This window comes from Prunus persica, chromosome G2 (assembly GCF_000346465.2).
Source record: "Prunus persica cultivar Lovell chromosome G2, Prunus_persica_NCBIv2, whole genome shotgun sequence".
NCBI classification, from domain to species: Eukaryota; Viridiplantae; Streptophyta; class Magnoliopsida; order Rosales; family Rosaceae; genus Prunus; species Prunus persica.
The window spans coordinates 2,436,266-2,507,115 of NC_034010.1; the positions used below are offsets into that span (position 1 = coordinate 2,436,266).

At 36.0% G+C, this 70,850-nt stretch overlaps 8 protein-coding genes and 1 long non-coding RNA gene across 10 annotated transcripts; 5 read left to right on the top strand and 4 right to left on the bottom strand.

Moving 5' to 3' along the window:
* LOC18786666 (metallothiol transferase FosB) lies at positions 1,746-4,700 on the top strand. Its single transcript, XM_007220069.2, has 2 exons — positions 1,746-2,109; positions 4,303-4,700. Exons 1-2 carry the CDS (start codon positions 1,798-1,800, stop codon positions 4,561-4,563), a joined length of 573 nt encoding a protein of 190 aa, XP_007220131.2. The 5' UTR covers positions 1,746-1,797; the 3' UTR covers positions 4,564-4,700.
* Positions 6,814-17,199, top strand: LOC18786680 (protein transport protein SEC31 homolog B). Its single transcript, XM_020556396.1, has 22 exons — positions 6,814-7,456; positions 8,694-8,748; positions 8,871-8,993; positions 9,601-9,697; positions 9,781-9,817; positions 9,919-10,024; positions 10,093-10,150; positions 10,987-11,084; positions 11,231-11,350; positions 11,813-11,855; positions 12,626-12,729; positions 12,805-12,932; positions 13,060-13,618; positions 13,783-13,875; positions 14,169-14,354; positions 14,430-14,643; positions 14,927-15,039; positions 15,149-15,319; positions 15,483-15,608; positions 15,695-15,977; positions 16,160-16,398; positions 16,495-17,199. Exons 1-22 carry the CDS (start codon positions 7,137-7,139, stop codon positions 16,588-16,590), a joined length of 3,369 nt encoding a protein of 1,122 aa, XP_020411985.1. The 5' UTR covers positions 6,814-7,136; the 3' UTR covers positions 16,591-17,199.
* LOC18787525 (serine/threonine-protein kinase-like protein At3g51990) lies at positions 21,841-23,898 on the bottom strand. The gene has a single exon (XM_020558170.1). The coding sequence runs from the start codon at positions 23,646-23,648 to the stop codon at positions 22,146-22,148; it is 1,503 nt and encodes a 500-aa protein (XP_020413759.1). The 5' UTR covers positions 23,649-23,898; the 3' UTR covers positions 21,841-22,145.
* Positions 30,359-32,361, top strand: LOC18784556 (acyl-CoA--sterol O-acyltransferase 1). The gene has a single exon (XM_020556443.1). The coding sequence runs from the start codon at positions 30,985-30,987 to the stop codon at positions 32,299-32,301; it is 1,317 nt and encodes a 438-aa protein (XP_020412032.1). The 5' UTR covers positions 30,359-30,984; the 3' UTR covers positions 32,302-32,361.
* On the top strand, positions 39,718-40,726 carry LOC109947594. Its single transcript, XR_002270371.1, has 2 exons — positions 39,718-40,076; positions 40,408-40,726. It is a non-coding gene; the product is annotated as an uncharacterized LOC109947594 (long non-coding RNA).
* On the top strand, positions 41,646-43,233 carry LOC18785866 (acyl-CoA--sterol O-acyltransferase 1). The gene has a single exon (XM_007220078.2). The coding sequence runs from the start codon at positions 41,893-41,895 to the stop codon at positions 42,979-42,981; it is 1,089 nt and encodes a 362-aa protein (XP_007220140.1). The 5' UTR covers positions 41,646-41,892; the 3' UTR covers positions 42,982-43,233.
* Positions 43,626-46,056, bottom strand: LOC18786689 (structure-specific endonuclease subunit slx1). Its single transcript, XM_007219065.2, has 3 exons — positions 45,713-46,056; positions 45,198-45,304; positions 43,626-43,998 (listed from the first exon to the last, which is right to left on the bottom strand). Exons 1-3 carry the CDS (start codon positions 45,925-45,927, stop codon positions 43,805-43,807), a joined length of 516 nt encoding a protein of 171 aa, XP_007219127.1. The 5' UTR covers positions 45,928-46,056; the 3' UTR covers positions 43,626-43,804.
* Positions 50,879-55,512, bottom strand: LOC18785676 (pheophytinase, chloroplastic). 2 transcript variants are annotated; one of them, XM_020557920.1, is made up of 6 exons: positions 55,342-55,512; positions 54,205-54,972; positions 52,698-52,924; positions 52,353-52,544; positions 52,093-52,249; positions 50,879-51,287 (listed from the first exon to the last, which is right to left on the bottom strand). In XM_020557920.1, the coding sequence occupies exons 2-6, from the start codon at positions 54,955-54,957 to the stop codon at positions 51,048-51,050; spliced, it is 1,569 nt and encodes a 522-aa protein (XP_020413509.1). In that variant the 5' UTR covers positions 54,958-54,972; positions 55,342-55,512; the 3' UTR covers positions 50,879-51,047. The 2 variants fall into 2 exon arrangements, with proteins under 2 accessions (XP_020413509.1, XP_007219005.1); XM_007218943.2 differs by lacking the exon at positions 55,342-55,512 and adding an exon at positions 55,248-55,335.
* Positions 59,766-69,658, bottom strand: LOC18786353 (probable disease resistance protein At4g27220). Its single transcript, XM_020558329.1, has 6 exons — positions 69,541-69,658; positions 69,238-69,320; positions 62,893-65,800; positions 61,328-62,182; positions 60,315-60,905; positions 59,766-59,989 (listed from the first exon to the last, which is right to left on the bottom strand). Exons 3-5 carry the CDS (start codon positions 65,725-65,727, stop codon positions 60,363-60,365), a joined length of 4,233 nt encoding a protein of 1,410 aa, XP_020413918.1. The 5' UTR covers positions 65,728-65,800; positions 69,238-69,320; positions 69,541-69,658; the 3' UTR covers positions 59,766-59,989; positions 60,315-60,362.

Consider the following 70,850-nt stretch of genomic DNA (forward strand, 5'->3'; position numbering starts at 1 on the left):
AATATATATTATTTGTATTCAATAATACTTGAATTTTGTGTGTATTATTGTGAACTTTGAAAACAATGTGTATTAAATATGAAAAATATATACGTACATGTTCAATACGAGTATTGTACTATTTCTTTGTAAAAAAATTTATAAAAATGAGTATAACTGTAAGACTGTACTATTTCTTTTTTCTTTTTTTTAAAAAGAAAAACCGAGCATAGCCGATTGGCTCTACTATTTCTTTAACAAAAAAAATAAATAAAAAGCAGAGTATAGGCGAGCAACTATATTCTTTGTAAAAAATAAAAAGAAAAAAACACCCTCCTAGTTGCATTAGTTTATAATTTATAGATATTAATTATTAATCAAAATTTTGGAAAATTACAACTTAAATGTTTGGCCACTATATAATATTTTAATATATATTATTTGTATTCAATTTTGTGTGTATTATTTAAAATTCTGTGAACAATACTATATTAAATATAAAAAATACATACGTACATGTTCAATATGAGTATTGTACTACTTCTTTTTAAAAAATATAAAAAACCGAGTATAGCCATGCGGCTGTACAGTTTCTAATTAAAAAAATTAGGAAAAAAATGCGTATGGCCGGTCGGCTATACTATTTCTTTTAAAAATTAGGAAAAAAAACCTATTATAGCTGATTGGCTATACTGTTTCTTTTAAAAAACTATTAAAAACAGAGTATAGCCGTGCTCTAAAAATACAAGAAAAATGACCCTCCTAGTTGCATTAGTTTATACTTTATAGATATTAATTATTCATCAAAATTTTGGCAAATTACAACTTAAAAGTTTACCCACTATATAATATTTTAATATATATTGTTTAATAATACTTGAATTTTGTGTGTATTATTGAAAATTTTGTAAACAATAGTGTATTAAATATGAAAAATACGTAGGTATATGTTCAATATGAGTATTGTACTATTTCTTTTTAAACAAAACCGAGTTTAGCCATGCGATTGTACGATTTCTTATTAAAAAATTGGGGAAAAAGCGAATATACCGGGTGGCTATACTATTTCTTTTAAAAAATTAACAAAAACAGAGTACAGTCGAGCGGCCATACGATTTTTTAAAAAACAATTAAAACAAAGTATAGCTGTGCGGCTATACTATTTCTTTCTTTAAAAAAAAAATGAAAAAAGGACCCTCCTACTTATATTAGTTTATATTTTAGAGATATTAATTATTCATCAAAATTTTGGCAAATTAAAACTTCAAAGTTCGGCCACCATATAAAATTTATATATATATATATAAAGCAAAAAAAGAAAGAGAATGGTGAAACATTTAAAATATCAGAAAAAGCCATTGGTTAATGCAAACATTAAGAATTAAATTATTAATTAAATAGGGATAATATGCTAAATTCACACTTTTTCATATTTAATTTAAAAAATTGAAAGAAAAATCAGATAATAAATTCTATTTTTATGAAACACAATTACCCATTATTTTTTTTTCTAAAATAAATTAATATTTTAAAAAAAATTCTCCCGTACAGAAAAACTAGTATATAAATAAATAAATAAATTCAAGTTAGAGTTGCCAGTTGCAGTTGCCTGCCACCAGTCAAAACAAAACCCCAGACGTCCCCTACAGACAATCACACGTAAACCCCTTTGCATGCAGCCATTCGCCGCGTGTCGAAATTAGAGCAACTGCCATTACTGCACTACAGATTTCTGCATAACAAAATAAAACACCACCACAAAATCACAGCCGTTAGCCATAGCAGAGAAGAAAAGAACTAACAACTGAGTGAGAGAAAATGTCAAAAATGGAGAAGGGGAAGGTGGAGAAACCAAATGCGAAAGAGAGAAGCAAACACGAAGAAGAAGAACTTCCTCTAATGGCGTTGAACCACGTGTCGAGGCTGTGTAGAAATGTGGAGGAGTCGGTGGATTTCTACACCAAAGTTTTGGGGTTCGTTAAGATTGAGAGGCCGCCAGCTTTCGACTTTGATGGTGCTTGGCTGTTTAATTATGGAATTGGGATTCACTTGGTGCAGTCAGAGGATGAGGAGAGGCTTCCTGCGGATACTGATCGCTTGGATCCCGTGGACAACCACATCTCATTCCAGGTTAGTTTTATTTTATTTTAATTAATTTCTTCTTCAAATTGTTACAATATTCTATTTATTTATTGAATTCTTGCCCAAATTCCTCTTTGTCATGTTCTCTTTCCTTCCTCTAATCCAATTGTCACCTTTGGCGTGTATGTATCAAGCCATATGATCCAACTAATTTTAGAAGCATGAAATTGTTTTTTATTCTTCTTTTTTCTCGAATACAATTCGGACTATTTATTTCAATTTTTTTGTTAGCTGTCGAAATTTTCTAATCTTTCCCAACATTTTGGAGCTCATTTGATAACCATTTCATTTGACAGTTTTTAGTTTCCATTTTTAAGAAATAGAAAACAGAAAACTCGTTTGGTAACAATTTTTAGTTGAAAAAAAAAAGTGAGAACTGTTTATTAGTGATTTGGTAATTGATTTCAATTTTCAAATTTCAATTTTATGTGGAACTTGGACATTGAATTTTTTCAGGGGGTCAAATTGTGAATTTGAGATCATAGAATAAAGGTGCATGTTATAAAGAGTTTGTAGTATTTTTCTGTGAATTTTTTTGAGTTACAATGGAGGTCCTAAGGCTTGGACTAGGTATGCAATCAAACGCAACAGCTGGACGGCAAAATCCAAGTTAGAAGGTTCCAAATATTGAGTTTCGGTAATTGGAGTGCAATGCATGTGTAGTGTGTAAAATGAGAAAAGAGCGGGAAAAAAAAAACCAAACAAACGAACATAAATTGGAAAAAGACTTCCAAGTAGTTTTGAAAAATGAAAATGAAATCCGTTATCAAACATGTTTACAGTTTTCACTTTCATCTTCCTTGAAAAAATGAAAAATGAAATAGTTATCAAACAACTCCTTAGTGTGCCCCTAAACATTAAATAATAGGCAAAAAGTCACTTTTAGTTTGATTTACCACTTTTAACTTTTGAAGGGCATTTTTGGTCCAACTTGCATCCCAGCCAACCCTCACCTCCATCCTCAACAAACCAATGCCTTCGACTTTTCCTTTGAGTCGGTTGGTGGTCCTCGTCCACCTCCGTTGTCCCACTCAAATTTGCACCCGTTATACTCAAATGTGCATTCGACTTCGTTACCCGATTCGCTTCAAGGACATTTTTCAACCACTCGGACATTGATTCAATCGACGGCCAAGCCAAAGCTCTCGTGGCGTGTCTCCGAAAAGTCCCTGCTTTGTATTTCAAGGAAGACTTTTCCCTAGAAGACGGTGCCATATTTTGATTGATCTTCCCGTTCACGAACATCTCTGAATTGGGAGAAGCTCTAGCATTACTTGGACGTGGTGGAGCTTCACTTGGTGAAAGAGACCTTGCTACTCCTTTGCGTTAAAATTTTTTATGGTTGGAGGCTCGAAGCCTGAATTTGCTAATCGTGGATTGGTTATCAAGGTTGAAGCTTTAATTGGAATAATTGCTCAGCAACCAAACAATTCTTCTTCCTTCTTGGTTTTCTTATTAAGATATCTTTTTATGTTCTTGATTTTTGAAAATAGTAACTGGTTGTTTTGAGTCCACAATGAGTAATTCTCATACCTCCAATTCAGGCCCCAAGAATGAGACCCCAAAATAGGATAATGGGACAACATGGAGGACGCTTGGGTTGTGCTCTGGACGCTCTGGTCAGTTCGGAAGAGGTGCAAGATTTGACAGAAACGCCCCTCAATAGATAACAAATTAAGAATAATTTAACAGAAATTGAGATTGTCCTTGAATTGCTTCAAATTAAAACCACATGGGCAAATCACAAGGATAAAAAAAGACTTTTTGCCTAAATAATATGTTAGTTTTAATCATGTGTCGAGCGCATGATGACGCTCTTTAGGTTATTTTTTCACTTTGCTTAAAAGGAAAGAGAGAGGAAGTAAGGGAAAGAAAGAAGGTTAGAAAATATGACATAATTACCCAAAAAAATAACTCATTTAAAAAAAAATGAAATTAACAGTAGGAGTATTATAACGTTTTGTAAGTTAGATGTTAAAGTCATATTGAAAATCTAATTTATTGAAAATCTAGGGGTAATGCGGGGACACTGACAATAGTTCAGTAGAGTGCTAAAGTTTTCCTCCTTTTAAAATGAAAAAATTACTTGCCTGCGACCATATTACTATGTCAAATGTTATAATATAGGTGAGCGACATAAATTATGTTGCTTTACTAATTGATAGACTATGTTACTTGCAGTGTGAAGACATGGAAGCAATAGAGCAGAAGCTGAAGGACCTGAATATAAAGTACATTAAAAGATCAGTGGAGGATGATGAAAATAAAACAACAATTGACCAGCTCTTCTTCAATGACCCAGATGGATTCATGATTGAGATGTGCAATTGTGAGAATATCAAGCTTGTTCCTGCAGGTCCCTTGGGGAACATAAAGCTACCAGTTGATAGGCATACTCCTCCTGTTGATCTCAACCAGAATGGCAAGGATGCTAATAAATAGGTTAATGTTTGGGCTAGGCTGCCAAATGTTAGAGAGTATGTTGGGTTATCTAGGTTTGCAATTAATTATTTTTCTTAGGAGTTTTTTTTTTTTTTTTTTCAATGTAAGCTAGGCCATTGCTAAAGATTTTCTGGCAATTCTCGCGGATTGGGTGGACTCAATTTTCGCAGATGATCTTGCTAGGGTTCACAAAACCCGCCTAGTTTGTATTAATCTTGTTTAATTGTTTTTGGGGTTGGGCCCCCCTTATAAAAAATAAAAAAAAGATTTTCTGGCAATTATGTTCCCATGCGTGCATTAGAGTGGAACTTTAAAGGCTAAAGTGTCGTTTTGCTCCTTGAATTATGACGTGTTTTAAACTTACCTCCGAATTATTTTGTTTGCCGATTTATCACTTGAACTCATTAACAATAGTCAATGTTGGACTTGCTGTTAGTTTTTTGAGGATTTCATCCATATTATCATTGGGGCATGTGCTTTGAATTTTGAGGACATTTCCATCACTTTTCAATCTCACCCACGCCAATCTTCTTCACACCTAGCCACCACTCCCCATTTGGAAGACCCCACCCTCCCTTCTTCGTTGTCCTTGCAATTTCTCACTACACCCACTTCTCCCGCAAATCTTTTATGTCTTGGTTCTAGTCCCACCCTCCCTGTAGTATGAGTTTCTTCCGCAAAAGAAAAAAAAAAAAAAATCATCCACTTCATTTTATGTGTAGAGAGGTTTGTAGAAGGAGGTATTGTAAAATTAAAATTTAGAAAGATTGAACATGGGTGGGCTAGAGTTGTGTGGGGCGGGGTGTAAAAGGTGGAGGTGGTTGTGGGGTTTTCGCTGGCTGAGGAGTCGTCGGGGTTGGAGTGCGAAAATTAAATTGGTGTTGGGGTAGGAGGTGGGGGGTGGTTGCGGGTGGGAGAAGGAGAGGTGGTTGTGGGTGTTGACGATTTGTTTTCGCCAGAAGTGGGGTGATGGAAGATTTTTTATTATTTTTTATTGTTTATTTTAAACAATAACTGGAAATACAAATTCATCACTTGGAAGGACTATAATGCCCTCAACAAACAAATCACATGGCCCCCACATCACTATTTAGACAGAAATCTAACTGCAAGTCCTACATTGGCTATTTTAAATTAGTAGAAGGACTAAATCGGTAGCCAAAATAATTCAAGAGGTAAGTTCAAATTGCCTAATAGTTCAGGGGCAAAACAGCTAAAAATTATTATTTTGAAGTTCTATTAGAGTAGTTAAGTGCAAATAGGTTAAGTGCAAATAGAACTTCAAGGGCAAGCTTGATCTCAAAAGATTCTTATTACAGTGTGGTTTTTTGATTTCTTATCCTACAACTAATTTAACTTTAGATTTTATTTATTTGCAACAAATGCAATCCTCAATGCCTAAGGGTTTGTAGCTCGAATGGTTAAAAGCAGCATCTGAATCTATGTTCAAATCGTCCTTCCCCTAATTGTGTCAAAAAACAAGATAGTCTTCAATCCGAGTCGAGTCTCAAAATTAGCAAATGTAGTCCTTAATGCTAGTTGAGTCTAGAAATCATGGTCCAAGGCCGAAGGCCCACATCCCTCATAAGTTTATCACATACCCCATCCATGTTAAGCCCTAAATATAGTTGCTATACGTTGGACTTTTGGACATAATCACACCAGAAATGAGAACCATACACGAAATAAGAAAATTGCAGGATACAAAATAAACAAATTAATTTAAAATTTTCATTAATTTAATTTTTATTTCTTTAACGTTCTTAAAAATTATTTTATTGTTAATTTTAAGAAATTTGCAAAGGGGAAAACTTATTTGTGAAAGAATAATGTTTAGAGCAAATTCTAGGGTGTAGAATGAACCCCTCAAAGAAATAACATATCTTGATGTTGGCCCAATGGCTTCTATCAACTTAGCCTTTAGGAGACCCTTGGTCCAGAATTTAAAAACACAACAAAAAAAGAGAATACAAAGTTTCCAAGAAATAACACGTGGCGACATCTCATTGGTTTGCCACACTAAAAACAGAGTAATTTATTTGATCATCCTCTACAACCGCATGTACACCTCCCTCACCTCCTAAACCACGCTCCTCCCAATTGTACAAAAAACACTCCTCACTCTTTCCAAACGCGGCGAATCACAACGTACAACCGTCAACAGCACAAAATACAAAACCAGGCTCACTGGACCCGACCGCAGAGGATTGAGAAACCCAAACCCGCTACACTACCATCTCGTAACGCCAACGATTGCCAAATATCAAACACAAAAACACACGCTCGCACTCTCCCTCACAATTCAGAGAGAGAGAAGCCACAACAACACAGAAGAAAGAAGCCAGTGTCATCTTTCACTTTCGTTCTCGTATAAAAAATTCACACACAGATCACATTCAAAACCAAACCCTAAATTCGAAAAGGGAAACACAGACGAGAATAAAATTCTTCCAATTCCCAATAAAATCCCCAAATTCTCTCAGATCCGGTGCCCCTTTCTCTCTCAAATCCCCCAATTCTTCCGTTTCAGATAAAGATTGAGTTGGGGTTGGGGTCAATTCAATTTTCGAGCTATGGCGTGTATAAAAGGGGTGAATCGATCGGCATCGGTGGCGCTTGCGCCCGACGCGCCGTACATGGCGGCGGGGACGATGGCGGGAGCAGTGGATCTGTCGTTCAGCTCCTCCGCCAACATTGAGATCTTTAAGCTTGATTTTCAGTCCGACGATCGTGATCTCCCTGTAGTGGGTGAGTCCACGAGCTCTGAGAAATTCAACAGGTTGTCGTGGGCCAGGCCTACTGGATCGGGGTCTCAGGAGTTCGGGCTAGGGCTCATTGCTGGTGGACTTGTCGATGGGACTATTGATATCTGGAACCCACAAACTCTGATCCGGTAATTCCCTTTGAATTTGGCGTTTCTTTTTGCTTCGGATTGGAATTGAATTGAATTGAATTACGTTTGTGGACGGTCGGGTTTTCTTGGATGTTCGGAAAATGCGGGGAAGTCGATAATTTGTAAATTCTATAGTTTATGGGTGTTTGACTCTGATCTGAGTAATAGTCTGATTGGGGTGACGGGAAATTGGGGTTAAAGAGACTGGAAATTGCGGTTTACTGTTGTATGGTGATTGAATCTCATTTGGATTTGCTCTTTTTATCCAGTTTATTATTATTATTGGAGTGAAATGATAGTTTCGGCTAATGGGAATCCAAATGTAGATAAATGTGAATTGGGATTTTCATGATTTCTATGAAGGGTAACTTTTGCAGAGTTGATTTCTATAAATAAGGTGGAAGGAAATAAAGGGTATATGAGAGTCATGGTTTCTGACTTCTGAGAAACCAACGGATTACATTAATTGTACGTTATGATACTCTGTTCGAATTCGCTTTAGGTAAAATTCGGTTCCCTGTTTACTGTTGACAGTATGCTTGGCTTCTAGGGAGGTTTAGTACACTTGAAATAACCAAATCGAGGTGCTGGTTAAATACTTCGCTTTGATTATTTTCTTGATAAAATAAGTGAAAATTTTAAGGTCTTGGCGACAAATTGTTTGCCATTAAGATAGATCCGGAATAATGTCACGTGTCTCCTCCACTGATGATAAATCAATCAATATTTCTTTGAAGTTGGTGGTTTCTTCAAGGTTTTTCAAGATTCTAGAAGGAAGTAGTTTCTAAGATAATATTGGTGAAGCAAACAGATCCTTATGGATAAGAACCAAAAGCCAAATGATTTTATGCATATTTCTTTTATAATTTCATTTATTCATTCATGCAAATTATTGTAGAGCAGCCCTTGAATTTTAATAGGATGTGCATGGAAGTGATTAATATGGGATATAAATATGATAATTGCTTGGGCATAGATAGCATAGATCATGCTTTTGAGTATTTTCAGTTCTTTTATTTATTCGCATGAAGTCTTTAGCAGTGTATACTTACTTGAATAATTTATTATTTGACTCAAAACTCCTGTTACTTTTAGTTGTTTTTTGAATATCACACATAAGAAAATATTAATGGTTATTTCTGCCACCTAGTTTTGTGAAACATTTTCTTTTATATTTGAGAAAGTATTTTTGGTTTTCTTTGGAAAGGCCTTAGTTTTTATTATTTCTTATCCTTAGTCCTGAGGCAGGTGTAAGTGCTTCAGTTGGGCATCTCACAAGACATAAAGGGCCTGTAAGTTTTCTTCTTTTTCAGCATGCATGTCTTTTTGCTGGTTCTTTCAATGCTTGGAATCTGATGATTGGGTAGGATATTTTCTCAAACTCTAAAGTTTTAGTTTTGTTATTTAATTCCAGGTTCTTGGTCTTGAATTTAATGCAATTGCACCAAATTTACTTGCATCTGGGGCTGATGATGGTGAAATTTGCATATGGGACTTGGCCAATCCTGCAGAGCCATCTCATTTTCCACCTCTCAAGGTTTGTGGTTATTAGTTGTTTTAAGTTAATCGGAAGTAGATTGCATACGTTTCCTACTAGTCTGTGTTGTATGGTTTATCCTCAATTTTTGTTGTAATTAATTCTCTTTGGTCATTCAGTTTTTTAGTTCATCTGGGCTTTAGAACCTTTAGTTTAATTGCCATACTTCACTTTTACAGTCTACATGAAATGCAGTTATACATACTTTTAACTACCACTTTTGACTTTTGACTTGTACACATGTATGTACATTTAATATATCTGTGATTTGGTAGAAAAAAGTAATGAAAATACTAGTTTTTACAATTTAGATGACAAAGAATGAGAAGCAAGTTGGATGTAGAATGCAATATACAATCATAATAAGCAAAGAGAAGTGGACAATTGGAAAGGATGCTAGTCCTTTTCTTCAAATTATTCTCATAACTTATGGAGGCATATCTCTATTGTGACTGCATTCCTCAGGTTATAACAGAAGTCTGTAATTAGACCCCTCTTTCTGTCCATCTCTGCTTGAAATGACTTTTTCTTTCGGATTTTCTCTAGTCATGAATATATTAAATCTAGATGGACTTCATCTGATCCAAATTGTGAGATCTTTATGCAGGGTAGTGGTTCTGCTGCCCAGGGTGAGGTTTCATTTTTATCTTGGAATAGCAAGGTCCAACATATATTAGCATCCACTTCATATAATGGTTCAACTGGTGAGGAATATTCTTTACTCGTGAAGTTATCTTTCTCGACTCATTTTATCTAATTTGAGACTTCAATATTTTATATTTTTCAGTGATTTGGGACCTAAAAAAGCAAAAGCCAGTGATAAGGTACTTTGTTTGTTTTCTACTGTGAACTAGTATTTTAAAATCTCAATGGTTATCTGGAATGCCCACTTCCATTACCTAACTTGACCTCCTTTGACTGGCAGTTTTACAGATTCAGTTAGAAGACGGTGCTCTGTTTTGCAGTGGAATCCTGATATTGCCACTCAGCTTGTTGTTGCATCAGATGAAGATGGTTCACCTGCTCTGAGGGTAATAACTTTGCAGATGATATTTGATTTCTTTTGTGGTCAAATGTGTTAACTTCTCAGTTCATGCAGCTCTGGGATATGCGTAATGTAATGTCACCAGTTAAAGAGTTTGTGGGGCACACAAAAGGTAACACCACAGGCAAAATGATTTATCTATACCAGTTATTCATGATTATTTCTTTCTTTTATTTTGGCAGTAGTTCATGTTTTAAGGATGTTATAATTTATTTTTACAGGATTCATGTCATATAATTGGAATTTCTGTTTTACTCTGGTTTAATAAACCATTTTTTAAACCCTAGTGCTAATTTTCATTGTTGTTGAAGTTTGAATTACTTGACGTAGGAACAGATATCAGAGGTGAGCTGTTAAAATCATTCTATGCAACTTTTTGAGATATTCAGCCCTTTCCGTTGGGGTTTGGAATTAAAGTGCATTAAAAAATGAAAAGACAAATGAGGCTATTATGATCCTGGAAGGAATTGAGGGCTTGTCAGATTCAATTCATTTATTGAAGCCTCAATATGCTAGTCTACTTGAATTATCTTTTCCAATTGTCATAGTACATAGATTGCCCCATTTTGGTTATTGTTGGTCATTTTATTTTTTTTTGTGAAAGTGGGGGCGGGAGAAAGCACCAAGATCTTCAGAGTGCAACTGAGATACCACCTATATGTGTAAATATACTTGCTTAGTGGCTTTTTTGGTTACAGCTTAGAGAATTTGTTAAATGATGCAATTAAAAGAATTATGGGGGATGCAATTTCATGTGTGTGTATTTTTATAGCTTTTGTTTCTATTTCTGCTTTTAGGAATTTTTGTGTCCAATGCATGATGTTTGTAGTTGAACATGCACTCAGTTTGCAGTGATTATTATTGTTGGATACTTTTTCGCTGATATTATTACAATTGGAAGTTAATTGTAAACTCTTATGATTATTTGACATCCACATCTTACCCCAGGTGTAATTGCAATGTCTTGGTGTCCCAATGACAGTTCTTATCTGCTTACATGTGCCAAGGATAATCGAACTATTTGCTGGGACACAGTTTCTGCAGAGGTATGGTCCTTAGCTGTTCTTCAATGAGGCCAATAATTTTTGTACTGCACCTTGTCTACACTTTATTTTTCCCTCTCCTGTTGGGTTCAGTTTAATTTTCACTACCATTTTCTGACTGATGTTTTTTTTATTCTAAATTGGTCCAGATTGTCTGTGAAGTGCCAGGAGGCACCAACTGGAATTTTGATGTACATTGGTATCCAAAAGTACCTGGAGTGATATCGGCATCTTCATTTGATGGAAAAATTGGAATTTACAATATTGAGGTATGCTTGGATTCTTATCATATACCTGAAATATTTTACCTTATGAGTACTGCGGGACGTCATGGAATGTAGATTACTAAATTCCAAGTGTGAAATGTTGAACAATATTTAGTGAATGGTTAATGCTACAGCCAATTGTCTTGATCGTGGGATATCATTGAGAAATAGGAATCCATGTTATCAAAAGATTTCCTGTGATTATTTCTAGTATTGAATTAATGATTGATGGTTATTGCATATGTGCAACAAGATTTTATGGTTAACAACTGTTACTGCATTATCACTCCGAAAATCAAAATTTGTTTGAAGCACTAGGTGCATGCACTCCTGTTATTTTACAATTTGTTTTAAGTATATTGGAGGTATAATCTGCACAAATATGCATGTGTGCGTGCCTGTATCTATGCTATGCAATGTACTTAATCATGTTTAAATCTCTTTTTTTTTTTTTTTCTTTTACAGGGTTGCAGTAGATATGGAGTTGGGGATAGTGATTTTGGTGGCGGTAATGCACAATTAGGAACCATTGCATTGACAAGTTATTTATTTATTTTTGCCACTAACAACAGTATTTTGTTTCATTTTATTTTTTAAATCAAACACTAACAACAGTACTTGATTAGTTGTTTTTTGCCCGCAATCACTTTTTCGTGCAGCAATAATTAATATTGATTCTTTGATGTTTGGGGTCAGAATAGGTTTTCTTTGTACAAATAGGAGAATCGTTAGTTTTTGAAATAGTTAAGAATAGAGGCGTTGTGTTTAGGTTAGAGATTTTCTCCTTCCTCCACTCAGATATCTTTTTGCTTGGGGTCAGCCTTTGTACCTTTTTTTAATTTAATTTAATTTAATTTATTAATTTTTGTTACAGTTTTTTCTAGATGGTAGGTTAAGTCGGAAAATGAATGCAGAAGGGGTGTGTTTGAAAACCCTTCCTGGTTTTTTATAGATTGCATCATTGTATTAGCTCTAGGTTTCTGAAAACCCTTCCTTCAAGTTGTAAGAATTTGAATGGAATCATTATCTAAGGTATATAATTCTTTTGAATGACTTAGAAGATAAAAAATTTAGTTGTTATTCCAATAAACCAATAATAACTTGTACTACTTTCGATTCTTCCCTTCTTTTCTTTGGAGGGTGTGGGAGTTTTCCTACTTTTCCTCTATCTGACTTTCATTAATTGCCAATTTGGGAATATTTCATATAAATAAAAATTGCTAATTTTGGAGAGATGCGCGTTATTGGAAAATTTCATGTTTTATCCTCTCTATGCAGGACCTCTGAGAGCTCCGAAATGGTATAAGCGGCCAGTTGGTGCATCTTTTGGCTTTGGAGGCAAAATTGTGTCCTTTCAGCATGGTTCATCTGGTGTTTCGGAGGTATGCTTTATTGGCATGCTGCCTATGTCTTCTGTTATGATGCATTTTATAATTCATTTTCCTTCTTTTATCCAGGTTTATGTACACAGCTTGGTTACTGAGCATAGTTTGGTGAATCGCTCATCTGAATTTGAAGCTGCAATACAAAATGGGGAGAAGTCTTTACTTCGGGCTTTATGTGAGAAGAAATCACAGGAGTCTGAGTATGTTATTTACGACAAGAAACAGTTTTTTTATAAGCTTCGAGAGAGTTAACATCTCTTGAAACTGATTCTATTTTATCCTGGTTAACATTCTCTTTTGCTTCTGTTTGGATGATTTTTTTGACAGATCTGAGGATGACCAGGAAACATGGGGCTTATTAAGGGTTATGCTTGAAGATGATGGGACTGCAAGGACAAAGCTGATCACTCATCTTGGGTTCAGTATACCCGAGGAAACAAACGAAAGTGTTCCAGATGATCTATCACAGGAAGTCAATGTGCTTGGGCTTGAGGATACTACATCTGATAAAGTGGGCCTGGGGAGTGATAAGGAAACCACCATCTTTCCTACTGATAATGGAGAAGATTTCTTTAACAATCTTCCTAGCCCAAAAGCTGATACTCCTGTGTCAACCTCTGGTGACAAATTTTCTGAGGGGGATACAGTTCCTGTTGCAAATGAAATGCAGCAAGAGCCTGATGGACTGGAGGAGAGTGCTGACCCATCATTTGATGAATCTGTTCAACATGCTTTAGTTGTCGGAGATTATAAGGGCGCTGTTGCAAAATGCATTTCAGCAAATAAAATGGCTGATGCTCTAGTTATTGCTCATGCTGGTGGTGCTTCGTTGTGGGAGAGCACACGGGATCAATACCTTAAAATGAGCCATTCACCTTACCTTAAGGTTTGTAAAGTCCACTTGTTTCCAGTGAAGCACTTATTGTTTCATATTTGATAATATATGAATTGGATGAAAAGATGTTAATGATTGATTATAATATGTCTTATGATTTTGCCATAATTATGTTGAAATTGAAGGGTTGTAACCTGGCTCATTCTTACTTTCAGATTGTTTCTGCGATGGTGAGCAATGATCTGTTGAGCCTTGTTAATACCAGACCCCTAAAATTCTGGAAAGAAACACTTGCTCTTCTCTGTAGTGTAAGTTTCCCAACTCCTGGAATCAAAATAAGGCCATGACACTCTTTCATTGATTACATTTTTTTTGTTAAATTGATTCTCATAAATTGTGCATTATAAATGGCGGAGTTGAAGTTGCAAAACATTTACAACATTTGTACCGTAGTAGTGTGTTTGGTTATTTTACACATTAATCATCGTAAACTGTGCTCTTAATATCTGTATCATGAGACAAATATCATGAGCAAGTTTAACTTTGAAACTGCTGTATCTTTTAATTGATTTTTGTGATCCTTTCTTGCATGAATCAACAGTTTGCATCAAGAGATGAATGGACTGTGCTTTGTGATACACTTGCTTCCAAACTTATAGTTGCTGGCAATACCCTGGCGGCAACTATTTGCTATATATGTGCGGGGAATATTGATAAAACCGTCGAGATTTGGTCGAGGTGTTTGACTACCGAGCATGAGGGAAGATCATACGTCGACCTGCTTCAGGTAATCTTTTCAAGGTGGATTTGAATCATGTTCCTCTTGGCCACGAGGTTAACAAAGTCTTGTTATTTTGTTTAGGAATTAATGGAGAAGACGATTGTCCTTGCCCTGGCTTCTGGGCAAAAGCGATTTAGTGCTTCTTTGTGCAAACTTGTTGAGAAATACGCAGAAATTTTAGCTAGTCAAGGTCTTTTAACAACAGCAATGGAGTACCTAAAACTCTTGGGTTCTGATGAATTGTCACCTGAACTGGTTATCTTAAGGGATCGTATTGCTCTTTCTACAGAACCTGGTATGTGCTGTTCGAAAAGTTAGTGATGTGGTGTTTTAATATTGTGTTTTTTTTTTTATGCTGGAAATTGCAATATTTCCTCAAAACTTTTGTTGACATGATCAGCAGCCATCGATTTTGACTAACGGTAGCGGCAATTATTCTTATCACAGGTGGACAAAAGTGTTATTGTTTCAATATGCATAAAACTTGGTGGTTAAATCTCTTAAAATGCAAAATCCCGTTACTTGTTACCCGCATTATTTATTTACACTCCATGTTATTTGTTGCGTTATTGCTGCAGAGAATGTTTCCAAGAATGCAGCATATGGAAACCAACCTGCAGCAAGTGGGCCTGTATATGGCGCTGATCAATCTAATTTTGGTGTGGTTGGGGCCTCTTCTCCATATTATCAGGTGTTCATAAAGTTACTTTTCACAGTGATTTTATTTTCTTATGATTTGTTGTTTGTTGCCAAATCTGCTCTCTCAATGTGGATTAATTTTTTGCTCTTAAAATGGTTAGGAAACAGTGCCATCACAGTTGCAACCAGGTGTCCCCGGAAGTCAATATGGAGAAAGTTATCAGGAACCTGTTAATTCCCCGTACGGAAGAGGATATGGTGCTCCTGCCCCATATCAGGCAGCATCCCAGCCCCATATGTTTCTTCCTTCCCAGGCACCTCAGGTTCCACAGGTACTTTTTTGTGTGAGGGTCTCTTTGTATCAAGAGTTATTAATTTGGTTGTAAAAAGATAAGCATTTGTTCAGTTTTTGTTATTAAGAAGTCACTGGTCACTTCCTACATTTAATGTATATGGATCTGGTTCATTTGACTTTTGCATGGTGTTTGCTTGTAGGAGAAATTTTCTGTGCCTCCTGTTTCCTCTCAGCCTGCAGTGAGGCCTTTCATTCCTTCAACTCCTCCTGTGCTGAAAAATGTGGAGCAATATCAGCAGCCAACGTTGGGTTCTCAGTTGTATCCTGTCAGTAGATCTGCATTTGATGTGAAATTATGTATCAGAAACGTTTTTGCATGACTGTTATCCTAAGGTTTTCCTTGGTGTTTCAGGGAACCACCATCCCTTCTTTCCAACCTATGCAACCGGGGCCTGGTTCAGCTGCTCCTCTGACATCACAAGTGGCTCCAGTTCCTGGAAATAAGCCACATGTTGTAGCTCCCTCCCCTCCACCAAGGGGATTTATGCCAGTTACTAATTCGGGAGTTGTTCAAGGGCCTCATCCGGGTTCACTGCAGCCACCTAGTCCTACTCACCAAGCTCCTGCTCGAGCTTCCATGGCTGCAGCAGCGCCACCACCCACCATACAGACAGTTGATACATCCAATGTTCCTGGTAATTGTAGTTTTCATTTATGTTGTTAAAGTTTTCTACTTCTCTCCAGCATTCCCTTGCTCCTTCCCTCTGTTTATTTACTGTGAAAGTTTTCTTTTTGGTGGCTGTTCTTTTTTCCACATTGAATTTACAACCTGTGGTTGTGTAACAATCTTGTTTTATTTGTGGATAATGCACTACAGCCCAACAAAAATCCGTTATCACAACATTAACAAGACTTTTCAATGAGACATCTGAAGCGTTGGGAGGTTCTCGTGCAAATCCTGGCAAGAAGCGTGAAATAGAAGACAATTCGAGGAAGATAGGTGCATTATTTGCCAAACTCAACAGTGGGGACATATCTAGAAATGCTGCTGATAAGCTTGTTCAGCTATGCCAGGCATTGGATAATGGTGATTTCGGTACTGCCCTGCAAATCCAGGTACATTTTTGGAAACTTTAGGCTCCTAATGTATTTTGGCACACCATGAATGGCTGAGCTTTACTATTGGTTTCTTTTGTTTATGCCTGCTATCAGGTGCTTCTTACCACTAGTGAATGGGATGAGTGCAACTTCTGGCTTGCAACCCTTAAGCGGATGATCAAGACAAGGCAAAATGTGAGACTAAGCTAAGAAGGCTGAGATTCCCAAGAGTCTGATTGTTTGGTTCCGGAATTTTTTCATTCTGGTTATGCTTGGCACACGGGACCGTTTGTTTTTATGCATACAAGAAGGGCATCTCAAGGTTTTGGCTCAAGGGTTTTGACTAGCTGTCAATTAACTTTGGAAGAAAATTAGTTGGTTTGAAAGCAGTTAGTGAAATAGTCTTTGCACATTAATGGACTTCTTGTTGACTTTCCATTTTATTTTTGTAGTACTTAGAGATAGCATTGATTTTTTTTAATTTTTTTTTTGTTTTATATAAATTCATAGAATGTTTACCGAGCTGCTTCAAGCTCTCTGGTGATCTGGTATCATTTTTGCCATGGGCATGAAATTGTACCACCTTTGTGTTTTCATTGTATGAACACAAAATTAGACTGATGACTTCAGTTTTGTCGAAAATGATTGACCGACTGTATCAGGTTTTTTTTATTTATTTTTGGGTCCGAAAGTTGTGTATCAGTTTATAAAGAAACCTTTTGCTGTGAATTGTGGTTGCCCAAATGATTTATAATGGGTTAGGCCTGTTATTCATAGCAGTGGAATTGTAATATATTGTCATGTTTTCTTCCGCGATTATTTTGTGGTTTCAAATTACCATATGCTTTATAAATTCGAAAAGAAAATTGTGTTTGTGATCACTTTCACAAGGCCAAAGTCAAAGAAAAAGAGATGCACGTTTAGTAAGTAATTGTTTTGTTTGATCTCTGTTATATTCTATTTTCACGTGAAAAATTTAGAGTAAATGATAAAAAGGACCCTTTTCCAGCCTTGAAGGGTATGTTTACGTATCAGTAATAGGTATGTGAGGAAAGAGAATGATTTCCATTCTTGACTTCCCTGCGTTTATTTGAAATCAGTAATAAAAAAAATAAATGGGTCTTACCTCAAAATCCGTAATCACATCCCCTCAAAACTAGATATCACATCAACTAAGAGGGGGGTTGTCAATATAATTCCCATTCTTGTTTTCTCTTATTAACTTCCAAAAATACCCTTATCACTTGACCTTAATTCCAAAACACCCCAAAATCTTATTAAAAAAAAAAAAAAAAAACTCATGCCAAGAAGAAGTTCAAAAGCGCTCCAAGGTGTTATTGGAGTTTATTTTTTCGTTTGAAATTGGCTCTGAACAAAGGTGTTATTAACATTATCAGTGAACTGGGACATTATTGTTCATCTTGTTCAGCATATAAATTCCTCATGTTTACACTGCCTTACTAGTTTGGTCTCCTTAGCCAATTTGAAAATTATACATGTGCTGTGGTGAAAATGTGCAGGGCATTTTAGTAATAAAATTAATTTGTATTCTGATTCATGAAAATTAGTAAACAATAACAATGGGAATCAACCACATTCCTTTGCTAATTCCACATGTTTAGTAAACAGCTTAATGAGAATAATTCTTTCCATACCGATTCAATACTTCCTCAATTCCTAAATTCTTTGATTCCTTACTTTCTCCATTACTGATACGTAAATATGCCCGAAATGTTTGATTGATTCAGCCATATTCATCCAATGGCGGATACTGCCTATGTACTTAGTAAATAGGTTTACCCAAGAAAATTTACGCGGCGTATACTTGCTAAAATCTCATATTTCTTTTTGAATTGAAGTGAATCTACAAGACAACCCGTAACATAAGAATCTGTGAATGTAATTTGGCAATTGGGATTTCGGTGATTTATGGAATAGTATTATTGAATACCAATTGATTTTTTGTTGTATACAAGGCATGCGCTATTCAAGATGTTCAAGACTCTGATTTTGGATTGTCGTACAACTTCCATTCTATGGAGCTCTTTCTTGTAGCAGTTTGTAAGGGTATATTGAGTTTATTTGCTTTGTATGCACTTTTGTTTTGCGGTATGGCTCTGCTTCTCCTTATTTGAGTGTAATCTTTTGGATTGCTCTCCATTAATGAAAGTTCTTATTGACCCCAAAAAAAAAAAAAAAAAAGTAACTAACAAGGCATGAGAGCTGCAGGGAGCTGAGTTTTTGCAGACAAAGTGGTCAGGGTGATTCTGTTTTTTGTTCTTTTGAATATTTGCTTTTTAAATTAAAAGGGTAGAATTGGAATTTCCTGTTAAGTTTGTATGAATTGGGGTGTCTAAAAATATTTTATGGGTGTTTTTAGAAATATCTGCAAAAAAAAGTTTAACGGAAATGGATGGAGGTAGCAAATTCACGCCAAAATTGAAGTTCGGGTGTCATATTTCAAATAAGACATTTTGCTCCAATAAAAGTAGTGCACTTTTAGCCCTTCCAAAATATGGTTGAATGAATGATGTGTTGAATTGCTACGGGCAGTCCAAGAATGCACATATCCCATAGAATACATCATCTTCATTTTCTATCAAGATTTTGTTTTTAAAAATTTCACTTACAACAGAATTTTAAGCTAACTTCTATCAATGTCATTTGGTTGGTTTGTGAAGATTTGACGTTTTTCCCCATCTTGGTAGAAGAACAATCCGTGATGATGATATCCCTTTACCTCTCCAAAAGTAGCATTTCTTCTCATGATTTTGTTTTCTAAGAAGAAAAAAGAACAAAATTGTAATAATCACTAGGCCCATGTAATCATTTTATAATTTTCTTTTTACACATTGAATTCATGGATATATTTTTGTTTGAACACATGGAGAAATTAACTAATAAGACATCCTAGTGAATTTTACATCGATTGTAAAATTTATAAATCCAAGTTTTTGGAAATTAATCAAATGGTCTTGTTAATGTCAAAAGATTGTCACACGTTAAGTTACCAGATCAAGTCCGTTTTATAACCATTTCGGTTTTCAAGTTTAAAAAAAAAAAAAGAGAGAACAAATAACTCTTTTAATTATTTTTCAACTAAGAAAACTGATTATTGTTTTAATTTTCCTTTTTATTCAAATATCAGAATTTCAAACGAGAGGCCGAGAGGCACATGCAATAGAAAAAAAAAAGTGAGCTGTAAAGCCTTGACATATGGAAAGGAATATAGTTGCTTCTACTTGATGCTAAGAGCTAAAGACACAATTCCTCTTCTAGATCTTTTTGATTTTTTTTGAAACCATGTTTTTTTATTTTTTGAGTTAGAATCCTTCCTAGGGGTCTTGAATTTGTCTGTAACTGTCTTTTTATTCATTCCAAATAGGAAACAAACAATAGCTATGCCACAACTAGAGTCTACAGAATTCAAAATTGTGATTAATAAAGAGAATGTTTGGCTGCAGCAATAAGTTAACTTGGTGTCTGTGCAGTTGTTGGTGCAGTCCTTTTCTTGAACAGCAGAGTGCTCCCGGAAAATGCGTCAATCAAGGATCAAGGTTTGAATTAGTTTATATTAAGCCTTAGATGAAAGGGTTGCGAGTCCGTTTTGAACAATACTTTTTATTTTCAGTTTTATTAATGGGGATCGGAGTTTTGAACTTGAAACTTCTTTTTAATATTTGAAAGAGAAATACCATTAAACTAAAAGTTAGTTAGTACTTTATTTGAAAGAAAATAGATTGTATAGAATGATCGTAGTTAAACCAATAATATATGAGTAATGCTAAAGGATAATATTTTGGACCATCTTAGGCGACATTATATGACAAGTGATGAGTTTATGACGATAATAATTAATGTAACAAGTGGACTCCCATTTCAACATAATATCGCTAGCTAGCTAATGTAATCGAAAAATGTGTTATGCATATGAAAAATGCTTAAAACCCCAATTTTTTGTCCCAACCTACGTGACATTTGATAAGCATATCATCTCATATTTATAAAACTGAACGTGACAGATTGTCATACAATTATTAGACCGCATTTTACATAAGTAGGATTTAGGTGTTTAATAAATTTGGTAAATGTAACTTGATACTGTTTCATATGATTAAGGAAACGAAGGGGAGGAAAAGTGAAAAGAAAAGATGCTTTGTGGTTAAAGATCACAGATGAGATTTACCTGACCAATCTAGTCCATTTTCATGATGGAGAAACAAAGCAACAGTGCGATACTGTAAGAGAGAGTCAAACAAGAATTCAAAGTGATGATCTAAGTTCAAACTTCCAATATATTCCTAATAAAAGATAATTTTGCATTGTCGACCTAATTTCAAACCCATCTAGAAGCCACTAATTGACTAATAAGCTGTTTCAATACATGATCATGAATATAAGCAGAGGTAACTTACTCGATGAAAATATGATCTCTTATTAGAAGAGTGAACTCGTCGATTTAACGGATATAAATACGTTCGATTTAATGAATATAAACACGTTCTGATGTGATACGTATTTGTATAAATAAAAAATCCAACTTCATCATGGTTTGGGTGTTTACTTTAGGTCAAAGATTAAGAAAAGTTTGGAAACTAGTGATTGGAAATGTTAATGATTTAGTTAGTTTGAGATTGCAATGATGTGTGGAACAAATCAATGGAATGATGGAAATTTTAAAACTGCAAGATTGGTTGTTAAAGATGTCCATTATATATGACAAGCTTTCAACTTTATATATTTGTTGAATTTTTTATTCGCCCATCATGGCTTATGTTACAAGAATATGTACATTTCATCTAAGCCAACCTCTATTTTTGTCCCTTTTTCTTAATACTTTATTTTAGAGAGTACTTGTATTAAATACTTTCTGTTAAAAACACAGAAAATTTTGGGTTAAAAAGCCAACCTCTATTTCCTGAGGAAGGATTTGCTAAGTATTCTTCATTTCATTACAGAACCAAGAAGCAGACTCCATGCAAATATACAGATGATCATATCTTCCAAAATCTACAATCAACCACAAGACGCTATTTGGCAGAAGCCTCTCAAATACGCTGCTGCAGCTTTTTGCTTGTCGAACAGTAGACTCTCCGAAACATCTTGACATATGAGAATGTAGGGACATTTCTCAGAAGTACATAAAACAGATTGCAAGTTCTTCTGTGCAGCATAAACAAGAAAGTACAAACTTTGACGCCCTATGCAACCGGCTACAAGAAATCTTCGAACTCATTATGCTAAAATCTTGTCCTAGTTTATTATCCTTCATTCTATTTCAAAAATACTGTTTATTTGGCAAATTCTTATGATCTCTGAAATTGTGGTGATAGAACTTATGTGTTGTGTTCCACTTGAAATTTCTGGTGTAAAAAATGCAGAAATGCAAGGAAAAGAAGAAGTATTACTGTATGTGTTTAAGGTGGCAAATATGAACTTTGAAGTATAAAATCAATTCAGTATCCAACTGGTGGGAATGCAATCATCATTAAGTACTTTGTAAGAGGCATTTGTATCATAGATCATCATTAAACAACTTAAAAAGATGAAAAACAAAAACGATCAACAACTTCAAATTGGAACATCAGTAATGTGCCCTTTACTGTCATGTAATTAACAGCTCATGAACAAATTAATGAATACACAAGAGGTCAGGCAATAAAACCCAGAATAAATGAGATACCAACAAATCTACATCAATGTAAAATTTGCAAGCAAGAAAGCTTACATGGCCTCCAATCCATTCTATTCACTTCAAATAATATTTATGCAGCCAGCAGTATACCACCAGCTGGATGGGAACTACCACTCACATGAGGCATTGCATCATCTCTCCTTGAACATATAAATGATCTTTTCGCAAATGAAGGATTTCGGATCAAATCAGGGACTTCTTTCCCATGACCAGGAGTTGATTGAGCACTCCTTCTACCAATGTATCTTTCACTACTAAATCTAGAAACCCGATTCCCTGATTTTAAATTGGGCTCATCTCCATCTGCATTACCCCGAAATTCAGACTCTCCATCAGTACCTGCCATAAGCTCCATCAGGTTGCTACTAAACCCCAAATCAGAGTAAACTCTGCGGGAATTCCTCAGGGCTTGCCTAGTCAATTTAGCATCCAAGGCTTCCAAATTCTCTTCACCAACACCCTCTAGCTTTGAACGGAAATGGGCATTCCTTGATTCAACTGGTTGTCCCATTGTCTCTACCATTGTACATGGATTATTAAAACCATTCCATGAATGCAGGGGGACCAACTTACTCAACCCAGTAAGCCAAACCACCACCTCTTTCATCGACGGCCTACGCTCCCTACAAGACCTCACACACTTGGCTGCAATGACAGCCAACTGCTTCCTCACAATAGGGTCTTTAGGAGGTTCAATTCTTGGATCATAAACAGTTATCAGCTTCCCTCTCTTTATAAGTGGAATCGCCCAATCAACAATACAAGGTGGAGAATACGCAACATCAATGGCTTTCCTACCACTTAGAATCTCCAACAACAAAATCCCAAAGCTAAAAACATCAGTTTTAGTACTCAAATTGTCAGGGGTCACATAGCAAGGGTCCAAGTACCCAATAGTCCCCGCCGGCGGGGTTGACCGGAGTCTATAGTCATCAAAATGGCAGTACCTTAGAGCCAGCCCAAAATCACCCAGCCGGGCATTGTAACTACGATCAATTAAAACATTAGCAGACTTAATATCTCTATGAATTACAGGCGGGTTTGATGAATGCAAAGTGTCAATGGCCTTAGCAGTTTGCAAAGCTAATCTAATTCTACGACCCCAATTGGGAGGCCTAGCACTAGAATGCAAAACATCATAGAGCGTACCGTTGCTCATGAACTCCACCACCAAAAGCCTGTCCTTTGAATCATTTGAAAATCCCAAAAGATTGACCAACCTTGGGCTCTGAATCTTGGACAAGATCTCGATCTCGTTGTCGACCTCGTTGGTGGTCTCTGGCGCAGAACATGAGGTGGGTCGGAGAGTTTGGCTGTGAGCTCTGGAGGGTCTCTTAACAGCAACAAGACGGCCACGGAGTACAGCTTTGTAGACATAGCCATGGCTGCCTTTGCCTAAAAGCTTTTGGTCGGAGAAGCCATTGGTGGCAGCCTCAATATCACTGTAGTCAAAGTGTTGGATCTTGATGGGTTTTTCTGGGTTGGTGGTGGTGGTGGTGGTGGTTTTGGATGACGAGGTTTGGGAATTGGAGACGGAGATGGCTGATTCAGCTTTGCAAGAAAGGTACCCCATATAATCTAATCAAGGCTTCAACTTTGCTTTTGGGTTTTGGAGTTTTGGAGTTCTGGATTGAAAGAGAGTTTGTTGTGGTGGTTTTTGATAATATATATATGATGTGATCAAAAAAACGAAGTGCTATCAAAATTGGTTGAAGTTGGGTTTTCTTGGTGTCGTCTTCTACAACCGTTTGTGCGGTGTCTCTACCGTATATAAGGGATATGCCTAGAGAGAGAGAGAGAGAGAGAGAGAGAGAGAGAGATAGAGAGGAGTTTCTTTTCTGGGTTATTTGTTTTGGGAGCCCACCATTGTAAATTGTAATTGGAATCCAAGAAGATACGTACACATCACATTATGAACACACCAATATATACACCGACTATGTATTTTTATATAAGTTATAAAGGTCAACTTATACTCTTATTGACTATTCCCATCTTATTCTATTTCAATTAAATTGACTATCAGAACAATAATTAACGATTGGGATATGGAGAAAATCTTAACCTTAGGAATATAATAGAGTGAGAGGGATTCGACCAAAAAAAAAAAGGAATACAGTGAGAGGGGAAAATGGTGTCCATACAAGTCACTCATTGGCTTGTAAAAAAATGACGATTTAACTTAAAATAGTTGGACGAAAAGTCGGACCAATGATGTAATAATTTGTAACTTTAAAATTATTTTTGCTCATTCTTAAATACAATGACCAAAGGCAAATTGTTATAGACCTTAAACAAAAGGATTACAAAGTTAAATGTTTTGGTCAATTCCATTAGAGTGTAGTTAAACGAAGTTTAAAATTAATTGAGTATACAAATTAATATTTAAATCAAAATATAAAATTAACTAAATATATCTTATTTAACTACCAAAAATACTCTTAATATACCATAATATACTCTGAAGCATTGGTGGCCCCCTCTCTAAGCATCCTTACAGGGAAAGCTCAACCGAATTGATGCACAATCAACTGGGAGCGATGCAGGCTTGCCACCAACTCATCTAATTTCTGATTCACACCAAGGTTTCGTTGCCACCCGAATAAATAGTCCGCGAGGTCCAGGGCCATCCACTCATGACTCATGCTTATCTATTTTGGAAGCTGAAGAAACTTGTCATGCATTTCCTTTTCAAAAGTTCTCCTCGTCGGGAAAAGATGTTCTGGGACTTGGTGGAAGTTGTAGTGGAGGTTTCAGCCAGAATGCTGCTTCCAAAGTATTCAAGTTCCCCAATGCAGCCAAGGTTTGCTGAATTCTATACATACATTTCATTATGTTATTGCAATTGAGTGGTATGTTGCTTAAATCTGGATTCATATTTCAAAATCAATTGGCTTCATCAAATTCCGAATAGATATGTTTTTTACCTTTTGAAAAATGTAGATATTTTTCACTTACGTTTGATTATGGTTGAATATGGTGAGTAGGGTGTACTTATTAAAATTACATTTGTTTCACAATTCAACATATCCTTTTTTATCATTTTATATTAGGATAAATAATAATAATTAAAATAATTAAAAAAACATTTAGAAATTAAAAACATTTATAAAACAAACAGCCCACTGCAGCCCCACCCCACCTGTTACTACTCACCCGTTCATCCTCCACCCACCCGCCGCTTTAAGATACGGCAGAGTCATGGCTTATTTTTTGATAAGTCCATAAATTTACACATTTATGTACTCTTTATACTTAGTTTTTGTAGGAGAATTTGATTTAAAAAGAACTTATTACTTTATTTTCTCAATTTTCAGCTTTCCAGATCAAGTAATTTATTTTCAACGAAAATATGACTTTTTGGTGGAGTTTTAGTACAAGACCAGTTGGAGATGAAAGCTTAGACCTTGAAGATGATTGTGGAATTTTTCTAGAATTTTCGGAGCAGCCAATGAGAGTAGTTTTTGAAGTTAAGTCAGCATAAGGTGCAGTCTCGTCAAAACTGTGCTGCTGGGGAAGAATGACTATTTGAAGACTTTTCTAATTTTTCATCAAGGCGTGTGATATATGGATGGAAAGATAAGACAAAAATCTACAATTTACATATTTTTGCCGAATTTTCTTGGAGGAGGAACAACCCCAAACGTGCATGCAAAGTAACTGACGTGTTATCCCAGTCCAAGTAGGAAGAGGAGTCAATTTCTTACCCACTTTGGATTAATGTTTTAATTAGGTTTTTATTTATTCTTGGGCTGCTGTAAAAGCCCAGCTAGGGTAGGAATAGACGTGGGGTATTTTATTTAAGCATGAGAAACAACTTCCTTGGGGGGACATGAAAAGACTAGGAGAAATTGGAGACACCGGAAGAGTACCGTTATTGGCTAAGTTTTATTGTTTCTTCCTTATGTTTTTGCTTATGTCGAATTCTATGATTATGTGTAACTAATTTTATTTTGCTAGGGCATGATGTAGCCCTACTATGATAATCTAGTTTTCTTATTTTACCTATCTATTGATTGCCGTTTGATGTTGGATTCTTAATTACTGTGCTTAATAACTTGGTTGATTATCTTGATGCTTGATCACCATCTAGAATTTTAATTGAGTTAATCGGATGCAATTAGAGTAAATACCATACTTAATTTGAGGCTTGCTTCTTGTGATTAGGATTTGTAATTCGTCTAGGGTAAATACCATATTCCTAGGGTTTACATGCTTATTCGAGGTTTTCACTGATCTTAATGAGTTTCTATGTGTTGATATTTGACCTAAATACCATAGGCGAATTGCGTGTATGAATATACGAGTTAGCCTAAATACCATAGGTAATTCATGAAAAAGGAAAACTAAGCGGCGACATCAAATGGTTAGTAAATAGGTCGGTGAATAAGAAGCTAGATTAGATTACTAGTGGTGAATTCATTGTCCTAGTGCTTTTATCAATTTGAATTTCTCATCTTGTGTTTCGTGACTTTCTACTTATTTTGTTTTTTAATTTCATTGTTAATTAAATCATTCTTTCAAAAACCCTTTTCATGTTTACGTGAGTATGCTACGTGTTTAATTTCTTGTCTATATAATTAGAGTAGTTAAACTATTTTGTGAAGTAAATTAGGTTAGACTAATTGGTAGTTGAAATCAATCCTCGTGGGAATGACCTCGTATTTGCCATACTATATTACGATTGACCTTATGCACTTGCGAGTATAATTTGTGTTTAGACTAATCTTTATAATCTCCATTTTCAGGTTGTCTAAAATTTACAACATTTTTTAGGATGCAATTGGTGCGGAGCTTATGATAAATTCCTATGTGGTGGCCGCACAGTCGCTTCTCGATCTCGGGTTTGTCTTGCTTCATTGCCATTGAACTTGCATTTGATTGTGAGATGGGATTGTTGGGTAGCTGTAACCCTAGGAGGATGAGAAAGAAGAAGAAGATGGAATTTAGGGATTTTTTGGGTGTGAATCGCGGCTAGGAGAAGACAAGGTTCATATATGATGATTGAAGAAGAAGAAGAAGAAGGGATTGTTGGGTAACTGTAACCCTAAGAGGAGGAGAAAGAAGAAGAAGAAGAAATTTAGGATTTTTTTTGGGTGTGAATCGGGGCTAGGAGAAGACGAGGTTCATATCTGATGAGAGAGAGAGAGAGAGAGAGAGAGAGAGAGAGAGAGAGAGAGAGAGAGGAGTTGAGAAAAGGCCTGGACCCCTCTAGTCCCAACGTGGCTCCTCCATTGACCAGCTGGCTAGTGTACTATCCAATATACATAGAACATATGAAATTTTTTTACTACACAATTATATACTACATGATGTAGCATATCCACATAAACTGCCACGTCAATAAATGTGATGAAACGTATGTAATATATTATTATTAAATCATATAATATATCTATATATATAAACACAGAATGTCTTAAAAGTGAAACATTCAAAAACTCTAAAAGTGACCTTAAAATAATTAAAATGCTAAAGTACAATGATTTAATACATTAAGCGTAAATAGGTAATGAACAACATATTTAAGTATTAGAAAAGAAAAATCACAGAGAAATTACCGAAAGCAGTTCTTATCAATTTCTTCCACGTTCTCTCTTTAGCAGTTGACAAGTACATATTTTCTTCACTAAACCAATTTTCGAAATTTGAGAAAACGATTTTTTCATTATCTCTTTTTGTCTTACCCTTATATCTTATATATTTTTTTGGGTATGATTCATCCATTTTCTTTTTATTTTATGCATAGGGATGGCAGAAATCCTCTATGTCGGGTCCCCGACCCTAACGGAGGAAGATTTCAAGGCAAAACGGATATCGGGTACGGGAATCCTCGAACTTGAAAAATTCCCGACAGGTATGGGGCAGGGATGGTATTGACATCCCCATCTCGAACCCGACTCGAATATATATATGTTTATATTTAAATAAATAATTATAATATTTATGTTTAACCTTAAGTTAACCTCCCTCTCCTAATTCTTCTTAATCTTCTCTGGTCTCCAGCCGCACCTCTCTCTCTCTCTCTCTCTCTCTCTCTCTCTCTCTCTCTCTCTCTCTCTCTCTCTCTCTTTCTACTCATAATTCTTCCTAATCTTCTCTGTATCTCTAGTCTCAAGTCTTGATTACATGTCCACCGTAATCTTTTTTCTCTATATAATATATATGTGCTTGGCAAATGACTTCTTTATGTGCAAAGAGAATATTGATTAAGCTGAAAGTCTCAAATTCATATAGAGGCCTTGAGTGGAGATTTGTTCTCAGGAGAATCTTGTCCACCTGCTTTGTATTAATTTGATTTTATGCCAAAAAAGAAAAAGAAAAAAGAAGAGGGATTCTGGGCGGGTATGAGGAATAGTCCATGCTTTGTATTAATTTGATTTTATGCCAAAAAAAGAAGAAGAAGGGGGATTCTGGCGGGTATGAGGGATAGTCCCCCGATGGGGACGGGGATGATATTGTCATACCCGGCTCCTACCCGACCCGTTACCATTCCTATTTATGTAGATCCTGAAATATTTCATGAACGTTGCCTCAAAAGAGGTTTTGCCAATTTGGTCATCAAATGGGTTTTTGCCGCTCTTGATCCTTATAGGTAATGGGTTTCTCAGTTTTCATGCTTGGATTTTATTTCAAAGACAAGGACGGGATCATGAATTTTTCAACGGGTGAATTAGCTAAAATTATTAGTTTAAAAATTTAATAATAATTTTTTTGGTACTTACCATTTCTATAGTCTTTCTAGAAATAAAGTATACAATAAATCATATAAACCATAATTCTATTGACTAATTTTCAATAAATTTTTTTATACGTGATATTGTTCAAGTGCAAGGCTACATGGTAATATCCAATAAGCTTTAGCATAAAACAAATACATATGTTAGTACGGTATAGCTCAGTGGATTGAGCTCTTCCACCTCCACTCATGTAGGTAGAGGTTTGAAACCCCTAGGCACCCAATAAATATTTGTGTAAAACCCCCTCCCCCAATCGCTTGTACCAAAAAAATATATTAAATGCAACCAAAAACTCATATTATGAAAATAAAAATATGTTCAAGAACATAATTGAAAGTGTACATATTTGAATGTATATTTTTCATAAAAAATTAGACTTTTTTGGACTTTAATAGCTTAATATATAATTGGTTATATTTAAAACATGTCAAATATATATGTTTGTTTTGTTTTAAAAAAAAAAAAAATCCCCAAAAACCTCCCTAGGCTACAACCCATTGTAGTTAGGGGTGGGCATTCAAACTGGCAAACCGGAAACTCAAGCTGAACAACACTGGAAAAAACTGAGAAAAAATTGAGTTGACTAAAAAATCAACAATTGGCCAAAAAACCGAGCCGAACTAGTTTGGAATGGTTCCGATTCTGATTCCGATTCCATGCCTCTAAAAACTGGAGCGGCTTGAATATAAGTTATTTTAAATTTTTATATGTACATTAAGCCTTATTTTACCTCAACCTTCCACTTCGAGCTTGAAGCCCAAAGAATTGGGCCTAAACCTATCAATTATACCTCAAGCCCAACACCTTGTATTTTAATTTATTTTAGGAGCCTACCCATTTTAATTAATATTTAATATTTAATTCTTTTAGGAGCCTATCCATTCTTCTTCTTTAGTTTTTTTTGGGTATCTTTTAAGGTTCAGATTTGGTTTTCTCTTGTATGAATTCGTCAATTTGCTCCATTATTTTTTGTAAAAATATCAGTTAGGCTAAAGAACCGGTCCAAATCATGAAAAACAATAACCGAATTGGACTTATATCGGTCCAAGTTGGTCTGGTTTTCTTTGGCATTTTAGTTAAAACCCGAACTGGACCGGACCAGATGAATAGTATCCAATTTTGGTTTTGCTTGAGAACTGGGCCGAACTGGACTGTGCCCAGGCCTAATTGTAGCCATAAACCTAGTTCCGCCCATGTTGAAAGAGTTGCGCTTATGTAGTCTTATTTTTATATTGGTAATTTTTTGATACCACTAAAAGTGATTTCAAAGATCATCTCTACAAAAAAAAATCACTTAAAGATGACTCTATTTGTATATTGAGATAGGCTTTACCCATGTCTTCTTGGTATCTGAGTGAAATTCATTGTCTGAGTATTTTAGGAGTTTCGATCAAAACTTGAATATGTTGCAACATTACCGGTCCAAATTCATTTGATACTCAGGTAATTATTTACCACATCCATTTCCGACATTAGATATTGGTAATTATCAATTGAGTACATATTCTCGTGATATGCTTCAATAATATCATGACTCTCAAAGATTGAAAGAACTTTTCAGAAGAAAACAAGAAAATAGAGTTCTTGATACGCATGATCTTATGTATGTACATGTATACTTTGTGTAATACCTAGGGTTTTATTTCAATGGAGAGGAGTTTTCTTTGAAGTCTAAACCCTTACACACTAATTAAAAAAATAGAAAAAATAAAAAAATAAAACCATGGCCATCGCCTTGATCGCTATGGTTGAGGTCAATGACCATAGCTGGCTGACTCTTCTGCATTATGCCACCTATTGCTGATCAGTGATCTCTAATTATGATGGGTGGAGGCCATAATCGTTGACTTGTAGTGGAGCTAGAAACTTTTGCACATGGCGTGCTAAAGCTTATAAAGTGTTTCTTCGTATTTTATCGAACGCCTTATTCACATGGGATACTGCATATTCATTTCATATTAATGGAAGAAAATAAAAAAAGGGTTCAATATAGACCTCCTTCGCCCTCATTGGGGCAGAGTTGCTGTCATATTAATAATATTAGCGGAAGATCTTGAGATTTTTTTCTATTTAATCTTTCGCAAAACCTATATTTGTTAAGTCAAAACACCCTCGTTACGAATTTTTCATCAAGAACACAAGATCAGAAAGAAAAAAAAAAAAGAGCAAATGGAGGGCGAGATGAGCAACTTCTTCAAGGTATGGCTCTCAGTCTATCTTTGTCTATGTTACTGCTATGCCACTGCAAAGTTAGTTCCCAAAGGTTGCACAAGACTCCTTTGCTTGCTTCCAATTGTGTGTCTCTTTCTCTACCTTCCTCTCTTTCTCTCTTCCATACATCTTGTGGGCGTTACATCGTTTTTCATTTCTTGGCTTGCCAACTTCAAGCTCTTCCTCTTGGCTTTTGGTAAAGGACCTTTGTCTTCCGACCCATCAATCTCTCTTGGTCGGTTTGTTGCTGTTGCTTGCCTTCCCATCAAGATCCAACAAAGCAACCCACCCCAAAATTCATTAGACAAACATAAAAACACCCAAAATGATTCAATCCCATCTCTACCAAATCAAAACAACCAATTCAAAGAAAACTCCTCTCCAGCAAAATCACACCAAAATACCCAAAATGAAAATAGCCAACAACAACACAAAGAAAACCCACCTGCAAATCACCAAAATGGTCCCCAAAAATCACATATTGATGGCCAATTCAAACAAAACCCACATCCATCTCCACCAAAATCACATAAAAATGGCCAAAACAAAGAAAACCCAATTCCCCAAAAACCAAAACAAGGCCATAGAGTCCCTCTAAATAATGTAACAAAGGGTCTGCTGTTTGGAATTTTGTTGCGTGCCTATGATTACAGTGACCAAATCCATCCAAAGGCCCTGTTGCTTCTCTATTCTTTGCACATATACTTGCTCCTCGAACTCATCCTAGCCGTCGCTGCAACCCTGGCTCGAGCCCTCCTAGCCATCGAGCTGGAGCCACAGTTCAACGAGCCCTACCTCTCCACCTCACTCCAAGACTTCTGGGGCAGACGATGGAACCTCATGGTCACCAGCATCCTACGGCCCACCGTTTATGAGCCCACCCTCGACATCTCCCGACGCGTCGTTGATCGCAAGTGGGCACCGCTGCCCGCAGTGCTCGCAACGTTTGTGGTATCAGCTTTTATGCACGAAATCGTGTTTTATCACATGGGGAGGATGCGGCCCACGTGGGGGGTCACGTGCTTTTTTCTACTGCATGGGATTTGTTTGACGGTTGAGATTGCTTTGAAGAAGGCGTGGTCGGCCGGCAGGTGGCGGTTGCCGAGGTTGGTCGCTGGATTGTTGACCGTTGGATTCGTGATGGGAACCTGCTTTTGGCTGTTTCTTCCGCAGTTCTTTCGGTTTGGGGCTCATGTCAAAGCGTTTGAGGAGTATGCTGCAGTAGGTAAACTTTTCAGGGATCTCATTAGCCCATTTGTCTCTCGGGTCAGGTAGGCTTAGCAGGTTAACGGGACCCGACTGAAATAGATGACAGTTTGACACTTGCCATTCTTACACACATATTTGTTGTAAAATGATTTTAGATACAGTTTTTCTTTTCTCATTTCGAATTTATATATATATATATAATTTTTTTTTTCGTCAAAGTTAGAAAGAGGAGAGGGAAAATTCACACACACGAGTACCATGAGAATTTGAATTTATGACCACTTAAGAGAACATTAAAAGTCTGAACCAATCCAACTAACACCCATTAAATATAAAACAGACGAATTGGGATAGCCGAAGCCCGAAATTTGGGTCAAGTCAAACTTGTTGAGCTCTTTGAATATACAAATTGTAGAAAACAATGTTCATTTGCCTTGGAAAGCAATATTTGGAATAATGTATTAGCATATATAGTTATGCAAGTCTGAGTCATAATATTAGTTCACCAAGTGATAAACATAAGGAATTATCAGCACTTTCAGACCCCAAAAAAAAAAAAAAAAAAGGAATTATCAGCACTTTTAAGGAATGATCTTTGATTTAAGATAAGAATATCTCCCTAAATCAAGGAATCAATCTCCAGCAAATCTCTTTGATTAATTTCTATAATTTTTTTGGGTAAGAATAATCCTAATTAAATAAGGATTATTGCTCAAACCTTAGCCAAAAAAGGAATCTATAAATACATGGCTATACAACACATATGAGGTAATTTTAAACTCACACTCGAAACCCTAGCCGAATCCCTCTCTCTCTCTCTCTCTCACACACACACACACACACACTCACGACACTCTCGGCTCTCTCTCCCTCACGGCTTCGGCCACCCTCACATACTGTTCTAGTCACCTAATTCTCTCGTACCATAGAGAAAACTCCAACCTTTTTGTTAAGGAGATAAAAATTATAAGTTATGACCCTAATGTCATTAGTTGATCAAGGATAACAAAATTATACGTTCTCATTTAATTTAATTTTTTTTTTATACGTCCAGTTTGTTTTTACTTTAACATCAACATAGTTCAACGATCAATTTTAATTTCATTTACTATCTTTAGTATTCATCCAACTTGGCAAGGCCCAAAATATTTTAAAATAATGAAGACAACAATGGTAAGCCAAGAGAAAATTGAATATAACAAATTAAACAAAACCATCATAAGATCATAAAAATAAGTTTTTGGGCTAACGACAAAAGACACCTTGTAGGTTTAGGGTAGTTGTCAATATGGACCCCAGGGTATCAATTTTATCAATTTACACCCTTACGTTTGAAACATCGTCTAATTTCATCTTTACATTAAATTGACTGTGTGGTCAATCGTTAAATGCTGACGTGTCTACTGTGGGACCCAACTATTAACCAACCAGTTCTTAAAAAAAATTATATAAAATGATAAAATAGCATAAATTTTTAAAAAATCAACTTAAAAAATCCCAGCCCAACAAACCCAGCGCCCCTTGTTCACCCCCTCCATTGCCATTCTCCTCTTCGAAATGAAACCCTTTTCGACATAAGCAAACTCCAAGGTGTGAGTTACTTTGTAACACTGTAACTTCTTCTTCATCGATTTCAATACCTCTCTCTCTGCCCCCAAATGGCTAGCTTTCTTCACAAACTCAACAAAAACACACCATCCCTACGAACAGTAACATCACTCAAAACCCATCTTTTTCCCAAGCCCACACCTTCTGTCATTTCCCATCACAGCCATCTCGGCCATCCCATACCCGAGTGCTTAGAAAACCCAGTTCCCAATTTGGGTCCTTCAAGCTTTCACATAATTGAAACTTCCAACATGCCGTTATATTATTGGATATGTGAGGCCCACATGTGTTCCATGTCATTAGTTTAATAAATTTTTGGATAGAACCTAACGACAAGGACTATTAGTGACCACACATATTACCCTTGAGGACCACAAATATTAAAGTCTGAGCCAGGATATTAGTTCAACACATGACAAACACAAACCAGAATCTCTAAACCAAGAGAATTTATTGGGTGTATTATACAACACACGACATATTGATGCGGTGAATTCGATTCATGTAAATTTTGACAGTTTATGTATTAAAAATATTACACATGCTACAATTTAAATGAATTATATTTACAAATTATCATATCATCTTGTGTATCAAATACACTGTTAGTGAGATCCTAGCTTAATTAGGATATTTATTTCCTAGTTTATTATGATTATATTTCTTTCCTTTTTGTACAGATATTATGTAATTAGGTTTTTATCTTGTTTCCTAGTTTGACCCTACTAGGGTTACATCTTTGTACTATAAATACATTCTTTTGGAGAATGAAATACAACTTGAAAAATATTCTACCCATATTGTTTGACTTGGTATCAGAGCCAGGTTTTCTGGTGATCTGTGTGTTGTGCCCACTCGTGTTTTATCCCCACATTTTTTTCTCTACCTATGCCGTGTGTGCCCTCCTGGGTTTGTGTGTTGTGTTGTAGTGTTCGTGCCTTTACTGTGTTCATGTCATTCTTGTCTTCATACATCTGCCATATTTGTGCTTTTGCTATGTTCCGCTGTGTACTCTACTGTCTTCGTGCCTGTCTTCGTACATCTGTTGTATTTGTGCCTCTGCTGTGTTCCGTTGTATACTCTGCCGTGATCTGTTGAATTTCTGCTGCAATCATGAGTGATAACTCCATTGTTGGTGCTGTTTCTGCTGCCTCTATAAATTTGTGTGTTTCTGATTCTATTCCAGGTATTGGCTCCAATACTTGGATAATTGACACTGGTACTTTAGATCATATGACTTATGATGCTAAATTTTTTGATGAGTTGTCTAATAACACCCGTGACTCATACATAACTAGTGCTAATGGCTTGCCCTCTCCAATTACTGGTAATGGCACAATCTCTCTCACTCCTACTCTGTCCTTGTCTAGTGCGTTTCTAGTTTCCAATATCCATTGTAACTTGTTATCTATTGGTCGATTACTTGATATACTTAATGCTTCAGCTACTTTCTATCATACGCATTGCTCTTTTGAGGATCTCAAGACTCACAAGATGGATTGGGCATGGTAAACGGATATGGGGGGTTATATTATTTGACACTGCCTTCTGCACCAGTTCGTGATCGTGTCTTTAATACTGTTCAAAGTTGCAGTGTCAAAGACAAACAACAAATTTGGTTTTGGCATCGTCGCTTGGGACACCTATCATTTGGCTACCTTAAGCGTGTGTTTCCATCTTTATTCCGCTCTTGTGATGAGTCCAGTTTTAAGTATGAGACATGTATTTTGGCCAAGAGTCATCGCACTGTGTTTCCTTTGAGTGACAGTAAAGCTGCAAAGCCTTTTGATTTAGTGCATTCTGATGTATGGGATCCAGCTCGCGTTACTTCGAACGAATTTCATTGGTTCGTCACATTTATTGATGATTGTACCCGACTCACTTGGGTTTTCTTGCTAAAAAATAATCATGATATTGCTTTTATCCTTCCAGAGTTCTGTACTATAGTGTCTACTTAATTTCATGCTCAGGTCAAAGTATTCCGAACTGATAATAGAGACGAATATGTGAATAACACTTTGGCATTTTTCTTCCGTGCTCAAGGTATTATTCACCAAACAACAACCTCATTTACTCCTCAGTAGAATGGTGTGTCTGAATGCAAGAATCGTCAGTTAATTGAAGTTGCTCGCTCTCTTATGTTGTTAATGTATGTTCTCCATCATCTTTGGGGGCATGCTATTTTATCTGTTGCCTATTTGATTAATCGTACTCCTAGCCGGGTTCTTGATTTCAAGACTCCACATGATGTGCTGGTGACCATGTTTCCCTTGTCTCAGTCTCCAACTTGCCCCCTAAAGTTTTTGGGTGTGTTGCCTATGTTCATGTCTACTCTTATCAATGGAGTAAACTTGATCTTTGTGCTCTGCGATGTGTATTTATTGGTTACTCGTCTACTCAGAAAGGTTATAAGTGCTATCATCCACCTACCCAGAAGGTGCATGTTACTTTGGACGTGACTTTCCATGAAGAAGTGCCCTATTATGTATTTCCCTCATCTCCAATTCAGGGGGAGATGGGTAGTGAATTGGAGAGTCTTGGATTGGAGAATGATGTGTTTGAAGATGCTGCTCTTGGGAAGGAAACGACCTATTGCACTAAAGCAAGTGACCGGTCACCCAGATCTGAAGATGAAACTTGTGGTCCCTGTGAAGAAACGACTGATTGCCCTTTCAAATTTGATCAGTCGCCCATATATGGAGATGAAACAGGTGCTCTCGGTGTCGAAACGACCGGTCACACTGAAGCAAGTGACCAATCGCCTGTATCTAAAAATAATGACATTGATTCTTGTATGGATGAGTTCGATGTAATACCCCCATCTGCCCTGCCAGTGCCCCAATCTACTCATGATAGTGAATCAAGTGAGGTAATTTCTAATGATCTATATGTGTCAACTTATCAGTTACCCCCACGAACCACTTGTTGAAAACCTAAAGTACAATATTCTCCTGATATACATGCCAAGTCTAAATATCCCGTTAGCCATTATGTGTCTACTCATCGTTTCTCTAAGTCATATGCATTATATTTGTGTCAATTATCTAGTGTATGTGTGCCAACTAAGCTGCAGGATCCTTTATCTAACCCCAAATGGATGGATGCCATGAATGTTGAAATGGATGCCTTGAACAAGAATAAAACATGAGATTTAGTTCTTTTGCCATGAGGGAAGAAAGCTGTTGGATGCAGATGAATGTTTACTTTGAAGCATAAAACTGATGGTTCCATAAACCATTACAAGGCTAGACTGGTAGCAAAGGGTTATACTCAGACCTATGGAGTGGATTATTTGGAGACCTTTGCTCCAGTGGCAAAGCTCAATACTATGCGTGTACTATTGCCTCTGGCTGCTAACCGCGACTGGCCTTTATTACAATTCGATGTCAAAAATGTATTTCTACATGGTGACCTCAATGAGGAGATTTACATGGATCTCCCTCCTGGTATTCCTGTAACCTCTAAGGAGGGTGTTGTGTGTAAGTTGCAGAAGTCTTTATATGGATTGAAGCCGTGTCCAATAGCGTGGTTTTGGAGATTTGTAGCATCTATGAAGAAATTTGGGTATGTGCAGAGTAACTCAGACCATACTTTGTTTCTAAAGCGTCATAAAGGTAAATTGACAGCTTTAATTATTTATGTTGATGATATGATTGTGACTGGAGATGATCAGGCAGAAATGAAAAATCTTCAGAAGTATCTGGCTTTCGAATTTGAGATGAAGTCATTGAGTGATTTGAAGTACTTTCTTGGGATTGAAGTTGTCAGATCTAAACATGGTATCTTTCTGTCTGAAAGAAAATATATTTTGGATTTACTTGCAGAGACTGGAATGTTAGATTGTAAACCAATTGATACCCCTAGTGAACAGAATCTTAAGTTGGGGGTTGTATCCTGATTAAGTCTTTACAGATAAAGAGCGTTATCAACGACTTGTGGGGAAATTGATTTATTTATCTCATACATGTCCTGATATTATAGATGCAGTGAATGTAGTGAGTCAGTTTATGCATTCTTCTAATGAAGATCATATGCGTGCTATGATGCGCATCTTGAGGTATCTGAAAGTAACTCCTGGAGAGGGGTTAATGTTTTGCAAGTATAGTCATACATATGTGGAAAGGGTATACGGATGTTGATTGGGCTGGTTCAGTCACTGATAGACGTTTTATGTCTAGGTATTTCACATTTGTTGGTGGTAATCTTGTTATTTGGAGGAGTAAAAAGCAAAAAGTGGTGTCTAGGTCTAGTGCTGAGGCCGAGTACCGTGGGATGACTCAAGGTGTGTGCGAGTTACTATGGTTGAGAAGATTGTTGAGAGATCTTAGGTTTGGACCCTAGAAACCCATGGATTTGTGTTGTGATAATAAAGCTGCAATTGCAGTTGCACATAACATTGTGCAACATGATCGTACAAAGCATGTGGAGGTTGATCGACATTTTGTTAAAAAGAAGTTAGATGCTGAAATTATTTCTTTTCCGTTTATATCATCAGAGTATCAATTGGCAGATGTTCTTACGAAAGTTGTGTCTACTGCGGTCTTTCTAAACTCGCTTGACAAGTTGGGCATGCGTGACATCTTTGCTCCAACTTGAGGGGGAGTGTTAGCGAGATCCTAGCTTAATTAGGATATTTATTTCCTAGTTTATTAGGATTATATTTCTTTTCTTTTTGTACAGATATTGTGTAATTAGGTTTTTATCTTGTTTCCTAGTTTGATCCTACTAGGGTTACATCATTGTACTATAAATACATTCTTTTGGAGAATGAAATACAACCTGAAAAATATTCTACCTATATTATTTGACTTACACGAAATTGAAAGGTACACTATATTGGCACGACCCTGCCAATTTTTTTATAAATAAAAATTGTTACAATGGTGTGAAATATTTGATTAATCACCATAAGTCCTATCACATAACATTTGATTAATCACCGCACATGGAAGTCCATTTGAAGTTTTATAAACCAATTATCTTACACTCCTTGAAAAAGGAGCTAGGTATTATGTTGCTGATGCCTTCACTACCAAAAGTTATGAGTTTAATCATTGTCTCCATGTTTTTCAAAAAATTTCAGCCTTTATTAGTACCATCTTAGATATTGATGGTTGAGTTGTTGCTAGTAGGGCTGTTTTCGGTTCGGTAACTGCATCGAAACTATGGAACCGACAACCGTTCGAGAGGCTGTGGTATGGTGAAAACGGGAACCACCAATGCACCGCCGTCAGCTGGTTACCGGCTATTTCGGTTGCTGTCGTTCTATTCGGTGACGGTCAATTGCCGGTTAAGAACAAACAAATGAGAGAGAGAGAGAGAGAGAGAGGAGTTTGTGGCCACAGAAAAGAGAAGGAATGAGGAAGAAGAAGAAGAAGAAGAAGAAGAAGAAGAAGAAGAATAAGAAGAGAGAGAGAGCCGTGTTTGTGGCCGTCTCTCATCTCTCTGGTAGTGGCAGAGAAGCTGGTGCGGCAGCTACACGAGGAAGAAGAAGCTGGGAATTTTTTTTTTTTTTAAAAAGACCTGGACCAAAACGATGTCGTTTTGGCCAGGTCATTTAAAAAATTTTCCTTGCCTAAAACGACGTCGTTTTGCCCTGGGTGTTTAAAAAAAAAGGTTTTTAACTGTAGAGGTTCCTGAACTTTACCTCGAGCTGCAATTGGGTCACCGAACTTTTTTTTTGAGACAGTTAGGTCATCTAACTCTCTCATCCATTTCAATTGAGTCCTTCCGTCAATTTGAGGGCTAAAAGCATCCATCTCAATTAAAATATTTTAAAATTTAAAAATTAATAAAAAAAGAAAAAAAGTACAAAAATAAATAAATAAACTTAAAAATAAAAAATAGAAATCCAAATCCAAATCCCTCTCTCTCTCTCTCTCTCTCTCTCTCTCTCTCTCTCAAGTTTCCCTCTCTGTCTCTCCCTCTCTATTGCAACCCATTCCCCCTCCTCCTTATCCCACCCCACCCCCTTAAAACCCATATCCCAACCCAACTTGCAACCCACCCTCCCCATCTTCCGCAACCCCACCCCTCCAAGATGCAACGTGTTCAATTTTTTTCTTTTTTAATTTTTGAATTTGCAGAGAGAGAGAGAGAGAGAGAGAGAGAGAGAGAGAGAGAGATAGGATTTGGATGGGATTTGCCGATCGATATGGGACACTGGATCCACAAAGGAGATGGTGACTCTGGTCTCGGACGGCGTCTCCAATTACGCCATGAAGCTTCTCGAGGTTATTATTCTTATTTTGTTTCTTTATTTTTGGTACTTGCGCAAATTGAGCTGTGGAGAATCCATTTCTATCTAATTAAGGAAAGTGAATGAGCTTAAGCTTAGTTGAGTTTATGGACTTTCCTTTTTTTCAGAGCGGCAAGTTAGCTAATTGAGTATCAATTAGGTTTTTGGCATTAACTGAATTTTGAAGTGACTTTAGGAAAAATAAAGGATAAAACTTTCTGCTTTACCTAAAATAAAATTTTCATTCTTGTAAAGTTCCAGCTGCGGCAAATACCCTTAAATCAGATTGATTGTAAGCGTGATTGTTTTAGTGAATATTTGTGCAGGTTGATGGATGGATAGTGGAGAAGATTAGTTTAGTTGGTCGATGATGGATGAAGAACTCGGAATGACGCTTTTATCCCCTTATTTTGACGGAAAAATTGACAGAGTTGGACGATAAGACCTAAGTGGAACTATTTGTCGAGTTAACGGATGTAATTGCCTAAAAAAAAAAAAGTTCGGGGAACTAATTGCAACTCGAAGCAAAGTTTAAGGACGTCTACAATTTAAAACCCAAAAAAAAAAAAAGAAAAAAAAGCCCAGCTTTCTTCCTCATGTAGACGCCGCACTAGCTTTTCTGTCTCATCTCTCATCTCTTTGTCTCCTCCTCTGTCTCATTTCTCTGTCTCTCTCTCAGTCGATTGCAATTGCCAACGACTTTGGTATCCTGCAACTACATCTGCAATCGTAGCATTTCGACTCAGTCGTTGACCAAAAAAGTCAACAGTTTGCCAATCGAAAATATCGGTTGAAAACCGGCGATTCCCGGTATTTGCAATCCAACTGCACATCCCTAGTTGCTAGGCCTAGCTTAGTATCTATTTAGTTTTTATTATTTTGGGGCATTAGGCCCACATTGTACCCAAAAAAAATAAAAGAGCTAGGTGGGTATGGTTGGTTGGAGCAGCCGATGGAGGAATAGAAGAAGGTGATATTTTTTGTTCTTCTATATATATAAAGCAAAAGGCAGAGAATGATGAAACATTCAAAATACAAAAAAATGCCTTTGGTGCAAACATTAAAAATTGAAATTATTAATTAAATGAAGATAATATAATAAATTCACACTTTTCATATTTAAAAAAATTTAAATTATAAGAATAATCAGATAAAGAATCCTATTTTTATGGAACACAACTACCCATTATCTTTTTTAATTCTAAAATAAATTTAAATTTTTTTAAAAAAAGCCTCTTACAGGCGTAGAAGCTCTTGCGGAGAAGCTAGTTTTTTCTATTTTAATTGTTTAAAAGATATAAAATATTTTTTAATAATAATTTTTTTCATTTTTTAAAATACCTTTGAAATTGGAAAGACTAAAATACCCTTAAAAATTGATGAAAAATTGGATGGTGTTAAAGTCAGATAAAAAATAATGAAATTTAAAATATTAAAGTGATATTTTTCTTTAAGATGACAAATTAAAATTGAGGTATAAGCTACAAAAATACCCCATAATTATATAACATGCGCATATTGCACAGTAAGGGCACCACGAGGCAATCAATGTGTATTTTTTTTTTAAAGATGTTCTGACTTTAATTTAATATAAGAATTATATAATTTAGTTTTCCTCCATGTTCATATCTACAATCTGAAGATATTCTTCATGAACAGTTGTCCCTTTTGCTCTCCTCAATATTCTCTCGCCGGCCTTCTTCACAAGTCTCTAATTTCTCCTAATGATCCTTTACAATTGCTATTTGTTCTAAATTTTTCGAGCTTAAAGCAAAGATTAACAACAAAGTTGAAACAAAGTGACGGAGAAAATGGAGGGTGAGTTTGGAAGCTTCATTAAGGTATGGACTTCAGTATTTGTATGTATATTCTACTGCTATTCAATTGGTAAAATAGTCCCAAAAGGTACAACCAGACTTGTCTCTGCTCTCCCAGTTGTGTGCCTCTTCTTCTACCTTCCTCTCAACCTCTCCTCCATTCATCTTGGAGGCGGCACAAGCTTTTTCATTTCATGGCTTGGAAGCTTCAAGCTTCTACTTTTTGCCTTTGGCAAAGGCCCTTTAGCTTCCGACCCATCAATCTCCATTGGACGTTTCTTGGCCATTGCTTGCCTTCCAATTGAGATCCAAGAAAACCCATCTCCTTCAAAATCCCATCTAAATGGCCAAAACCGAAAAAGCCCACCTCAAAATCCCCAAATTGAAACCAACCCATCTCCCAAAAACACCATACATATTGTAATTAAGGGCTTTCTTTTGGCCATTCTAATTGGTGTCCTTAATTACAGTCAGCAAATCCACCCAAAGCTCATCTTAGTCCTTCACTGCTTGTACATATACCTTCTTCTAGAAACCCAACTCATCATTGTAGCAGCCCTCGCTTGGGGCCTTCTGGGTTTAGACCTCAAACCGCATTTCAACGAGCCTTACCTCTCCACCTCTCTGCAAAACTTCTGGGGCAGAAGATGGAACCTCGTGGTCACCAGTATCCTACGCCAGTCCGTATACGAACCCACCCTCAATTTCTCCACGTGCGTCATTGGCCGCAGGTGGGCCTCACTACCCGCTGTCTTTGCAAGCTTCCTTGTCTCTGGGCTTATGCACGAGCTCATATACTACTACATGGGACGTGTGAGGCCCACGTGGGAGGTCACGTGGTTCTTCGTTTTGCACGGGTTTTGTTTGATGGTGGAGATCGTTTTGAAGAAGGCATTGAGGGGCGGGTGTCGGTTGCCGAGGCTGATCTCTGTGGTTTTGACCGTTGGATTTGTGGTAGCTACTTGCTTCCGGCTATTTTTTCCCCAGTTTCTTCGATGTAAGGCTGATGTCAGAATGCTTCAAGAGTACCGAGCTTTTGTCTTGTTCTTGAAGAATGTCGTTGGTTTATTTTCATACAAGTGATATTAGAGAAAGGATAGAATCGAACCTAACACCTAAGATGCAAAGCTCTTTACCCTTTGCATGGTGATCGGTTTATTTAGTATTACATATTATTCCGTTCTATCTTTTTTAACTTTTTGTGTGGTTGGAAAATGTTATTTTTAAAAGAAAGGGATCTTTCACTATGTTAAAAGTCGTTAGTGGTCACGAAGGAGCTCAATCCACTAGGAACGAATGAAAATCATGATGTCTAGTTGAAAATCAAAAGTGCTAACATGAATATTATTATTGCAAGAAATACATGTATTATGGAAAAACTTAAACATATTTTAATTTATGCTTTTGTTGAAATCAAACATGACAACAATAACGAATATTATTTTCTTATTACAAGACTCAACATTTCCAAATACCGTAATTGGAATCGTTTATAAACTACTTATAGAATGAGTTCGGGATTGAAATCTAATGTAGCAACTCCCGTAAACAGCACGTCCATCTCTCACTTCATAACTCCATTGTCTAAGTTCACTTATTGCATGCACATCAATACACTTCTTAGAATTCGCTTTAGCAATGTCCCTATTACATTTGGCTGAGGCATAAATAACTTTATTGTTTAATACTTGCTTCCCTCGAGCATATAATGGACCTTGAAAAGCTTTAGGAGTAAGAATAAATGTGTTCCAAAATTTAATTTAACACTGGCTACAATATTCTCATATAAGTATACAACAATCTCAGACTAGCAATAGTTCGTTCCTTAAAAGTATGATTGATCTTTTGAGTTTTACAACATTTCTAGTTATAAACATATTAATTACATTGCGATTTAATTACCAAATCACAAAGGGCCCAGTTTCCAATCAATTTCTAAATGAGTGCAATCCAGCAAACCTTTAACTCTATTTAGAGCTGCTTGCCTGTGTTGCAGCAATGGAAGTGACAAATCCTTTACTTGCTCCACCTTGTTGTCATTCTTTCTTTTCCTAGACAAGCTTCTTGATAAACTTTTCCATTTGGATTCAAATTCACAAGCTACAAACAAAACAAAAAAAATTACTTGGCTGTTGGAGTTGAAGATGTGGAGCTTAGCTTTTGGCCAGTCAAGTTTCAACCAAAAACAGTCCATCACAAGCCAATATCTAAGGATAAAAGGAGCAGGAAACGAATACAATTATTAATCTGACCAGATCAAACTGTGGAGATGAGAGTTAAAATGTCCGTAACCATTTCCATTGCATACAGTTCAGTAAACCAGAGAATATGATATCTACTTTTCTAATTTAATCTTTTATAACAAATGCGTGGAAAATATATGGCGTCAGTCATCAAAAAGAATCAACAAGAAGATCCTACTAGGATACAAGGGCACACAACGCTCAAGCCACACCCATATTATCTTTATGAAGACCATTCTTATGATGAATTGAGAGTAAGAAATTTTACTGAACAAATCAAAATATTCTGAAGAAATTTTCCTGCGAATGGCACTATTCCCAAAACCATCCCTCTGTGAATGGCCACTTATATGAAATTAGAAACCTTATTGGTTCATAAATCAGAAGTGGTTTAGTTTCCTTTCCCTAGAAAGAAACTGCCATGAAAAACCTAAACCCATAAAAGAACTTCAGGATAGAGCTTATCCCACCACAAAAAGACCAGGAAACAACATCATCGTTATCCCTCTCGCTTTAGTGCTTGGAAGAGAAAAAAATCAAGAAAAGAAGTTCCCCAATCCTTTTACCTATCACCTCAAGTTAACAACTAACCAGAAAATCATTCAACGACATGCACCGATCACCCTTGTGCTGACCATATAAAATTAAGTATACTTTACATCGACACTTCAAAATATGTGTACCATTGTTTGCAGCAATAATATATATATATTTTTTTCCTTCAAAAGGAACTAATTGAAGAGAATAAACAATGTACCAGGAGACAGGTAGCACAGTGCAAAGCCAAAAAGAAAAAGCACGGAGCTGTTTAATACTGGTGTGATTTTTAATCTATGCTTCAGAAACTTGAACATCCCCAACCACCAACAGCTGGAGTAATGAAGATTGAGCCAATATATTGTGCAGAAGGCGTCAATTCAAGCAAAAAAATGACTTTCTTAATTGGTAGCCACACAGGCTTCTAGAAGGGCTGGAATAACTCAGGGCCAGTGCCTGGTTATGACACTAATCACATTAGAATCACAAGCTCCTTTATCAAAATTTCGAACAAAATACCTTCACTTTGGTCCTTGAAACCATGTATTAGGCATGCACAAATCCATGGTCTTCCAGCACAGGATGCTTTTGCACCCCCTTTTAGTTCACCATTATGTTGTTTCAAACTGCAAAAGAATTTAAGAAGAATAATTAGAAAAGAAGCACAATCAACTGGTGTACTATGAATGAATATGTGAAATGACATAATAAAGTTTCTGTTCAACTCCAGCCTAACAAAAAATGCAAGCTACAAACAATAGGTCATACAACAACCTCCATCTCTGCTCCCCAATTCTGAGACGAAAAGCCAAAAATAAAAAAATAAAAAAAATAAAAAATAAAAGGAAAACTGCTTAAGTTTCTAACCCATGTAAACATCTAATTATCCCATAATCATAAAGACCCAGTTAAGAATTATTCACAAATTTCTCAAATAGATCAAGGAAAGGATAAATTTGAAAACCCCAGATAAAAATTTGTTCATAAATGTAGGAAATGAATCATGAAAATGAAAATTTGAAACCAAATCATACCGGCGAGAGAAATCAGTGGTGACACCAACGTAGGTCTTTATGGGGGTATTGGTGGAAAGGATGAGATACACAGACCATGACCTTCTTGATTTTGATGGAGAGTTCAATGTTGCTTCTTCTGATTTGATTGGCAGCGATCGTGGGAAAGATGATATTTTTGGGGATTTAGGGTTTGGGTGCTTTACAGAAGGGAATGTCCTTGAGAGTCGTTGCATAATTTCAGGTGAACATCCCAACTCGTTCGACAAAAACAAAACATCCCAACTCGGCCTGTTTTTGAACTTTTCAGTTTATATATATATTTGCAAATCTAAAGTGATCTCTGGCATGGTCGTCTCGTATCGTATCGAGATCGTGCTGTATAAAGATTATATACGTGTCAGGAATGGCTCAATTCAAACTCGACCTGTTTAATAAACTTATCATTTACGGGTTGACCCATTAATTTCTCATGCGTGTTTCGAATCGTATTGAGTTGATCCACTAAGGCCTCGTTTGGTTCACGAACGAATTTGAGGGGAAATCATTTCCCATGTCATTTCTTAAAGGATAAGAAATGGAAGATTCTTTTCCCACATTTGGTAATATTGGGAAAGTAACCGGGAGATATCACTTTATTTCCTTTCCCATGTTTGTTTTGAGTAGAAATGGAAAACAAAGTTTGTATAAATTTTCAATTATACCCATATTAAATCAAATAAAAAAACAATACATTTAATAATATATTGTAATTCTAAATTGTTAATGGGGACAAAATAGTCATGAAAAATGTTTATTTAATATTGGCTCATTTTCCAAACTTTCTCATGAGTAGGGAAAACAAAACCCAAGTTGGGAGGATGACTTCACTTTCCCATGGGCTAGACAACGATTTTCCATACCTGAACTTACCAAACATGAGAAAGCAATTGATTTCTCATCCCAAGTCTCTTTTCCCATGAATCAAACGGTGCCTAAATAATAGCAACTAAAAGACATTTAAAAAAATAGAAAAATGAAGAATAAACAAATAAACGGGTTAATAGGTTTGTGGGTTACACATGTATTTTAGCGGGTTGGCCGGTTGACCATCCATGATCCATTTTATTAAATGAGTTATATATGTATTTTAGCGGGTTTATGGATTGACTAGAAACCCACTTGTTTATTAAACGGGTCATGACGATTTGACCCGAAAATGACTCGAATTTTAATCGTGTGGGTTAACCCACTAATTTCTCATGCAGGTTTCGAGTAGTGTAATTACCGATGATGTTGTATTTTTTTTATTTTTTGTTTTTTGTTTTGCTACAGGTCTTATTTCAGAATGCCTTGGTCTTTTGGGGGCAGTACACATGCATATGACTAGTTAGCTCAGTCAGCATATCCTCAGCCTTCGTGTCTAGTCAACTCATCCTCCTTAATTTTCAAGCATGCATTGAGTTTTTTTATATATTATTTATAGGTGTTATTAAACGAACTCTAAAATTACCTGAGTACACCCTATGATATAAATACACCATAATATTTAAATCAAAATGTAAAACTAAGTACACCCTATTTAACTACCAAAAATATCCATGGTAATACACTCTATCACACAACACCAAACCCATTCAAGAGCGAAATAACCTTTGATCTAGTGATAAAATAACAAGTCTTTGAATTTGGGTACAAAATTCCTAAAAACGAATTAGGGTAGATATTTAAATACGAGATGAATCTATACATCAACTTCATCATCATCTTCTACTTCAATGGCCTTAATGATGTTGTGCCTTCCTCAAGAAACCAAACCAAGTGATAAACGATATAACAAAGAACACAAAAGAATTTAAGGGTTCCTCCAATATTGGAGTTCCTCCCTAACCAATGGAAGCTTCTTATTAATCACCAAAGAAATACAAGAGAACTCACAAACCCAAGAGCTGTAAAGTACACAAACAGATGCCTTACAATCTTATCTAAACTGCTCATAAGGTCATCTATTTATACTAATAGATGACATAGGTTACAACCAAATCCTATTATACATAGGAAACCAGATCCTAGACTAAAACTGTATCCTCATCAAACTAGGAAATTAAGCTAATGTTAGCTTGCGTCAAAGCTAACCCAAAAAAACTACAGCTTTCCTTTTCCTGCGTTGATACCTATTGTAGTTTAGACACATATTGATTTTATGCCAATTCCAACAAACTTCACCTTGGCATGAAATCCATACCGAGACATTACACATAGCAGCATCTGTTGCTCCCCCATATTGCAAGATCAAACTTGCTTCACATACTCCAAATCCATACGATGCTTGAACTTGGATGCATCAACCACCTTGGTCAACATGTCAGCTGGATTGTCTTTAGTAGCAATCTTCCTGAGACGAATTTCACCTTCAACTACTACCTCTCATACGAAATGATATCGTACATCTATGTGTTTGGTCCTTGCATGATGTACTTGATATCTTGCCAAATAAATGGCACTTTGACTGCCACAATACACATCCAACTTGTGTTGTTCCATACCTAAATCTACCATCAACCCCAAAGTCCAAATTGCTTCTTTGATTGCTTCAACGATCACCATGTATTCTGCTTCTGTGGTTGATAGTGCAATTGTTGGTTGTAATATTGATCTCCAGCATCGGACCTTTTGCCATAATAAACACATACCCCGTCGTTGACCTTCTCTTGTCTAAATCACCAGCAAAATTTGAGTCTACATATCCAACTGAGAACTTGTCAATTCCTTCATAATTCTTCTCAAAACAGATCCCTTTCTCCCTTGTTCCATGTATATACCTTAGTATCCATTTAGCAGCATTCCAATGCTTTAGTATCCATTTAGCAGCATTCCAATGCTCCTTTCTAGGATTGTGCATGAATCTACTAACTATTCCAACTGCATGAGCAATATTAGAATGAGAACATACCATAGCATACATCAATCCATCCACCAAATTGGAATAAAGGACATCTTTCATCTTGATTCTTTCTTCATCAGTCTTAGGACATAGTTGAGTACTTAACTTAAAGTGCGAGGCCAAATGGGGTACTTACAGGTTTAGTGTCTTCATTTATTCCAAACTTGTGCAGCAATTTCTCAAGATATTGTTTTTGAGACAAACACACCAAATCCCTCTTTCTATCTTTTGTAATTTCCATTCCCGAAATCTTTCTTGCTTCATACAGAGATCCTTCATCTCGAACTCCCTTTGCATTTGTGCTTTCAACTTATCAATCTCAGTGATGTTGCTTGAAGCTATGAGCATGTCGTCTACATAGATTAATAAGTAAATAAATATCCCTCTTTCAATTTCTTATGATACACACAATGGTCATAGTGACTCATCGTATAGTCTTGATCCTTCATAAACTTATCAAATCTCAAGTACCATTTGCCTAGGTGACTGCTTTAATCTATAGAGTGACTTCTTGAGCTTGCGTACCAAATTCTCTTCTCCTTTTTCTTGATGCCCTTCAGGTTGTCTCATATAGATTTCTTCAAATAAATTCCCATGGAGAAAAGCATTTTTCACATCTAGTTGTACTAACTCAAGATTGAATTGTGCAACTAGAAGAAGCAAAATCCTGATGGAGGAGTGTTTCACTACTGAAGAAAAGATTTTGTTGTAATTTATTCCCTCTTTCTGAGCATATCCCTTGGCCATTAATATGGCTTTAAATCTCACCAAGCTCTTATCATTTACTCCATCCTTCTTTGCATATACCCATTTGCATCCTATAACTTTTCTTCCTCTAGGCAGTTCTACCAATTCCCAAGTTTTGTTCTTCTTAAGAGAAAGCATCTCATCATCCGTTACTTCACACCATTGCTTCTCTTTCTTATTGCTTCATTAAAATTTGTAGGGATATCAGCTTCAATTACAGGCAATGCACATGCCATGCAAGCCACGCAGTCTCTGTATTTGACGGGTATCAATTTTTCTCTTTTCCCTTTCTCTTAGCTATGCACTCATCTTGTGCATTCAAATCCTCTTCATCATGATCAATCTCATGTGAATCATCTTCTCTTTCCTGCTCCACAATTTCTTTTCTAGGACTTAAGCTCTCGCTTCCATACACCTTTTATTTTCATATATGACTTCTATTTCTTATCATTTTATGAACTTCTCCATGAAATTTGTAACGAAATAGATTATTACTCTGTGGTTGTTGGATTATGTCTATGTTGAGGATCTTATACATTTGTGTCATTCTTACAAGTGGAAATTTGGGAAAAATGTAAATTACAAGGGGAACTCAGCTGGATTTTCGTAGTAGTCGAGCCTCCTTGTTTCTCTAGAGCGAGATGAAGGTAGTTAGTTAATGGTCCAACATTGAGTATTGGACATGCTCAGGACTCCTCTCAGATTTTAAGGGGACAATTTGAGTGTTGGTCCAAATTAGAGCTCCTCTATTGAGTGGTCTTTAGATATTACTTGTTTTAGTAATGTATTCAAGTTTTCTTCGTAAGACTCATTGGCTAGAAACTGTACCTGTACCTGATTGAAACATTTATACTCCAAAACACGAGGTTCAAAGTATCCCAACGTTTTTTTGAAGAAAAAGAGAAAATGACAAAAGACTTGAAAGGATTACTGGTTTTGAATTATGACTATGATTAAAGTTTGTCTTAGTAGTAATAATATATATTTTATAACAAAATCAAAAGCCATTCTTCATTTTTCCCTCTACCAATTCGTTCCACTAAAGAGCCATACTTGATGTATATATAAAATTAAATTTTAGAATATTTTTATTTTGAAAGATGCGACATCTTCTAGCTTTGTGTATAGTTTAATGTAATAAGACATTGCGCCATTAAAAAAATTAATATTTTGTATTAAATTATTGAGTATTGCACTCGGCAATTTTTTTTTTTTCCCTTCTTCAAACTCCGATTTGTATTGTTCATAAAGAAATCTCTGATCAACGATAGAACAGCCGAGTAGAAGGGCCGTTGCTCGACGGATAGAAGTTACTTCAGGGATAACATGCTGATCTTTCCCAAGAGCTCAAAAAAGGCAAAATATAAAATATGGTTGTACATGTATATTTATGTGTACAACATCAATTAAATTTTAATTCTCTTTCAGTTAATAGTGAAAGGAATTCCATTTGTTCCTTTTACAAAATGGTTAAATACTTTTTTGGTCATTAGGTTTTACATAAAATTTCAATTTGGTAAGGAAAAAATCTAGTCAAATTATCACTAATTGCCCAAGGTTTACAATTTATAAATATGATGTTAGGATCTGTTAAGTGGATGGGTTAAATATGTTTGTAGTCATTGTATTTTACATGAAATTTCAATATCTACATTATCTTTGAAGAAAGGCTTCTTCAGTACATTTTCATGATTTGAGCTCTAATTTCCTAAGGCGAGATATGATATAAGAACTGATAAAATCCCAAACCGAGACCTTGGATGCGAAGAAGCGTACGTTTACTACCTTTTTCGCTCCGTCTCTGACAAACTCCAAGTCCCTGGCAATGTTGTTCTGCATAGCTTCTGGGGCATCCAGCAAAGGCAATGCTACTAAGCCCCGAGTCTCCAGGTTTTTAATCCACCCACGTAATAAGTAATTCACAACCTGTATTACAATGATTGTTAGTCTTCAAATAACAAAGAGCACGCAGGAAATCAGAAACCTAATAGAAACTTGCTATATACAACAGGAACCTAAGTACGTTCCATTTCTTGTGTGTTCCAGCTTTTCCTAGAACTTCAGAAGGAAATAACAGACCTTTCTGTCTCACCCAAAAACATAACTGGAATTATTTCTGCACAGCCATTCGTGTTCATATATTTGATTTAAACAGAAAATAAGAACTCAAACATTAGGCCGCCCACTCGAGCTACATCATGATTGCAGCTTCTCTTTTCTTCAAAAGTTAGAAGAACAAAATATCTTTACTCCGTATTCACTACTACAAAATTGTTAAAAGACAAGACTTAATACACAACGGTTCTTATAAAACCGTCGTGATGTTTTCTTCCTCAACGTTGAGTGAAGAAGAGATGACTAAAAAGGAAATTAAATTATCATTCCATTGGTCAACTCAATTTAAATCTTTTTTCCTTTGGAGCATTTGGAACCCTGATATTCATTCACATTGATTTTTCGACACATCAAACAGTGTCAAATGACTGAACTGGAAAAAGTTGAATGTATGTAACTAATTTCCATCCTGATGAACTGAACAATCGATATGAAATGGCTGAACTGTAGAGCAAAACAAGAAATAAGGTCTAGTTCTTTTATTTCTTTTCGTAAATTTTGAACAGCTATAAATATCCAAATTAGAACATATATAAGAAACTACTAGTTAGGCTAACTATTCTTGCAATACCGACTATTCAACGGGTTCTGTGCTAATTAGTGAAAGGGTGCTTACCTCAGGAACTTCATCATGAGGACAGTGGCCAGCTGGACTGATCTCATAATATGGAGCTTCAGGCACCTGCTGCTTCACCTGAAGGCCCCATAAAGGTTTCACCCAGGGGTCTTCTTTTCCATACATAAGACAAATTGGTACATTGTTCATGTGACATCTACAACAAAAGTTGCACTGGAGCTTCTCAATTAACTTGGACCAGAAAAAGGAAGGCAGATACAAAATTGTCTTCATGAATATAATCCCTTAATATTTCCTACCTGGATAAAGCATCCCTAAATGATAGTTGTCCTTGAGGAGCCAACATAATTGAGGCAAAAGATGCAGCAGCAGCTGGATGTTCTGATGTCTCAAGTATACGAGAAAATACTTTGTCGACATTTGTTGAATGATCTGCATAAACTTGTTTAAGTACCTCCGCTATACTCCTAGGATCACTTATTTTCTGCCAACTGAAAGCAATGAAACAAACTAACAGTTTTACTTTTAACTCAATCAACAGTAAATATGGAAAGAGAAATTGCAGGAGCCATATCCAAAGCTCCTAACTACATTACTAAATTACAATCTGAAACGTAAAATATATCCATAAGGATAATGCTTACACTATTTCTGTGAGCTTTCTCACAGTGGGAGGTAAAGGAAAGGATCCTGCCGACGGGAATATTTTTGATAATCTTGGAGATCTTGTGGGATTAGGTAGAAATCCCCAGAAAGGAGTTGCATTTAACAATGTGACACCTTTCACCAAATGAGGGTTACATGCAGCAAAATATAAAGCAACAAATCCTCCTAGTGAGTTCCCTGCAATGTAGACAGGTTCACCGATCACCTGCATGGAAAGATGGTTGCATTTATATTGCTCATTAGTGTCAAGGATGTGACGGAGAAAGCTACTCATCATAAAGAAATAAACTAAAATTACATGTTGTTTCCTTGCAAACAATGCCCCTTGATAACAATCTTCATGCAAGAAACAAAATGCAACAACAATAAGCAATGCCTGAGAACAATTCATGTTACACATAATGTAGAAATCGTGTATAAAACTTCAATCTTTCTTGTTAGTGCTTAACAGTATTCCATACATCTTTAATCTCTAAATCCAACTTTAGGTATATTACTAACCGGGTGAATAGACACATACTAATGGGACCTAAGATCACATAGAAAGATGTAATACCAAGCAGATTATTAGCATAGAGGCTTACTTCTGTTTAACACTAGAACTAGCATATGAATGGACAATAAGACAACTATTGCAACTTGCATCTCATAGCCATGTTCCAACCTCTATCAAAATCACATTTTCTTGCAGAAAAACAAAGTAAAACACCGGTTTAAGTCCCTTCTCGACTTATCCCAATATGCAGACCTGCCATCTAAGTACTTGTAGTAACTTCTTCACTTGCAATAAAGCATTGAGTTAAATCCAGAACTCATCATTTCATACGATAAAATCAGAATATATACACTAAGAAAGAATATTATTTGTTTCATAAGAGCTTTCAACCAAGAAAGTATATCAGTGCATGAAACATTTGTCATAATGCTGATTTCTGTGACGCAAAAAGAAGCAAAACGATACAAGGAGTCAAAATGGCTGGAGTAAAATGCATTAATGATTTAAATTTCTACCTAAATGTTGATTATCCATGATAATACAAAGTGTGGGAAAAGGAAGGTCAGCATGGCTAGAACTATATGAAAGCATGCGACAGTGGAATCTAAGTGCCGTACTCGATGGTTTCTTGCCCAGAGATTCAAGAACATATTAACTTTTAGGAAGAATATTATGATAACATGAGCCATCATAAGAAATTCAACAGGATCTAGAAATCTATAAGGCAAGGTGTTATTTTGGCAGCATATCACTGGAAAACAAAGTAGAAGTCATAGCGATCTCATACCAAATGAACCATTTATTTTGCTCAAATTAGCACAACAACAATGCAAAGTGAAGAAAGGAAACACATAGATCAAGTCACGGAGGTAGGCAGATGTAACCCGAGCTAGAATATCAGTATCCACCAAAATGAACATATAAAACATGATTCTCTGTGCTTTCATCAGATAATGGAACAAGGAAAAAAGTTAAGTGCTAAAGTGTACCTCTTCTATGAAGTAACGAACTTGATCTTGCCATAAATCAATAGAGTAGACGAGCTCGCTTGCCCATGGTTCAGATTTCTCTCCAAAACCCCACAACAAATCTTTCGTCTCTGGCACACCTTCTTCCTCATTACGAGGGGCAGGGTCTTCAAATGGCAATGACCTACCCTGCCCGAGGAAATCAATTGCCCATACTCTAAAATCAAGCCCCAAATCCTTCAGTTGCTTCTCATAGTGAAAGGAACCAACCCCAAAACCAGGCAGAAGCAGCACTGGAGGGGAGCCTAAGTTTTCACATCCAGCTTTCTCATAATGCACATTGAATTTGGGCTTCCATTCCCAAAAGCAACTACTTACTGTGGCACCCGATTCGCCTTTGGATTCATCTGGTAGACCAGGAATCAAAACTTTAGTTCCTGGTTCCCCTGTTTCTGAAATACTTGCATCCTCTTCCCCTCCAATTACATAGCCATCAGAGCTTCCATTTGATAAAATTTGACCAACATGTTTGAAGTTTTCACTGGTGTTTAATGACCTAAAACCTCCTTGGTGATTTAGTTGCTTCAAGAAAGCCTGATCTAAATTGTAATAGCTCAAAAACTTCCTTCTGACATCAAATTTAGCACTGAAAACTCGGTTTTTTCTAAAACCTGGGAGACTGAATTGATGCGAACTTGTGCTTTTCACAATCAATTTCCACCTTAAATTAACAGCATCACAGCATGGTGCAGAACTGTATGAGAGTACTTCCATACCCACAACTGAATTCTGCAATGATCAATCAAAACAATGATTCAGCAACAATTTCACTTTACCCTTTATTGCATGAGACGAATTGAGTAAATGAAAAAGAATAATTTTCAAAGCACATGATGTATGTAACTTTCATCTCATGCTTCCAAATTTTCCCCAACACACACCAATAAAATTAAAATTTTAAAAAAAAAAAAACCCCCACAATTGATATGAACAGAACTTAATATCAATTAACAATCCTGAACTTCAGTTAACTTGAGAAAAAAAGATTAAACAAAATTAGCAACCAGTAGCTTTGCTGCACAACTCTAAAAGAAACACACAGATTTATGGCAAAAGAATAAGTATAGAAAAACTGATTTCTTTATTGTTTTGGGTTACCTCTAAAGTGAGCAGCCAAGTGTCATTAGAGTTGCGATGCTTTGTGGAATGCTCAGTCTTCTCCAAGTATTCAGGAGATGCTTGCAAAATCTAGAGAGAGAGAGAGAGAGAGAGAGTTTGGCAGTTGAGTACACGCTTCTTCTTGCTTTAATAACCAAGGAAAAAAACGAACTTTTAAACCTGTGTTTTATATCCTTCTGCTAAATATCAATCAACCGACCAAAAACACGACAAAACATTAGTTGAGGCTTGCACGCTGTCAAGGTCTTGTACCAAGCGTTTTGCTATTTTATTTATTTTATTTTTACGTTTCGCACCTCATACTGTTTCTAATAATTCCGAGTACAAATGATGTGGTTCTCATTTTAAAATGATAATTTCTAGTCCTAGTTATTTGATCTACTGGCATTCAATCTTTAACTTGTTGTGACCAACGTGAATTCGATATCAAAATTTTAAAATGCCTATGGATAATAAAAGTATTTCTCTAGTAAGTGCTTCTTCAAAAGCACTTATATTTCGACTTTTGCTAATAAAAAACAGTTCTAAATAAGCCCTTAATAATTTAAAACAAAATAAGTTTTGTACGAATAAAATAGATATTGACTTTAGAGAATATGAATGCCCTTGTACCAAATGTTAATTGGCTCAAATTATATAGAGCAAGAATTCAAGAAATGAAATTGAAGCTTTATAAAGGCAAAATTGGCTCAACTAGATTCTTCCGAGCTAGGCTTGTCTGGAACCGAGATTAGATTCTACCTGCTGCACTTGGGCCGCAGCCTCAACCAGTTATGTTTCAGTGGGCCACACCACATTGGAAGGTTATTTTAGAAGATCCAAGGTTTCATTGCTTGTATGATGAATTGGCACATGAACCATAAACACGTGTCCGGGTGTAGCGTAGATGGGACCAGTCACTTGCAGTGGAGTGGAAACAGAAATAAGCCACCTCTTTACGGAAATGGGATGGAGCTATCCTGCGCTGCATTGCTTCACACGTTAATGCTTGAAAATAGCGTGTTCAACGTTGTCTTCATGTTGGACGAAGAAAACGAAACGATTGCGATTATTTTTTGAAATTATTATTCACGAAAATATGACATATTATATATCAAGTACTATCTCCCATAATGGAAATTTATAATAAATCCTATTTCTAGCATAAGAATAAAATTGGGCGCAGTATTCTAATACGAGGTTACCATAGTGGTTGCGTCCCTCCTTCTCCCCGCCTACTTGGCACCTCAGACCCTAAAGCCCAAGTTGTCTTTCATCCCATCCCCCAATTATAATTTGTAATAACTGTATGTAAAAAAGGCAAGGCACAACAAAGACGAAAGCCCACAAATGGCCCACACCAAAACAAAGCCCCAAACCAGCAAACCCTAACAGCAAACAGAAACCACAACCGTCGTCATCAACTCCACATCTGAGCGGATAGGAGAAACAACCAAGGGGATCTGCAGCAAGAGGGTGCCAAAGAAACAAACCACCATCACAACACCACAAACATGAGCCAAATAAACCAAAACAAGAAACTGAATGTTTGGTTAAACAAGAGGATCTCCTAAATTAATCAACTTACCAATTTTCAAATGCTACACTTTGTGTACTTCAGTTTGCAAAGGGTGCAATTATTATTGGGGGAAGGGGGAGTCGAATCTAGGACCTCGGTGCAATGGTAAATGCTCTTAACTACTTGAGCTACAAATCCTTGAGAAAAGTGTATATTATTAAAAATAAATAACAGAAATAAACAAGTCAACAGGGAACCAAAACATTATCAAATTAATATGCATGAACAGTCAAGGAAGATAAATCATAAAACAATAAGTTTTCTGAAATATATAATATGTAATTCAATTACAATAACTTTCATCCAACAAGATCTCTTACTAGAATGATGAACTTTAAAGGAACATCAAGAATATTTCATCCATCAGTAGGCACTTCAAATCGGCAAACAGGACAATTGTGACTTTGTTTGAGCCATGTCACTTTGCACTTTTCATGAAACAAATGTGAGCAAGGCATGCAAGCGATTTCTGATCCTCCATTAAACTCTTCCATGCAAACAGCACAACTATCACTTTCACTTGCACAAATTTGCCTTCTTTTTCTCTCTCAACGCCCCTCTTCCTCATCATTCTCCTCCTCCTCGTCCCCATCACCCACTCTAACCATCTTTAGAACCTTCTCAATCACTGAATCGCTCGCCGAGAACATGCCCTCATTAATAACATTGCTCATTAATATTCTTTCTATTAGTTGTTAGAGAGATCCTAACTTAATTAAGAGATTTATTTCCTAGTCTACTAGGACTCTATTTCTTTCCTTTTTGTACAGTTATTGTGTAATTAGGATTTTATCCTATTTTCTTGTGTAACCCAACTAGGGTTACAACCTTATATTATAAATACCTTATTTTGAAAAATGAAATATATATATGAAAATTTTCTATCCATATTGTTTGACTTGGCATTAGAGCAGATTTTCTGGTGACTTGTGTGTTGTGCTCACCTGTATTCTAGCCCCATATTTTTTTTTCTATCTGTGTCGTGTGTGCCCTCCTGGGTTTGTGTGTTGTGTTGTAGTGTTCATGTCTCTACTATGTTCATGTCATTCCCGTCTTCGTGCATCTGCCGTATTTGTGCTTCTATTGTGTTCTTAATTCCCAATATCCATTGTAACTTGTTATCTGTTGGTCAATTACTTGATACACTTAATGCTTCTGCTACTTTCTACCCTACACATTGCTCTTTTCAGGATCTCAAGACTCACGAGACGATTGGGCAAGGTAAGCAGATAGGGGAGGTTATATTATTTGACATTGCCTTCTGCACCAATTCGTGATTTTGATCGTGTCGTTAATACTGCGCCATTATCTTTGTTGTGCATCCTCCAACCGATTTTAGCCAACAAAGCCTGATTCGTGTCCCTAGCTTTCTTGAAACCCAAACTACCTTTGTTTTTAGGTCTACATAGTAGATTCCATTGATAGAGGTGGACTTTCTTCGTTCTATCACTTCCTCCCCAGAAGAAATTTCTATTTAACCTATCCAAATCATCACAAATACTAATAGGTAATTTTGCATAGAATAAATGGGAATAACAGATGTGATAGCATGGATTAGAGTGGCCCTCCCAGCTGAAGAAAGCAACTTACTTTTCCAATTGGCAAGCCTGCAGTGAATCTTACTAAGCAAACTGCTGTAAGTGGATCGAGTTACCCTAGAGTGCAAGATATGCATTCCCAAGTATTTTCCTAGGTTGTCTGTTAAAGGGGAGCCATAAATGAAACTGATCTCTTGAGCTAACGCCCTTATGGTATTAGGAGAACAAAATACAGTAGACTTGTCAAAGCTGACAGTTTGACCAGAGGCTTGACAAAATAAATCCAAGCACCCCTTCATCATCCTAGCTCGTTGCGTACTAGCTTCAGTGAAAAGGATTAAGTCATCAACTAAAAACAAATGCGACACAATAGGACCAGTTTGGAAGGACTTAACAGGTTTCCATTTCCCCTATTGATAGTATCAAAGATGATATGAGATAGCTTTTCAATGCAAAACACAAAGAGGCAGGGAGATAGGGGATCTCCTTGTCTAATACCATTCTTTGGAATAAAAGGTTGAGAGAGCTCGCCGTTAACACAAACTTGATATCTGATAGAAGAAACACAACTCATAACTAGCTTAATGAAGTTATTGGGCATGCCGATTTCACCAAGGACCTTTTCAATAAACTTCCAATTTAATCTATCATAGGCTTTAGATAGATCAACTTTCCAAGCAATGAAGCCCTTCTTACCCTTAGAACATTTGAACTTATGCATCAATAATGAATTGATGATTGAATTTTAAGTGAGGTATTGTTTCTAATTTGATAGCGGGACCAATTTGGATTTGTGGTTTTTCCTTTCCATTGTACTTTTGAGATTTTCCTTTCAATCACAATTTTGGCGGGATCTTGATTGTGAAGTCAATTACAACCTTTAGATATCTCATTGAATTGATTGAAAATACGGGATACCTACACTACACTACATTGCATTGCATCACAACAGATTCCCTAACGCACACAGGCCCCTTAAACTGTCCTTATTTTAGTGTTATTTGGACCATGTATTTTTTTGGCCGTTAGATGAATTGTTGATATTACTTGATGGATATATAGAAGAAAAAATGGTAATATATTTTAAAATTGGATTTTTTAATTATTATATAGGAGTCGAAAAATGAGTATGTTTATGTTTAGTAGGAGTTACATGGATCTTTCTATTAACAACTTTGGTTAATTTATACATCCACTTGGCCCAAATTAAACTACACTTAACTTTCATGCTTGTAATTTGATTAACTAGATACCACAGTTCAGCCAAACATCCAAAGATTCAATATGGTAATATTACATATGAAAAGGAAGATCCAAATAAATTCAGTTTTATAATACAACTAAAGATAATAACTAAATTATCTGATCAAAGAGATGCAGTGGCAGGATATGAGGAACATATTAACAACGAAAATGTATAATCAGTGATGAAAGCAACGATAACGAAATTGGTATGTCATGGTATCTTGTAGATGTGCACCGCAACATATCATGTAGTCTTGTCCCTAGCTTCTTGGCTTCTGATGATATTCTTCTCAAAGGTTATGCAAAATAAAGAACAAAAAATTATTATCTATGATTAAAATAGAAAATGCATGTAATGGATATTATGCAAGTGCTACTGGAAAAATATTAATGGTTAAGTACTACTTCAAAAAATTATACCATTCTTAGAAGCATTTTAACGAGCCATATATAGCTTAAACACGTGGAGATGGACTAATGACATGAGAAAGATAAGGCAAAGAAAAATAAAAAGCAACGCCAATTCATGAAAATATATTAAGCTATACATATATCTTCTACTGATTTTATAGTGACCAACCAGAGTGTGCTTGGTTGAATTGAAAACATACCTTCTTTTCTCTCCAGGTGGACGCTTCATATACACATGTCGGCTGCTCTTATACATATAGAGACTCAGGAGCAAACACTTTTAATTTTGGACACTCATCAACTATGATCAACACCTCCAAGGCTGGCCACTTCAAAGTACAAGCTTGAGAGCAGAAAGATTCAAGTGCGGGTAAATACCGAAGTTGGATAAAATTCAATTGAGGAAATGTCAATTCATCCTCAATACTTTCTCCTCCTCCTTCTGCCTCTCCAACAATTTTCTCCATCGCATTACAAAAGGAAACACATATTGTCTCAAGGCTGGTAAGAAGTTTGGCTATGTGCTGTGAAAACAAGTATCTCAAATTGTCACAGTCCACTACACGTAGTGATCTCAGGTTTCCAAAGCCTGAGCTAACTTGTAAATCCTTTTCCCATATGTGGCTCAGCATGGGTAACTCCACCAAATTCAATTCCCTCAGCTTATCAAATGCTTGAGTAGAAGGGGTTTCCTGAACCAGAAATATCACTTCCAATAAATCGCACCTATTTACATAGAGATCTTCTAGATTGTCGCTAGCACTTGAGGTCTGAAGATTTGCAGGCATAACCTGGCAAAATGGTAGAAAAGTAATTGTATATTAATTTGTTAGTGTTTCAATCATGAACATATGGGATATTATCACATTCTATAAATCAAGAACGTTGTTTAGAAAAGAAAAATGAATTGTTTATTGTTGAACTAAGCAAGTTTGGTAAGTATTCATATAAAAAGAAGTTACCAGTATTGTTTATTGTTTAACTAAGCAGTTTAATTATTGTATATTATCACCTTCTAGATATTAATACTGTTTGCGAAAATAATGGTGATTATTTCCCAAATGAAAATGAACAAGTGTTTACAATTGTCATGGGTCAAGCCCATTTAACTTTTCTTTTTTATTTTATTTGTCTTTTATGTTCAATGACATCTGTACCTAAGATCAATTTTCACAAAATAGACACTAAATATCGCTTTAGAATAATGACGTACCTCTCTATTTACAGGGCGGGGCAATATTTGAGTAAAGTTGCGAGTGGATGGACGACTTCGTAAGCAGACTAGTGGCGCACATCCAAATCCAGATCTAGATCTAGTTGATGATGCGCATCCAGATCCTGATTCTTCTCTACCTCTTACATGATCATCACTCAAATTCTTTGCAACTGCTGGCAGCTTTTTGCTTACTGGTGCAAAACCCAATGTCTTTAATTTGGGACAACGTCTCACATTCATAATTCTCGTGGAGGAGGACCATGCAAAAGAATAGGCATCAGGGCAAAATCTCTCTAGGCTTGACAAATTCTGAAGGTTGAATCTATTGAGTAGTTTGGGAAACAAAGTCATCGCGCCACTGCCACCTGTCTCATCATGGATATTGTCCTCTGTGGAAGCAGCTGCCAATACTATAGTTTCCATATTCTCACATTTATTTATTTCGACTTCTTCGAGATTCATAAGGAGCTTGTAAATTTCATAGGGGCATAGATATTTCATACTGTTACAAGCTCCAATAGATAAAGTTCTTACATTTTGAAAACCTTGGAATCCAGGTTGAACGTTCTTCCACAAATGCTCAACCTCATCTAAACCATCCGCAATCAATGCTTGTAATTGAGAAAATGCTGAATCATGCCCTTCTAAATCAAATACCACATTGCTTGTCAAACTCTTCAACACTAGTCCCTCTAGATTTGGTAACCATGAAATGCAATTTGAAGGAAATAGAGCATTACAACTTGCTCCCACTTGTGCTACTTTTGATCCAGATGAGGTCGACCCAGCAACTTGATTGTCATTCCTAGTCTCTTTCGTCTTATTCGCACTTTCATAATTGGGCTTTATAATCTGTACATTAATTAATTCTACATAAATAATGAACTTACACATGAGCCAAAAAGAAAGAAATACAAAAGTAATGAACTTCCACAATTTGTCTTATTTCCAAATTGCCTTAATTATGTTCCCACATTCTCTGTCATAAATTTTGAGAAATAATAATAATCCCCTTTTCCTACCCTCAATTACTATTTACCAATAAACATTTTTAACTCTAAGGACATCTCAACCTTAATTTTCAAATGAAAATCATAGGTGTGAAGATTTAGAAATATAGTCCCCTTCTATTAAGGTACATTCAAAACACACTACAAATTGTTTTTCAATTATCCAAACTGCCTATTTCTCAGGTCTGTATTCATAGATTATACTTACAAAAAATTAGACAATTCGGAAACCGTTTCGATATCTAATTATGTTCCACAAAATTGATGAATACGATATTTCAAGAAAGTACTAAAATCACAATAATTTAATTGAGCAGTCAAATGATATCTGATTCAAGTGATTTTTTGAGAGATAATTTTTTATTAAATATCTATAAAATAGTTGCAAAAAATTGAAACGCATCTAAAATCTCCAACATACCAAAAATGATTAAGTTCTACCCAAATCAACTTCAAGAACTGGAACGACAGTATTAAACACAACAAAAGTAGCATATTCCAAAGAGTAACAAGTATATATCATTCAAGCATCAAAAGTGCACACATACATACCTCATAGGTGGAGTCCCGTTGGTTTCCCGTGTAGAAACCATGGAGCTTTTGTAGAAAAGAAAGCTTCAAAAAGGTTAATCTTGGGAAACTTATCCTGTGAGATGCATTATCATCTTCCATTCTCTCCTTTGATATGATCTCTTCCACTTTAGCACAATTTTTAACGTTTAAGCTTTGGAGTTGTACCAAGTTTTGTGCTACGGATAGTGAAAATACATATTTTAACTCATTACAATGGTTAATTGCTATGGATCTTAGGTTCATAAAGGAGCGCTTGTCTGGCAGTTTTCCATGACATACAACTTTTAGTTTGTTAACTTCCTTGAAGGTAGCTGACTTTAAGTTGCGGAAGGCAGAATGTTGACGAGTCATAAGATACTCTATGTTGTTGTCATACTCGATTGACAAAACTTTCAAGTGTTGAAAGCCCCCTTCATCATCTAACTCCTCGATGACATACTTTAAATTGTATGTGTGGTGTAGGCTTAAGTTTTTAGATAGCTTCAAGAAGTATCTAACCGCTCCAATCTCCAAATATTCCTTTACATCACCAAGAAGCATCAAACTATTTTCGAACAGATAACCAGGCATTCGATTCTCGAAACTCCCTTTTGCAAATAGATAACGAAGCATTTTGTAATAGTATGTTCGTCTAGCATTGATAGATACATGAAATCTTATATGCTGGTTCTTTAAGAGAAACCCATTATGCAACATCTGACGATCGGGTATATTTATGGCTAAGACTTTTAAATGAACAGATAGAGACGTCACCTCATCAAGGCTTGCCATGCTCGTTTCATCCTTGCTTCCTGTTGCTGGCCCCCAATTGAAAAAGCTTTCTGCCATGTACAACTCTTCTAATCTCCTCAAGTTGGATAAGACACCATGAGGAATTTCTTCAAGTCCATCACAATCTGTTGCATCCAGCATCCTTAACCGATGAAGAAGTCCTATTTCTCTGGGTAACTTATTGATTTGAGAGCGAGCAAAGCTGAGGATCTCCAAATTCTCCAGTTCTCCAATAACATGGGATATGTCTCCCAATTTGCAATCCTCTAGACACAAGGTATGAAGGTACTTGGGTTCTCCAAGCGGTAGAGATCTTTTTGAGGCCAAGTAACCTGACATATCCATCCTCAAGAAAGCTAAAACCTTGAGTTCTCTCAACCTTTTAAAGTGGTTGGAATATTCTGAACTACTGGAGGAATTTCTCAGTTGTAGAAGCTGAAGTTTTGGGCACTCCAAACCATCAATAATATCTTTATCTAACTTAACATCAATTAATGAAATTGCACTGCAATGTTCTTGGTTTGTTGCTTTTTGTAGTCCTGGCCATCCTCCGCCTCCACCTTCCACATCAAATGATCTTACCATAAATCTGTGAGGATCTTTTGAGGCAATTGATATAGCAACATCACGAACTATATCATGCATTTTGATACATTCTTCCTTTTCACTATCCAGCAACAAAAACCTTCTTTTTAGTTGTCCAACGAAAAAGTGCACTCTCTTTCTTGCGTTTTCAATCGTATTGGCGTTTTCAAAAATTTCTCGACCCAACCCATACCTCACCATATACTCAATCGGAACATCATAATCTTCTGGAAATAAGCAACAAAGTAAAAAGCATGACTTGACTTCACCACTGTCCAATTTATCGTAACTTAGTTTTATGCAAGAATAAACACTCTGTTCCATTCCAGGGATGATTTCTGGGAGAGAATTTTTCAGTTGCTCGCGGATAGTATCCCATTCATTCTTGTCAATTGAGACTAGTGTTTTCCCGATGGTTATGATGGCAATGGGTAAACCTTTGCATTCATCTGCAATCATTTCTGCAACATGAAGTAAATGAGGATTATTATTGTCCAAGGATTCACCTACAGTCGCCTTGAAAAGCTCCCATGCTTCTTCTTTATTTAAGGCTTGGACTCTAAAAATGTTGTCTTTGCACCCCATTGTTTTACAAACTTCTTCATTTCGAGATGTCAACAAAATTTTGCACCCTTCATGATCACCAAAAGGGATTCCTACATCCTGTAATTTAAGCTCTGACCATACATCATCCAATATAATCAGGATTCTTTTACTCTGCTTGATTCTCTCATGTAGCCTTTGTGCTCTTATAGATTCACTTTCCTCGACCAATTTCATATCTAGTGACTCTGCAATTTCAGTTTGAATTTTCCTAATGTTTACAGTTGCGGATACAGTTGACATCACAACATCATCAAACAGCTTATTTGTTCCTTGTAATCTCTTGATGATTTCTCTCACCATTGTGGTTTTACCCACACCTCCCATCCCGCAAATCCCAATTATTCTTGTTTTTTCATTCCTCAAAGCACTAAGCACATCATTCATGACATCTTTTCTGGATTCAAAACCCTTAAAACCTTCACTAGAGATTATTGACCCCAGCTGTGGCACAGGTGCAGGATTGGCAACATTATTACTCAGTCCTTCGTCTAGTTTGGGATCAAGTACACGCTGAGCAATCTTCTTGGCTTTCCTACTCAGAGAATACCGCGACTTCAAACTTGGGCACCACCTTTGCATGTTGAGTTTGGTTTGAAGTTCTTCCGCTTCACGAAATATTTTGCTTACATCCTTTAGCCAACTCTGAACTTGATCTTTAATGGTTGCACCATTCCTTGTTGCAGCATCCACAGATCTTTGCACATCATTTTTCTTGTCATCAAGGTTTTTAAGCACATCCTTTAGACTTTCTATGTTAGAATCGTAGTATATTAGATAGCTGAGTTGTCTCCCAATTAGTGCCACTGGTTTTTCTACAATTTTAGATGCAATTGAAATACAAATTTCTTCCATTTTCTATTGCCTTTTTATATAAAGCCGCCAGAGACTAAGGAAATTCTCAAACCAAATGCAAGGAGTTCAACACCTACAATTTTAATTATAAACAAAAACCAATCAAAAACCCAACCAAACAAATCTCATAGCAATTCTAACTCATAATCTATAAACACTCTTCCTCCTCCCCTACTAAAAAACTTCTCAAGACACCAACCATCACAGGCCCCCAACCAAAATATATTATAACTTATAATTTAATGTATAGATTTCATTTGGCAATTGTTTCTAGAGGATTCGACTGAAGAGTAATTCGATGCCTCTGTCCTATTTGTTCCTTTTGTTGAAATTTTTCATTTTATTCTTTCGTTTCGATGAATTTGGGTTTGATCGCTGGCTGTAAAAGGGATGGGATCTGGTGTTTGCAAATTTGGTGTCCCTCCATGTCCACATGTCCACATGTCCACTTACTTAATCGAAAATTTAACAGTGTTAACTTTGAATAAGGATTAAAAAATTAAAATTTAAATAACAATAAATAAATCCAACAGCCACCCCACCCCACCTAACTCGGCCGCCGCAACACCCATCATCTCGTTGATTTGATTTTAAAATTAAACAAAAAAAGTTCTTTCTAAACTAAACTTTAGTTTTTATTTCAATCACAGCAGGTTTGAAACGATGATTGCGAGCGACGAGGGGTGTTTGGGTGGTCTTAGGATTTATTTATTTATTTATTTATTGTTTAATTTTTAAATTTGAATTAAAGTTAACAGAGTTAGATTTGAGATTAATAATGGAACATTTGTCAAATAAATAGAGAATGGAACCAAATTTGGTGACTACAGATCAGCTCCTAGGAGATATCAGCCATATGGGTAGAAATCATATACATCCATCATCTCAGATTAGCTAGGGAGTGGGACACAAGTAGGAAATATTTTGCTCACCACTTTAACTAAAAGTGTATTCTCACCACCATTCTCAACACTTGACACGTGTCTATAGACATAATCATAGTTAACTTTTGTTTTGTATTTATGGAATCATGGTTATGCCTATAGACACATGTCAAATGTTGAGAATGATGGTGAGGGTACACCTTGGGTTAAAGTGATGAGTAAAAATACTTCCAACACTAGTATCTACAACTCCAGAGAGAGGGAGAGAGAAGACATGTCACCAGGGAGTACGAGGGGGTGGTTACTGGGCGGGGGATGCTAAGGGGTCAGGTATAAGACTTAAGTTTTGGGAGTTTTTAATTTTTTTTTTTAAGGATCTTTCCTATTCAGAGAAGCGATAGTATACTAAACTCAAACACACTATACAGATGCTAAGAGTCGACCCAGGACCTTACTTGAGGGAGTAAATACCCCAAATCACTACACTAGTGGGTTCTTTTTAAAATTTTTATTTTTAAGATTTAACCTTTTTGCTTACTTTTAAATTATTTTATTAATATTTATGTAGAAAGGTTAGAACGGACATTTCACTTGTTAAAAACCCAGTCAACTACTAGTTTTCGTCAAAATTAACTAACAAAAGGGATGTGATTGTAATAAATGAGACATGTGGGATCTGACTGTAATTATACCATACTTTAGGGAATCTAAGTGAAATTCTCCCCGTTTTAAAATGACCCCAGCTTGAGCTTTGGTGTGCCCAGCTAACAAATCTCGTTAGCAGCTCACATCTTTTTATCAGATACCTTTCGTTTGTTTCTTTAAAGTTTGGTCTTATACAATCTTATAATTAAATGGAAACATGTTCCAATTATTATATATATATATATATATATTTTTAATTTGCCAAGAATTCCAATTATTATATATATTGGTGTACTTTAAAATCTTTATTGATTTTCTTTCCTCACGGGACGACTAATCTTTTAGGGATATTATTTTTCAATATTTCATGAACTCAGGCTAAATTTGAGCTTAAACTTGCTTAAAAAATGAGTTCAATCCAGCCAATCATAAGCACTTGATCAGTAGATGCTTAGTCAAGCCGAGCTCAAAGGGGCACCTATAAAATTGTTCCACTATATGTTGTGTGGGAAATATCCCATAAAACCTAATCATTTTATGTAATCTTTTATGGATATTACCTATATTTCTTAGTAATTAAATTAAATTAATGGCAAGATCATTATTGATAGAAATATTCCTATCAATAATTATATGCTTAAACAATAGTCCAATGAATATGAAATAAAGAGAAAGTAAAAAGGTTAATTGGATTCATGAGGCCTTCTCATTCTCATAGTCAATATAGTTCATAGCCATAAAATTGTTAACTGAGTATTGATAATCCATCAAAACTGGGGCATCTTATGTTCGGTTAATTAGAAGGATACTGTTCTTTAGACATTCATGTACAAACACTGAGAAAAGTATGTGTGTGCTTGATATAGGGTGAATTTACTAAATGCGATCAATCAATAGTTCTTTTTTGTGAAAGTTGTACTTATATGTCAAACAAGAATATTAAGTCAGCCATAATGCAGACTAATCCTTAAATCTTAGGCACCCTATTTGTCTTATGAGTATATATGTTGTGTATTATTGGGTTCGCGATTAATCCGTATAGGTATGTGAGCGTACAACAAGACACATGCAAAACAACCTAAGGCCACCAAGGGTCAACTCCCTTGCTTGTTTTTAAAGAAGAACTTAAAACTAAGAAAAAATATTTTAAAAACAAACAAAACCCCTTTTTTTTCTATCTTCTAAAGGGACATCACCCACCTCGAGGCACCCCTAATCCAAGCTAGACGACCATGCCAAACACCCCTCCATCCAATCTAACTTCCAGACACGCCCCCCACCCTCCCCATATCCCATCTCACCTAGGGCTGGAATTTTAGATCGATAGACCACCAAACTGACCAAACCGAACCTGTTGGTTCAGGTTTTTTCACTTAATTTGTGGTTTCGGTCAACAAATCGAAAGAGTGTGGACATATCTAGCTATAAATAGAGAGAGAGTGTGTAGGGATATAGTAGTGTAAAATGTGTGCAAAGATGTAGTAGTGTAAAATGTGTGTAGAGATAGAGTAGTGCAGAAAATGGGCACCAGACATGAGAGAAGAAAGAGGAGAGTAAATGCAATAGACTTGGAGAGAACCTTGGGTAGCTAAGAGGCAAGGTACCAAGGGATTTATGATGTAGTTTTTCCTTTTTCCTCTCTGCTTAGTTTTTATCTTTTATTGTAGTTTATTATTGGGTAATAACTACATAGTATCCTAACTTTAGGGATCGTTACAAATAATTACCTAACTTTTCTAAAATTTTCAAGCGCATACCTAAATTTTTGAAAAACCTACAAATTAGGCACACTTTAGAGGGGGCATTAAATGATGACGTGGCATGTCACATAAACTAATGTATGTTTACTCTAAAAGAAGGATCTCCATCACAGTAAAAATAAACAAAGAAGAAGAAGAAACAAAAATCAATTCGCAAACGCGCGATCGCGAGCAAAGAGGTAATCGGTAAAGAAAAGTCAAAATTTCTCAGAAAAACCAACCTCAAGTTAGCAGTAATTTACAGCACTCCGCAATCCGAATGCTCATTATTTCGCTAACGCCATGCAGCAATTACCTTGAAAGACTGCAGACATAAAGCCAGAAATATAGATGAAACAAAGATGTAAACAGGCCTTAATCCCCAAAAATACAGAAAGAATATTACAAAGGTTACGAGCATGAGTTTTCCAAGTGTCATGGGAACCACTTGTGTTGTACTCACCCAACCAAAAAAAATATATATATATTTAAAGAAAAAAGAGAAAAACTAAAGTGTGGAGGCAAACAACTATTTCAAGACATACCTAGCTCTCCAATGCAATGTTTCAGCAAACACTGGTGAACTGTTGCGATAAGCTTGAATGATAGAATTAATTATAACCACAAAAGGGACAATATATGTATGTACTGAATTCGAAAAATTTAAATATGAACTGAGAACACAAAGGAAGTGAATGAGTACGTCACGTTTGCTATGTCGAAGAGCTAAAGGAAGACTTTGTGTTAGCTATATATAAAAAGAGAAAAGGAGAAAATGTATAATGAGATTACTTCAAGAGAAGGTGATGCCATGTTTAAAAAGATGGTTTTAGAATATTTAAAAGCAAACCTAGGTAGCACGTAACAACACACATCTCTCTAGTCTCTACCAACCCAATTTCAAGGAATCTTTTTACCAAAAATAAAAAAATTTCAAGGATCTTTTTGCATTTTGAAGATCCAATATTTTGAACTACTATAACGTCTGATAATATGGATCGACCTTGGGTTGCCACACTGTATTGGTCAATATTTCCTAACACACATTTACACATGTGAATGAATTTTCAAATAATTAATTCGGATTTTAAGGATATGAGTTACCAAATTTATTAATGAATTGCCGCTCAACAATAAAGAATGATCAGCAAGAGTATACCTCCTTAACCTTAACTAACGAGGAAGGCTGGTATAAATACTAGCCCTCTATAACAAGGAAAATAAAAGTTGGGGGATACTTGACGCATTCTCCTCATTGATAACTCTAACAGGGAAATATCACTTTTAATAAGTTCCATATAGACAGAAAACTAACCCAACTTAAGTGTCAAATATATTTCTTCAAGCGAAGGCAATCCTAGCTGCTACCCTTTTCTAAAAGATGGTTTTGGAATATTTAAAAGCTAAACCTAAATAATTCCTTGAACATCCAGCTCAAGTATATATGCATGCCATGCCCAAGTTTTTTTAAGCACATTCAAATACCAACAGTTGAGCCAAAGATTCAATATCGTAATTACATATGATAAGGAAGGTCCAAATACATCTATTTTATTCATTACAACTAAAGAGCAAATGTAATTACTAAATTATGTGATGTTCTGATGCAATGGCAGGATTTGAAGAACATTAACATGGAACATGTATAATTAGTGATGAAAGCGACGATGTCTAATAAGAACGAAATTGATATGTCATGGTATCTTGTAGATGTGCACTGCAACATATCATGTAGTCTTGTCCTCAACTTCTTGGCATCTGATGATATTAAATTCTTCTAAAAAAGATAATACATGCTAATACAAATGATTTAAATTTCTACCTAAATGCTGATTATCCATGATAATACAAGAAC

Excerpts from the sequence above, each read along its gene's own strand:
- LOC18786666 (XM_007220069.2), top strand. The coding sequence starts at position 1,798 with ATGTCAAAAATGGAGAAGGGGAAGGTGGAGAAACCAAATGCGAAAGAG. Across the intron at positions 2,110-4,302 it reads ACAACCACATCTCATTCCAG|TGTGAAGACATGGAAGCAAT; the intron begins GTTAGTTTTATT and ends TGTTACTTGCAG.
- LOC18786680 (XM_020556396.1), top strand. The coding sequence starts at position 7,137 with ATGGCGTGTATAAAAGGGGTGAATCGATCGGCATCGGTGGCGCTTGCG. Across the intron at positions 10,025-10,092 it reads ATGGTTCACCTGCTCTGAGG|CTCTGGGATATGCGTAATGT; the intron begins GTAATAACTTTG and ends CAGTTCATGCAG. Across the intron at positions 14,644-14,926 it reads TGCTCTTTCTACAGAACCTG|AGAATGTTTCCAAGAATGCA; the intron begins GTATGTGCTGTT and ends TTATTGCTGCAG.
- LOC18787525 (XM_020558170.1), bottom strand. The coding sequence starts at position 23,648 with ATGGGGTACCTTTCTTGCAAAGCTGAATCAGCCATCTCCGTCTCCAAT.
- LOC18784556 (XM_020556443.1), top strand. The coding sequence starts at position 30,985 with ATGGAGGGCGAGATGAGCAACTTCTTCAAGGTATGGCTCTCAGTCTAT.
- LOC18785866 (XM_007220078.2), top strand. The coding sequence starts at position 41,893 with ATGGAGGGTGAGTTTGGAAGCTTCATTAAGGTATGGACTTCAGTATTT.
- LOC18786689 (XM_007219065.2), bottom strand. The coding sequence starts at position 45,927 with ATGCAACGACTCTCAAGGACATTCCCTTCTGTAAAGCACCCAAACCCT. Across the intron at positions 45,305-45,712 it reads ACCACTGATTTCTCTCGCCG|TTTGAAACAACATAATGGTG; the intron begins GTATGATTTGGT and ends ATTCTTTTGCAG. Across the intron at positions 43,999-45,197 it reads TTTCAAGGACCAAAGTGAAG|CTTGTGAATTTGAATCCAAA; the intron begins GTATTTTGTTCG and ends TTTTGTTTGTAG.
- LOC18785676 (XM_020557920.1), bottom strand. The coding sequence starts at position 54,957 with ATGGAAGTACTCTCATACAGTTCTGCACCATGCTGTGATGCTGTTAAT. Across the intron at positions 52,925-54,204 it reads TTCGTTACTTCATAGAAGAG|GTGATCGGTGAACCTGTCTA; the intron begins GTACACTTTAGC and ends CTTTCCATGCAG. Across the intron at positions 52,250-52,352 it reads TTTAGGGATGCTTTATCCAG|ATGTCACATGAACAATGTAC; the intron begins GTAGGAAATATT and ends CTTTTGTTGTAG.
- LOC18786353 (XM_020558329.1), bottom strand. The coding sequence starts at position 65,727 with ATGGAAGAAATTTGTATTTCAATTGCATCTAAAATTGTAGAAAAACCA. Across the intron at positions 62,183-62,892 it reads AACGGGACTCCACCTATGAG|ATTATAAAGCCCAATTATGA; the intron begins GTATGTATGTGT and ends ATTAATGTACAG. Across the intron at positions 60,906-61,327 it reads CCCGCCCTGTAAATAGAGAG|GTTATGCCTGCAAATCTTCA; the intron begins GTACGTCATTAT and ends CCATTTTGCCAG.